This window comes from Girardinichthys multiradiatus, chromosome 9 (genome assembly GCF_021462225.1).
Source record: "Girardinichthys multiradiatus isolate DD_20200921_A chromosome 9, DD_fGirMul_XY1, whole genome shotgun sequence".
NCBI classification, from domain to species: Eukaryota; Metazoa; Chordata; class Actinopteri; order Cyprinodontiformes; family Goodeidae; genus Girardinichthys; species Girardinichthys multiradiatus.
Window position 1 is genome coordinate 38610023 of NC_061802.1, and position 72089 is coordinate 38682111.

Here is a 72089-nt window from a genome sequence, read left to right on the forward strand (position 1 = left end):
GATACTTATTTTTGGTCAACTGCTGCAAAGAACAGTTCGAACTGCATTAAATACTAGCTAGTTATATCAGTGCCATCTATCCAGGCTCTCTATGCCACCAATACATTTGGTTAGTAATCTACAACTAGGTTGCTTTATTTCCAAAGTAGCAAATGTAGCCAGTTGCTTTTTTATCTGTAAAACTGTGTTGATGTGGATATTTTGGGGATTTTCCAGTAGCTGTTGTCTGTGTCCGCAATGCACCAAAAGCAGAAAGACATTTTCTACTGTTTAGTTAAGTATTCCATTATTTATCACTTGTCATATTGTTATCAACTTTCTTCCTGATATTGTGCAGCTCTTGTCCACACAGCTTTATACACAGTGAAGTCAATTATAAAGCAAAATTACAATAAATTGACACATATGAACATCTATTTTGATCTCAGATAAACTGTGCCACATTCCCAAGACGATATAAGACATTCCTGTCATACTACATCATATGTTTCCAGCAGTTATACTCAGTTATAAAGATACCTTTAGCGTCCTTGTTTTGACCCCAGGTAACCGTGCTTTTAATTTCCACACATTCCTTATCATGGCAAGGCAACAGTTAAAATTACTCTTATTTGCAGTAAATAGAATGATTTAGCATACATTATTTTCATCAAGAATAACATTAATAAAACTTTAACATATTAGATCATGTTTCACCATGATTTATGTGAAGTCACATTGACAGTGATGAAGACTTCCATTATTTCATGCTTCTCCATGACCTCAGCGTCACCAGGCTACATCTTTAGTTGTTGCTTTGCAGGACTTACCCATTGCAGCAAAGATTAAACATGGAGTACCACAAACAACTTGCCAAAGTATCAACACATTAGGCAAATATAATTGACCACCTCACAAAAGTATTCATACCCACTTAAACGTTTTAATATTTTGTCACTTAACCAGAAACCTTTTAAACTTGCTAATAGTCATTTGAAAATTGTAGCGTTCGTTGGTATCCTGCCCCTCTGAGTCAATACTTTGTAGAACAACCTTTTCCTGCAGTTACAGCTGTAACCTTTCACCAGCTTTGCCCTTATAGAGATGGAAATGTTGCCCAATCTTTGAAACATAGTTCAATTTCAGTCAGGAATCGAATGATCTAAACCATTCTATTGCAGCTCTGACTGTATGTTTAGAGTCTTTCTCGAGCTGGAAGGTGAACCTCTGCTTCCGTCTCAAGTCTTTTGCACTTAACAGGTTTGCTTTTAGGGTTTTCCTTCAACTCTGACCAGCTTCCCTGCTCCTGAAGTAAAAAAAAAAATGTCCACTGCATGATGCTGCCATCACCATGTTTTACAATGAGGATGATCTGTTTAGGATGATGTCTTTAGGATGATGTGCATTATTATTATTATTTTGCTTACACGGTTTTTCATGTAAGCCAGAAAGTTAAGTTTTGGTCTCATCTGACCAGAGCCTCTTCTTAAACATGTTTACTGTGTCCCTTTGCGGCAAATTGCAAACAATACTTTTTTATGGCTTTCTTTTAACAATGGCTGTCACTTGCCATCTGAGCTACAAATCCCTGCAGCTCCTGCATAGTTGGTATAGTCCTCTGAATTTTATTTAGCAATAACAGAAAAAAAAGGATACATTTTTAAAATTTTTATTTGTGAATAGTTTTTGAGAATAAATTGTCAGCTTTCTTCCACTTTACAATTATACTTGGTCTACCACATAAAATCTCAAAGAAATACATTAATTCAGAAGTTAGTTTTTTAATGAATGTAAAAAGCTTCAAATGGTTCAAAGGGTATGATTACTTTTACAAGGCACAGTATATCAGTCACATGTTGGGCTAATAAAAAAAAATATTTTATCTATCTCTGTGGTGCAGAAACCACATCTAGAGTTACCCACTACTACCATCTACTGGCAGCTGCTATGTCCTCCACAGAGAAACAACACCTGCCCCAGATGGCTACTTTGAAGCAAAGGATTGCTTTCTTATATTTCATTTGCTGGAAACACTCTGAGCTCCAAACAAGAAATGTGAAACCCCAAAAAAACACAGCTGAGGTTGATGAAATTCAGCTGACACAAAAGTATAACTCTCAATTAAACCCTCAACGTGCAGCACAGGAGGATCGTTACTCCCTCATCCAAACATGATCTCACAGCACTGGTGTGAGAGCAGAGCGGCTGGAGCCAAAAAAACAGGAATAAAGCAACAAGTGTTAGCCATATGAACACAGGAGCTGCTTACTCTGATGTGAACAGGCGTCTCTGCTGTTTCTCCTGCGTTTCTCTTTAAACTGGAAAACTACAGAACAAAATGTTGTTTGTCAGTTCTTATAAATAAAAATATCCTTAACCTTTCTCTTAAGATGGTCACACAACTTGCAGGCCCTGTTTTGGCGATTGATGACTAGGTGACAGTTAAAGAGAAACGTTTAGATGCCCCTTTTACATGACAGAAATACATAAACACTATCTGTTTGCTCTTACACAATCACTGCATAAAACGGTCATTTCTATTTCCAATATGTTCCGCCTAACATTTAATAAATGAGAGGCTCAACACTGTTAAAACTGGTGATGTTGCTGATTTTGATGACGTTTGAAACAGTGTCCCCTTCTGGATCAGCCTTGAAAATTCACTAAGGCTCCTGAAGTCCCTAATGTCCCTAACACAAAAAACACTCACATACCCATGCATGCACATGCGTGAGCATAATGAAATCCATTGTCAAAGCCTGGATCACTGTAACAGGTGCACATCTGTGGGTGATAAATCTCTTTGGTCTGAATATGAGCAGCTTTTAGAAAAATAAATAGCCTGAACCATCATAATAAATCCAGCGTTTTAGTGGAAGTCGCTGTTCACACCTTTCGCTCTCCCTACTCATACAGGAGATTAATGCGGCTCAGAGTATGATTTAGAACATCTGCTCAGCACAAGAGGCTGTCATAACATTTCTCAGACGGACAGCGTGTCATTTCCTGATCAGATGACTCTGAACATCCGCTGGGATTCAGAGACGTTTCAAGAATCCTTTCCTTGTGCCCAAGGACTGAAATGACCTGAGAGTACGCTGCCTTTGGAGGATCTGTATGGAGACAAATGGAGCACAACAACTCTTTAGTGAATTTGGACCGGATGATCCAGATGAACATCATAGACACCTTGAGACAGACAGCAACCCTGTAAACTCGAGACTTCATAGAGAAGGAGTCTGCACCTGCTTTCTGTGGCAAAGCAGATCAAGTTAGACTCAACTCAGTGAATGGAGTTTAAAGAATTGCACGATAACCATTTCAGGGTGAAAGGACTGTCACAGGTGTTCCACTGACGTCTATAGTTTGTTTGACCTCAGTAATATTACATCACATTTAAGAAAAATTTGAATAGTTCGAGCTTCTGTGGGTGAATATAAGCAGTTTATGTACCAAAGCTGTAAACATAGGTTTCAAAATAGCATCTCCTCAAAGAAACAGAAAACTCAGAATCTGCACAATAATATTGTTTGAAGCCAACAAATAGTAAAATGGAGGCAGTTTAACTCACCACTAATAAAGATTTTTCTGGGTCATTTCTTCTTGTCTCCTCTTCAGTTCACCCCAGAGGTTTTCTACAAGATTTTATCCAAGGACTATAAGGCCCATCGAGGAAACTTGATTTTGTGGCTGTTGGGATTGTGAATCTGAGATTATTTAATATTAATATTTTATCGGTCTGTTAAGGGTTGTCCTGTGAATACCAGCCCAGGAAGGCGATGGTATTAGGACAAAATAGAAAGGTGTGAGACAAGCTCTGACATTATTGAACAGCAAAACTCTGCACACACATGAAATGAATTCACACAATTTCTTAAAATACAAGAATTTATTAACAAAAATAAGTCAACTCAAAGTGAGCATATTTCAATCAACAAACTCTTCACTATGCTAAAACAACCCAACTAAACTAACAAGCAGAATTAAAGAATAATGAAGACTAATGGTCTATGTACAATATAAACAAGATGATTAAAGATTATTGAAAACCATGACCGAAAGAGTGATGCAACATTATCATGCAATGTTTATGTTTGAGAACCAAGGATTATCTTGAAGAATCTGGAAGTGAAGTTAAGTTAGTCTTGGAACCAACTTAGGCAATAATCAGCAAACGTTTAGACAACCCTTCACAATGCAAGATCAGATCAAATATTATTTTAATAAAATAATATTTTAAATAATGATCTGCTGAATAAAACCAACCTTCTGGATGACCATTTCTCAATGGTGTCTAATTAGCTGCCTTTATTTATTAAAATAATATTTAAATAAATATTATTAAGGGAATGGTAAAATATTTAAGGACGTATTTTAGAAGAGTCAAATCTTTCTGGAGAAATGTGGCTTAATGGTGTTTACTTAGTTATCAAAGTTAGTAAAATGATGTTAGGGACACATTATTTACTGGATTGGAAACTAAACCTTTCTGGGTAAATATTATTTGGCAGCAAGCACGTGTTCTTACCTGTTAGCAGTGAAAGCTAACAAAGAAGCTGACAGCTTAGCACCAGAATCAAACACACACCTTTAAAATACCGTCAATAAAAGGGTTAAAATACATGAGCGCGGACGGCGCGTTATGATCAATCTTCTGTGTTTAAAATCACCCTTTAAATAAAGTTTGTCTTAACTTTAAAACACACAGACAAAGAACACAAAACTGAACATGTGTGCTGCATATATTCTGCTAGCAGCAAGATAGCTGAGTTCAACACAAACAAAACTTCATAAAATGAAAAATGTTTACATCATTTCAATCTAAATCCTTCTATTTCTCTGCTCTGCCCAAACCTAGCCTCGTATGGACTGTGCTGAGGAAAAGCTGTCCGGGCGACGATAAAGTTTGAAGAGAGCTCTGTGAACAAAGCTAACCTCCGTAGCTCTGGCTGGAAGACGGCTCGTTCTGTCCGCTGACCACACTGCATGTTAACTGCCGTAATGAGTCTACTCGTTTGTCCCGCTCTCAGGCAAGGAAATCGCTTCACTCGGCTTGTAGAGACAGCGTCTCTACAGGGACTTCTCTGGGACACCGTTTGCTTCTACAGGCCTCAGAGAGAAACTCAAGCCAGGCGTGTACCTTAATTCCCGTTTTTATGAATGAATACTGGGTACACAAACAGTTATTCACTCTACATAACTGGTGCATATGATCGCGTGATCTTAAGACACTCTTGGATCCAGTTGAAGAGTTTATGTCTTTTTGCCAGCAAAGAGACATTAGCGCGCTATCACCGGTAGAAGAGGTCGGCTTGTTGGAGAGGGGGTGCTTTTATTCAGACAGTGGCATCATGGGAAGTCTGCTGCTACCACCCCCCCCCCCTTTCCTCAGTTGCTGGAAGTCAGTTAAATGCAATTTATTTTGAAAGTTCAGGAAAGTCTGTACTGGAGTTTAATGTTGAAATCCATGGCTGTGGTCCCAACATGGCTGTTGAACCATTTTTGTTTTGATTTGTCTATTGCATCATTATCCCTTTGAAAGACCCAATGATGACCTCATTCCTATTTAAAACAAGAGCTAAATTCCCAGTATTCCATGAAAGCAATTTTTATACCAGAGCAACACAGCCTGAGTAAATACTAAAAGCAGAGATTAAATGATTATTTTATTTATAAGGGGAAAATAATCCTGCTTAAATGCTTTAACTGTAATCAACCAAACATTTAGTTCAGTTTCTCTTGCCACACAAAGGACTGGACAATAAAAAATGACTAAACTAGAAACTGTCAGACAACATGAAGGGATTAAGTTCTTAAAAAGCAATACCCAATCTAAAGTCATTGACATTTACCAGCATGTTACAAAACCACTTCTATTGCTTCCATTTCATTTATTAAGGAAAAAGCTATTCAAACCAACCTGACCACCTGGCCCTATGTAAAAATGTAACAATATATGGTTGTGCCAATCTTCTTTGCAGAACTGGCCTCACCAAAATTTAGATTTAGATTTGATTTAGATTTTTTGTACCTTATTCAGAGGTGCTTGCTGACGTGCTTCAGATCAGTGTCCTGCTGCATATTTGTCGTTGAGTTTGTCGTTGAGTGTCCAGGACTTCTTGCTAGAGAGCAGAATTCTTTGTTTCCATCAATTTCGGCAAACCACTGAGGTCCTGAACCAGTAAAAAAAATGTTTTACTTTTGTCTCCTCAGTCCGAAGAATATTTTTTCTATAGTGTTGGGAATCGTCAATATTGTTTGGGCGAACGTGAGACGGGCCACTGTTTTTTTTTAAAATCAGCAACGGTTTTTACCATGGAACCCTCCTATGGATGAAGTTGTTGCCCTGTCTCTTTCATATTGCTAAATCATGGACACTGACCTTACCTGAGGTAAGTAAGGCCAGCATTGCTTCAGATGTTTTCCTGGGTCTTTTTGCGACCCTCTGTTTGAGTCTTCAATGTCTACAGAGAAGGTTTACCCCTGTTCCATGTTTCTGCCATTTAAGGACAATGACTCTCACCATGTATTTTTTTCATTGCTTCCTATTTTCTTTCTTTAGCTTGGGGCATGATGTGCTGCTTTACAGAATGTACTTCATGATGTCAGACAGGTTGTATTTAAGTGATTTTTTGATTCTGCAGGTCTGTCAGTATACAGGCCTGGGTGCCGCCAGTGAAACAAAACCCAAAAAGTGGGTATTCACATTTTTTATAAATACATAAAGAGGTTTTTATTTGAAACCTCTTTTATGTATTATGTTAAAACATATTTTTGTCAGGATCTGTGCTTTGTGTGTCTTTTGATGCTTTTACTGTGCTCAGCCCCTAGATGGCATGGAATCTGGAGGAGAGGTGACAGGTGTTCGCTATTCCCCTGATTATTCTGAAGAGGACTATTTAAGGAGGAGGCTGCCAGCAACTTACTGCCAGAGTGTTGCCCTTAGTGATACTACTCAGCCACGTTGCCTTTGACCTTGCCTTGTACACCAAGAAACTTTGTCTTTGTATCCTGCAGGTTTCCTGAGCCTGATTTTGCCTTGCATTGAATCCTGCCTGGATAAACTGTCTTCTGGAAGGAAGCAATCCAGTTCCATGAACAAAGACTCAAGTCTCTCATGTCTTCGTTGGATCACGCCGGCTGGCAGCCTCCTGATTCCTGCGTACCTCGGACCTCCATCTGCGAACCCTATCCACCCTCCTCTCTCCATCGCACCTCGTGGATTACAAACTCTCCTGGCTAACCATATCCACCAACTTCAGTCTCACCGGCAAACAACCACTTGGTTTCTCCACTCCCCCTCTGGCGGATCCCTCCACCATTCTTTGTAAGACAGATTTATTATTTTCATGATTTCAGCCCCAGAGTTATCCCTGCTCACCTTCTTATTTCTACAGTTTGCATCCTGGTTCCAGTTCCCTGCATTATTCACCCAGTTGTAAATAAACACTTTACCGAACAATACCGTCTCCTGAATTGCTTTCTGCATGTGGGTCAAATCCTTTAAACTCAATATGACAATTTTTATATAAAATTAGTTTCTTTTCCTAAATGTTGGCAAAAAAAAAGGTCAGGTTCTAGAATATAGACCTCTGTTATCCAGTTAAATATGTTTTGAAGATGAAAATTTAAGTCCCCATCATGACACGTTCGGAATCAGAGGTTGAAATGAAGCTCACCTTCCACACTAGGTTCCTGTGACAGTGGTGACACTTGGCTGTTTAGACCTTAACCCCTGTCACCCCAGTGTATACAGTGGAGAGGGGTAAAAATCACTTGCACATGGGCCCTAATATAAACACACACTGATTGTTTGGCTGAAAATAGCAGGCTGATGTCCACAATCCTGACCTCGACTCTTTGATTTCCAAAAATAAAGGATGATTTTTGCAGAGGGATAAATACATACAAATTGTATTATTCCTAATATTTAAGTTAGCAACATTCAAGTAGATTGTGTGTTTGGGTCCGTAATGCTGAAGAGTGAGGGCTCGTATGAATGCTTCTTGATATTACATAGAGCTCTTTGTGCTCGGCTCCAAACTTCAGGGGGCACCATGCAGCAGACGGTGAGGCCCCTGACTTCATGTCAGCGACTTTGTGACAATATTTATTTAATGTTTAGATGACATTCTAAATATGCAGGTGTATTTACCTGCAGAGACGAGGAAGCAGGGACAGCTGGATCAGCTTGTTGTCTCTAGGACTGGGTGTCATGTAGGCGATGTTCCACACCAGCAGGGAGGTGATTTGTATATGTTTATTTAAGCTTCAGGTTTCAGACCGAGCTTAGTGTGTGTCATTTTCATCAGCATGTCAGAGCTTTGGTCCATGCCAAAGGACTAGAAGGCCATGTAAAGTTACAGACCTTTACTTTGTGGTCACCAATAGGTATTCATTTTATGTGTTAATAAATTCTGCTACTGCTATTCTACTGTATTCTCTACATATGTTTCATCTGCCTTTTCTTATCTCTTTTTTCTTTCTTCACCAAAATGCAATAATATTTTTAAATGCATGATATGCATTAACAAATATTTTTTACGGTGCGTCTAAAGTGGACTGTTTCTCTTCAGTTGCCTCAAAGCTGAAGGATCAGCCAGCTTGCAGGAGATTTATGAACTCCTCACAGCTCCATATATTAAACTACCTCCGCCTGCAGCTTTGCAGGGGTGTTGGAGGTGTCAGTAAAAGTGCGAGGAGAGCTCCAGCTGGTTAGTGGCCTGATTATGAACCCAACACAATAAAAAACATCCCCAAATGTGTCTTAGACTGCGTCAGTACAAGAGCAACCCGCAGTGCCTTGAAATACAGTGCCCTGCAAATGTATTCACACCCCTTGAACCTTTTTGCATTTTTTACCTTACAACTACAAACTTTAATAACATTTTATTGGATTAGATGTGAGACCAACAAAAGGAAGTGCACAGTAGTGCAGTGTTGCTTCCTATAACAGCATTCAAATTACACACAGGATGGAGAATGTTTTCTAATAACGTAGGCTTTGAAAGCTATTGGTTACACTGGATTTTGTTTAGGAAAATAAGGGTAATGAGAGAAATAAATACAAATGCATGTCAAACCTTTTGGATTTTAATTTTTGAAATAATTTGAAATCAATCATTTCAATTCAATTCTATAGTTGAAACCAGATTATCATCGATACAGTGTAATCACATGCATACACTTTTTTTCTTTGTCTGAAATAAAATAAGACTCATCCTGTCTTGGTTTAGGTCAGTTAGGATTATCAAAATGATTTAATCCATCCATCCATCGTCTATGTACCCACTCTTCCATGTAGGGTTGCTTAGAAGCTGGTGCCTTTCTCCAACACTCATTGGGACAGTCCAATCCAGGGCAACATGTAGTGACAAACAATAATGCACAAACACATTTATACCTAAGGGCAATTTTAGAGAGAGCAATTTACCTAACATCGATGTTTTTGGACTGGTGGAGAAGGTCAGATTGCAGGGAGAGAACCTAGGCATGCCCAGGAAGAACATACAAACTCTATGAAGAAAGACACCAGGCTGGGATTCCAAGCCAGGACCTTCTTGCTGCAAGGCAAATGTACTACCAACTGCTCCAACATGCAGCCCTAAAAAATAATACCTCTCAGCAAAATACCATAAAAATTACCTTTTTCAGATGATTTTTTATTACTTCAAGTTCAGCTGTTTACGAAACTTACTATGCCCTTTATCAATTGAGAAAAGCACTGACGTTGATGTAATTGCTTTTAAAGCTACTGATATGTTAATTCACAACGTTAAATAAAAGGATACTTTAGGACCTACTTTTAGGCATCGTGGAAAAATCTAACAAAATCAATCAAGATATCATTGACCATAACCATGGACCTCCAAAAGTCAGGTTTCCCAATGTGTAGAATTTCTAGATGCCTGAATGTGCCAAATCTATTAATCTCATCAAACAATTATATGCAAATATAAACAGCATGGGAAGGTTAAGCCATTCCACTGTTTAGGATGGAGGCAGCTTCTGTGTCCCAGAGATGAACGTGTTTTAGTTTGAAATGTTTGCATCAACCCAAGAACAAAAGCCCTTAAGAAGAAGAGTCATTACGCACAGTGAATGAGTTGTGGTCTGAAAGGCCACTCACTGAGGAAGAAGTCATTACTTCAAAAGCAATATAGAAATTGTGGTTACAGTTTGTAAATGCGCTCAATGACCCAAAATATGATTCCAGATTAGTTACAAAGTGGATTAAGGACAACAAATTAATTTTGGAGTGGCCATTTTAAAAACAGGATCTAAGTCCTATGGAAAATCTGTGGGCTATGCTGGGAGAAAATCTGTTAGAGCCTGCAAAAGAGGAGTGACAGCAACTCTAAACATTCAGCTAGAACTGCAAGGGAATGGTTTGGATCAATGCATATTTATATTTTAGAATGGCATAAATCTAACTTAGAACCACTTTGCATATCTGGAAACATTACAGTCTCTAGATGTGCAAAGAAACATACCCCAAAAGACTTACACCTGTAACTGCAGCATGTAACTATTTTTAGTCTACTTTATACTTATCCACTAGTTTGTGTTGGTCTGTCAAATAAAATCTTAATAAAATAGTAGAGGTTTGTGTTTGTAATGTGACAAAATGCAAAACCAGAGTTCAACGCATACAAAGAGTTTTGCAAAGCTATGCATACTGTAAAACGTTTTTGCCCTTTCTTCCTGCAACAACCCATAAAAAACAAAAATCAGAATTTGTGCACTCATTGTGCTTTGAGGGAGCATTATTGCAGAGAAAAATATATATGCAGAATATATCATTTGTCAAACATTTACTGCAAAAAAAGATAAAGATCATGCATACAGCCTCATTAGCAGTTCTACACCCTTCTTCCTGATGCATTTATGGGTGAAGCCACAAGGTGTCTGTATTCCCATTTACCTTTTTATATCATTATTTCCTCTTTCTCTTCATTTATTCATCTCTGTGTTATTTGACATGATAATATGCCATCCTCTAGGTTTTTTATGCAATTACTCTGTTGCTGTCAGGTCTCTTACAACATTATGTTTGGTGTGAGGCTTTAATGTAAAAAATGTTTGCCATTATGAACCACCCTGTACCTTACATGGCTTGTAAACTGTTCAGCAAATAATGGGACACAATTAAATATTGAAACAATGTGTTTTAGTTTTGAGGAATCAATACATTTAATTAAATTTAAATGCAGTTTTGCAGTTTTAAATGGGTTAAAAAACGATTTGCTCACTCACAGATTTCTTAAATCAGATCAAACAAAACTTAATATCAGACAAAGTTTACCTAAGTAAATTCAAGTAGCAGTTTTTTAATCTTCCCAAACCTAATAAGTGGTGTGTGCCACCTTTGGCAGTAACAACAGCCCCCAAACGTTTGTGATAACTGACAATGACTCTTTTTCATCACACTGGAGGAATTTTGGCCCACTCTTCTTTTCAGAATTGTTTTATTTCAGCCACATTGGAGGGGTTTCCCGCAAGAACAACATGTCAGTGTATTTTATTGTGTTTTTAAATTATAACTTTGACTACATCACTGAAAAGTCTTATTTGTTATTTGTTTTTGAGCAATTTAGAGGTGAACTAGCTAGTTGTTTTGACTTATCGTACTGCTACATAACACCGTGAGCTTTAGCGTAAGGTCACAAATTGATGGTCGGACAATCTCCCTCAAAATTTTCAGGTAGAGAGAAGAATTCAAGACAGACAGAGCAACAGACAAGACTACAGGAGATACGTGCTGGAGAAGTGGTCAGTGACATGGGAACCAGGTGAGTGTAATCAACACAATGCACGTCAGCTGAGTAGAGACATGGACTGGGGCCACAGAGGGAGAATGCTCACAAATTGAAAACAGAGGGATCTGGGAAAACTAAATGAATATGACTGAGCAGTAGGTAACAGAAAAATATCGAAAGCACAGGAATGACTTAGAACAAAAACCCAAATAAAGAACATGAAGAAATATCAAAACTCAAGAATGAACCTGGTGCCAAAGTCCAACAAATCAGATCCTCCTACCTGAGCTGTGGATCCTTACAACTCCTCCACAGTTAACACGGCCCTCTTTGCTGCTTTTGAATCCTACTGTCATTTAGATTCATGGTACCTTGGTAGGTTGGGAGATGTTTCATACTGTTTACTAATATTCTCTAGCAAACCGCTGGGGCCTTCACAGAACACCTGCATTAATACTGAGAGTAAATTACACACAAATGGACACCGTTTATTAATTAGGTCATTTCTGAAGGCAGTTGCTTGTGTTGGACGTTACACAGGGGAACCATTGTAAAGACACATGCACACCAGACTTTCCAGATTGATTTTTTTTACCAAATGTTTTTTAAATAGTGTATCATTTTCCTTTCACTTCACATTTAGGTGCTACTTTTGTTGGTCTGTTGGTTTTTGTTTATAACATGAAAAATGTAGAAAGGTTCAAGAAAGTGGATGCACTGTAGAAAAGCAAACAGTAAAAATGTGGCTCTCAAAATCAACTCTCATTAAACTGTCAAAAATGTCACGAGTTGGTTTCTTTAACAAGAACAAAAGTAAAAAAGCCTTAACATTTAACTATGTTAAACTTCATCCAAGTATCTTGAAGACATTAAAAGCAGCGATAGATGTAGAAATATTTCATACAAAAAGCACAAATTGAATCTCTCAAGGAAGACAAGGAGATAAAAAAGGACGACTTCCTGACTAAAACATTTAATCTCCTTGAGGAACTGAAACAAAGCCTCTCTGATACGTGAGAAGCCTCCATGTGGTTTCTTCATTGCATTTGGAGTGAAACAACAGAATTCCTATTTTTATTAGAGCTAAGAAAAGCCCTATCATGGCAACATAAAACTGTGAAATATGGGTAAGTAGGACTCTATGGAGCTTACTTTCTATTAAACCTCAATAACAGCCAGGAAACTTAAGCCGTTGTGGGAGAAGGGACCAAAGAAGACGACTGTCTATCTGCTGTTTTTGTCTGTCGCTGTCTTTCTGGCATCTTAAGAGCTGCTCTCTAAAACCTCAAACTTAGATTCAGAAGCATATTTCATTTTAGTTCTGTTAGGTTTGTGTTAAACATTGAGCTGTGTAATGCAACCTGACAGTTCATTTTGGGGTCATTAACCAGCAGAAGGTTAGAGATTAAGCCTCGTTATGTCAATATCCTTTTTGATGTTCACGACCCTGAATTATGGATCTGTTTGGCTCGATTAAATCTCACAATTTCCAGGTGGCACCTCAGAAAGGTTACTGCCACAAACTGTTCCACTTAAAGCCTACATATGAGCAGAACTCATTTTCATCTGTCACTACTGTTTTGCTGTTGTGGTTTGAAGTTGTGCTTCATCTCCAGAATCAAACCCCCCTCTCAGCGAGCCAGATGTGCCAGCATGTTCCTCGCCCCACAGTGAAGCAGCGGGTTTCTCATTTTCACTCCCCCTAATAAAATGCTTCTATAACATCAGGGCCCAAGGCTGAAAACATGTTTGATTTGTGATTTAAAGTAGCACTGATAATCACAGCAGCTCTGTTGTACATGACCAAATCAATTTGTGTTAATAAGCTGGTGATGTAAGCCAGCGCGGGGGGCTAAACTGTTTTTAATCCGAGCAGGGAGTCTCTAGTTAGACGGCGGGCGTATAAATGGAATGAGGAGGAGGTAAAAACAGGGCCTTATTGAATCAAGCCGAAAAGTGATACAGCAGGAGTCCAAATGGAGTCAATTACTGGTTAAAATCTATTTCTGCACTGGTTGGTGGGGGTCCAAGGTGTTAAGGTCGGACGTAGTGTGAAATATAAGATGATGATAGTTTGAGAAGATTCTCCTTTGAAGAATCAGCAGAGCCCGTCGTGCTCAGCATAGAGGGGACTATGTTTATTTGGATTTAGGTTTCCTCTTTGTATCGGTGTCAATTATCAAAATGGGGTTCTTGTTATGAATGTCTCTCTTCTTTTCCTCCTCTTCTATTCTGTTGGCCTGAATGTCCATGACAGACAACAAAAGCACAGCTGTCCTTCCCTCAAATGGTGACCTTTTAATTGAGTCATGACAGTTGAGGGCAAAAACCAAATTTGTCTTTGACTTTATTTGGCTGATTTTGACCTTAAAACAATAAGATCAAATGTTACTTTCCATCCTGACACGAGTGCATGAGCCCCGAACTTAAGAACTTTGGTTAAAATAACCCTAGTATGGCCTTTGCCATCTTCATATACAGGTCCTTCTCAAAATATTAGCATATTGTGATAAAGTTAATTATTTTCCATAATGTCATGATGAAAATTTAACATTCATATATTTTAGATTCATTGCACACTAACTGAAATATTTCAGGTCTTTTATTGTTTTAATATGGATGATTTTGGCATACAGCTCATGAAAACCCAAAATTCCTATCTCACAAAATTAGCATATTTCATCTGACCAATAAAAGAAAAGTGTTTTTAATTCAAAAAACGTCAACCTTCAAATAATCATGTACAGTTATGCACTCAATACTTGGTCGGGAATCCTTTTGCAGAAATGACTGCTTCAATGCGGCGTGGCATGGAGGCAATCAGCCTGTGGCACTGCTGAGGTCTTATGGAGGCCCAGGATGCTTCGATAGCGGCCTTTAGCTCATCCAGAGTGTTGGGTCTTGAGTCTCTCAACGTTCTCTTCACAATATCCCACAGATTCTCTATGGGGTTCAGGTCAGGAGAGTTGGCAGGCCAATTGAGCACAGTGATACCATGGTCAGTAAACCATTTACCAGTGGTTTTGGCACTGTGAGCAGGTGCCAGGTCGTGCTGAAAAATGAAATCTTCATCTCCATAAAGCTTTTCAGCAGATGGAAGCATGAAGTGCTCCAAAATCTCCTGATAGCTAGCTGCATTGACCCTGCCCTTGATAAAACACAGTGGACCAACACCAGCAGCTGACACGGCACCCCAGACCATCACTGACTGTGGGTACTTGACACTGGACTTCTGGCATTTTGGCATTTCCTTCTCCCCAGTCTTCCTCCAGACTCTGGCACCTTGATTTCCGAATGACATGCAGAATTTGCTTTCATCCGAAAAAAGTACTTTGGACCACTGAGCAACAGTCCAGTGCTGCTTCTCTGTAGCCCAGGTCAGGCGTTTCTGCCGCTGTTTCTGGTTCAAAAGTGGCTTGACCTGGGGAATGCTGCACCTGTAGCCCATTTCCTGCACACGCCTGTGCACAGTGGCTCTGGATGTTTCTACTCCAGACTCAGTCCACTGCTTCCGCAGGTCCCCCAAGGTCTGGAATCGGCCCTTCTCCACAATCTTCCTCAGGGTCCGGTCACCTCTTCTCGTTGTGCAGCGTTTTCTGCCACACTTTTTCCTTCCCACAAACTTCCCACTGAGGTGCCTTGATACAGCACTCTGGGAACAGCCTATTCGTTCAGAAATTTCTTTCTGTGTCTTACCCTCTTGCTTGAGGGTGTCAATAGTGGCCTTCTGGACAGCAGTCAGGTCGGCAGTCTTACCCATGATTGGGGTTTTGAGTGATGAACCAGGCTGGGAGTTTTAAAGGCCTCAGGAATCTTTTGCAGGTGTTTAGAGTTAACTCGTTGATTCAGATGATTAGGTTCATAGCTCGTTTAGAGACCCTTTTAATGATATGCTAATTTTGTGAGATAGGAATTTTGGGTTTTCATGAGCTGTATGCCAAAATCATCCATATTAAGACAATAAAAGACCTGAAATATTTCAGTTAGTGTGCAATGAATCTAAAATATATGAATGTTAAATTTTCATCATTACATTATGCAAAATAATGAACTTTATCACAATATGCTAATATTTTGAGAAGGACCTGTATAACTGATAACAACAGCGATGTTTTGTGGAGGTTAATTTTTCTCAATATTATTCAATCAAACAAAAAACAAATTTCAATCAGAAAAAAAAATAATCTCAATCAAAAAAATAAATTGTGGTCAAAACTTTTCGAATATTCAATCAAAAAAAACTAATTTCAATCAAAAAATATTAAGTTGTGATCAAAACTTTCAAAGTTGTAACGATTATTATTTTTTAAATATTTTATTTTGGGGAGAAAGAAAATTGTTTGGTAAAACTTTTTTTTGATTAAAATGACTCATTTTTTCTCCCGAAAAAAAAAAAGTTATTTGCAAAGCATCAACTTTTATTTGCCAGGTCAAAAATCTTTGGTTACGAGTCTCGCTTTTTTGGTTTTGACGCTCTCTGTTTTTGGTTGAACTCAACGAATTTTGAGTTCTGGAAACATGAACATCCTGGGCAGGGCCTAAAGACGAACGATGTAAGACGTTTCCCTATTGGTTAGTGCTGACTAAAGCCGCAGACTCTGATTCCCCGCATCTCTGAACTTCTGCTCGAACTGCAGAGCTTGCAGCATTGCTTCAGTGAGGAGACATCAACTGTACAGAAGAAAACTGCGGTTAAGTGAGCCGACAGTCAGAAATACGCGGTCACGCCAGCCGACACCAGCTCTCTCTTAAAGATTAGCGTCGGGCATACAAGGTGCTTTACGGTAATGGAGCACAAAGGACGCCGATCCTGGCAACGGTTGAGAAAATAAGAGGAAAACAGAAAAGTAACCTACAGAACATTTATATTAATTACATTTTTACAACTTTCACATTCATGTTTTATGTAAAAGAATACATATTTAATATTTTACTGTACAGTTTTTGGAGAAATATCTTGTCAAAATACCTCAAAATGCTCAACCATTATATGCATTTGTCCCACTTTCAGGAATTTATTTATCCAAAACCAAGAGAGGTGACAACACAATCTCTTCAGATTATATCAGAGGGTCATCTATATTATAACCAGAATTAGTATTTCATAATTTACTGTAGGTTTCTGGAGAAATACACAACTACCCCAAGTGTAGTATAAAACAGAGTCCATGTCGGGCAGACGGCATCCCATAATCTTGTGTGTTGTCCTGAACTTGGTTTTGGAGAAATAAATTCCTGAAAGTGGGACAAATGCATATACAGGTCCTTCTCAAAATATTAGCATATTGTGATAAAGTTCATTATTTTCCATAATGTCATGATGAAAATTTATCATTCATATATTTTAGATTCATTGCACACTAACTGAAATATTTCAGGTCTTTTATTGTCTTAATACGGATGATTTTGGCATACAGCTCATGAAAACCCAAAATTCTTATCTCACAAAATTAGCATATTATTAAAAGGGTCTCTAAACGAGCTATGAACCTAATCATCTGAATCAACGAGTTAACTCTAAACACCTGCAAAAGATTCCCGAGGCCTTTAAAACTCCCAGCCTGGTTCATCACTCAAAACCCCAATCATGGGTAAGACTGCCGACCTGACTGCTGTCCAGAAGGCCACTATTGACACCCTCAAGCAAGAGGGTAAGACACAGAAAGAAATTTCTGAACGAATAGGCTGTTCCCAGAGTGCTGTATCAAGGCACCTCAGTGGGAAGTCTGTGGGAAGGAAAAAGTGTGGCAGAAAACGCTGCACAACGAGAAGAGGTGACCGGACCCTGAGGAAGATTGTGGAGAAGGGCCGATTCCAGACCTTGGGGGACCTGCGGAAGCAGTGGACTGAGTCTGGAGTAGAAACATCCAGAGCCACCGTGCACAGGCGTGTGCAGGAAATGGGCTACAGGTGCAGCATTCCCCAGGTCAAGCCACTTTTGAACCAGAAACAGCGGCAGAAACGCCTGACCCGGGCTACAGAGAAGCAGCACTGGACTGTTGCTCAGTGGTCCAAAGTACTTTTTTCGGATGAAAGCAAATTCTGCATGTCATTCGGAAATCAAGGTGCCAGAGTCTGGAGGAAGACTGGGGAGAAGGAAATGCCAAAATGCCAGAAGTCCAGTGTCAAGTACCCACAGTCAGTGATGGTCTGAGGTGCCGTGTCAGCTGCTGGTGTTGGTCCACTGTGTTTTATCAAGGGCAGGGTCAATGCAGCTAGCTATCAGGAGATTTTGGAGCACTTCATGCTTCCATCTGCTGAAAAGCTTTATGGAGATGAAGATTTCATTTTTCAGCACGACCTGGCACCTGCTCACAGTGCCAAAACCACTGGTAAATGGTTTACTGACCATGGTATCACTGTGCTCAATTGCCCTGCCAACTCTCCTGACCTGAACTCCATAGAGAATCTGTGGGATATTGTGAAGAGAACGTTGAGAGACTCAAGACCCAACACTCTGGATGAGCTAAAGGCCGCTATCGAAGCAACCTGGTCCTCCATAAGACCTCAGCAGTGCCACAGGCTGATTACCTCCATGCCACGCCGCATTGAAGCAGTCATTTCTGCCAAAGGATTCCCGACCAAGTATTGAGTGCATAACTGTACATGATTATTTGAAGGTTGACGTTTTTTGTATTAAAAGCATTTTTCTTTTATTGGTCGGATGAAATATGCTAATTTTGTGAGATAGGAATTTTGGGTTTTCATGAGCTGTATGCCACAATCATCTGTATTAAGACAATAAAAGACCTGAAATATTTCAGTTAGTGTGCAATGACTCTAAAATATATGAATGTTAAATTTTCATCATTACATTATGGAAAATAATGAACTTTATCACAATATGCTAATATTTTGAGAAGGACCTGTAATGGTTGAGCATTTTGAGGTATTTTGACAAGATATTTCTACAAAAACTGTACACTAAAATATAAAATATTTATTCTTTTACATAAAACATGAATGTGAAAGTTGTAAAAATTTAATTAATATAAATGTTCTGTAGGTTACTTTTCTGTTTTCCTCTAATTTCTCAACCGTTGACAGGATCGGCATCCTTTCTGCTCCATTACCGTAAAGCACCTTGTATGCCCGACGCTAATCTTTAAGAGAGAGCTGGTGTCGGCTGACGTCACCGCGTATTTCTGACTGTCGGCTCACTTAACCGCAGTTTTCTTCTGTACAGTTGATGTCTCCTCACTGAAGCAATGCTGTAAGCTCTGCAGTTCGAGCAGAAGTTCAGAGATGCGGGGAATCAGAGTCTGCTGCTTTAGTCAGCGCTAACCAATAGGGAAACGTCTTACATCGTTCGTCTTTAGGCCCCGCCCAGGATGTTCATGTTTCCAGAACTCAAAATTTGTTGAGTTCAACCAAAAACAGAGAGCGTCAAAACCAAAAAAGCGAGACTCATAACCAAAGATTTTTGACATGCGCAAATAAAAGTTTATGTTTTGCAAATAACTTTTTTCTCTTCGTGAGAAAAAATTAGCCATTTTAATCAAAAAAAAGTTTTATCAAACAATTTTGTTTTTCTCCCCAAAATAAAATATTCCATTTTTTTTTTTTTAATAATCGTTACAACTCTGAAAGTTTTGATCACAACTTAATATTTTTTGATTGAGATTAGTTTTTTTTTATTGAATATTCCAAAAGTTTTGACCACAATTTATTTTTTTGATTGAGATTAGTTTTTTGTTTGATTGAATAATATTGAGACAAATTTACCTCCATAATGTTTAACATTCTTCTGCATTACCTTCCAAAAGTGTTCATACCACTTGGATTTCTGGGTGTATTTTTGTTCAGCCCCACTAACTCAATCTTTTGTAACTGAATCCCAGACTGCAAAGCGTTAACTTACTTTTTAGGCCAGTTCCAAGAAGGAAGAGTCACAACTGGAATCCCTGTGAGTATACAACTCTGGGATGCAGCAGAATTCGTTCTCTATCCCGCTACCTGCTACTGAGAAAACTCATTGGACCATTAGTGATTTCCCTTCTTCCTTCTCTGACTAACTTGCTAAATATGTTTGAATATTCCTTAAAACGTTTTTCTCTGTTATCTGCTAGGCTACGCTAAAACCGCTAACTGCTACTGCTAGTGCCAGGAAGGTCAAATATTTACATTAAGAACAATTGTCCAAAAGATTGTTGATTTCTAATTCGGCAAATAATATTTCCTTATATATTATTTTACTAAAATAACGGTAGCTGCTTAAAATAATATTAAGAATCAATTGTCCAAAAATGTTATTGATTTCTAATTATGCAAATCATTCTTTAAAATATTATTTTATTAAAATAATGTTTTACTCACCCTTCTGACTTGCACTATGACTGACTAAACACATACCAATTGTTGCCCTCAATTAGTTTTAAAACCAATTTGACGTCATTTCCAAATACCTCTAAATAAACCTTGGTACTGAAGTATAAATATTCACACTGAACTGTGATATCACTGCATAATTTTCATTGGTTCCCCTTTTTCCTTTATTTATAAATAGTTCATCAATTTTCCTTATGCCTTAATTTTTCTTGGTAGTTTTAGTTGAGTGTTAGTATCCCAGTTAAAAAGTTTGTTAATAGAAATATTTTAACCTTGAGCTAGATTTCTTTTGTTAATTAATTCTTATATTTCGCAAAGAAGTTATTGTGTAGTTATTCCATATGTGTCCATATCCATTTGAGAACACCAATGCTCGAGTTTCATATATTAATCTGTAATGCCATGCCATATAAGGCTGGTGTTCACAGGACAATACTTGACAGAACAAAAGTTTTGTTTAATACTAAATAACCAAACCTTAAAGACTGTTGCACAACTTTTTTTTAAAACAGCTCAAGCAGTCAGATTGGACAGAGGTTGTTTATATGCATCTATTGCCACAAATTTGCAATTAGATTTAGGTCTAGACTTCAATTAGGCCATTCTGATATATGAATACGCTTTGCTCTTAGCAATTCCAGACTTCAAGATTTTACAGCAAGGTCTTGTCCAAGATAACTCCATCTTCCCATCAACCCTGACCAGAATCTGCACAGCACAATGCTGCTACCACCCCGGTTTAAGGTGGGAATGGTGGTTTTAGGCCCATGGGCCATCTTAGATTTCTTCTTCCACTCTTAAAAGTCAGATTTGTCAAATACATGACTAATAGTTGTTCTGTTGACAGAATCCCCCACCTGAGCTGTGGAGCTCCTCCAGTGTTACAATGGGACCTCTTGGCTTCTTTGATTAATGCTCTCCTTGCCTGGCATTTCTGTTTAGGTAAATATCCGTGTCCAGGTAAAAGTGATGTCTCAATCAGGATTGAGGTCTGATACCTCCATTAAAGTTTATCATTTAAATGCATTTTATATGAACTTCGTAGGTTAGTGCAGTATCATCCTGCAGATGTTAACAAGAGGACATCATTTAGACATCATTTAGAGGTCAATGCCTTCCAGTTTCTGCATGTCAGCTTTGATATTGATCAAACCCAGAGTAACTCCAGTAAGAAACTACTATAATGTTCTGAAAACATATAACCTCAAACTCTTTGCCTCGTCATTTATTTCAAATTATATTTGAGATTCAAAGTATATACCTATGTCTCAGATCGCTCAGATGCTTCTGACCCCATTTAAATATGAGAAACATTGCTGAAGTGCCAAGCTAACATTATCATGTTTATTCCGTTATCAGCAGACGTTTAAATAATTTGGCTTGTGACATGATGTTGTTTGTTCACTAATGTTCTCTAACTAACCTCTGAGGATGACCTCTGAAGGCATTTCATTGCACTAGATTTTATTTAGGGATATAAGAGTCAAAGGGGCTTAATACAGATATACACCACATTTTCCACACTTTTTAATTTGTAAACATTTGAAAGCCATGTGTCTTTTATTTTACTTCAAAATAATATGCTGTTTTGTGTTGGTCTATGGCATAAAATCATGATAAATACATCAAAATCTGAGGTTATAATGTGGCGAAATGGGGAAAGATGAACACTGCACATTATTTAAGAACTTCTTTGCCAGTTAAAACGCCCTAACCAAGGCACCTGACCTTGGTTAGGTGAAGCATCATCCAGCAGGGAAACATTGTGTAGTAGTGTGAAATAAGGCAGGTCTGAGAAGAAAAACAGCTCATCTAACTCAGCTTTTCATGGGTGAGTAAATGTTTCAAAAAGTGCTCAGAAGCAACATCTGCTGCAATAAGTAGATTAATCCCATCTCATCAATCCCCACTGAGAGGAAGATCAGCAGTAAGAACGAAGGAAAGAGGCTCAGTTAGAAAAGAGGACTGCATATAAAAAGAAACAAAAGCTGAAGGCTATAACTGCAGGCAAAATACACAGTGCGCCTCTATTACCAGGCACAATCCACAGCAATACAGGAGTTGCAGAACAAAAACCAGACTAAAGCAGCCTGAAGGTGCAAGCAATTTGATCCTAGAATTAATGTTTTTTAAATGTTAAAAGCACTGAACCAATGAATTCTTGGTAAGCCGATAAAGTATGTTTTAATGAGCTTAGCTTGTCTTTACTGGGTCAATATTTACAACAGTCAACAGTTTTTACACACAACAAGCTAAATAAAATAACTAAACTAACTAAATAAAATAATAAACCAATCTTTAGAATTTGGAGATTTCAGATTTTTCTTTTTTAGCTTTAGTCTTAGTTTACTGCAACTTTAGGCCACAAACGTAAAATGTATTTACTCTACTTCAGATCAACACCTGCTCACAATTTCAAAATAAAATGATCAGCACACTGTGTAATTTATTTCAATTTTCAATTGAACTACAACTTGAACTTGCAGACTTGGCACCCCTGGCAAAGCCCTAAAAGGAATTATTGTAATTATTGTGTCTTCAATTGCAGTAGTAAAATCTCAGTCTGAAAATGTTGGACAAATCCAACCTTGGAGTAATTATTTTAGTAAGGGCAAAAGCCCACAAGAAGAAAGATATTTTTTTCACAGTTAATGGCAGTCCCCAACATAATATTTTACTAAATGTTAATTCCTAACTTGTATGTTAGGTAAGTTGTCCAGAGTGTCTGCAACCTTTAATTAGTCATCAATGCTCCCTGTCTCTCTGGGGTATAATTATGATGTGAAAAAGAGGCAAATTTCTCTTTCACATCATGTGTGTCACATACCCATATCTACAGTCAGAGCAATGATTTAAAAGTTTAAAAACTGAAATGAGTAAGGCCATGTTAATCGATTCACCATGCACAGTCACAAAGAAGTTGAGGGGCAGAGAAAAACCTCCAAAATTCATTTTGAGAGAACTGCAGCAAAGTTTGACATCACAAAGTAACAGTAGTTAGACACTAGACACATCCAAAGCAGTTGTTTGGTATCTCTGCCCCACCTTCACAAAAGTAAACATGTAAAGTTTGCTCTAGTCTTTTGGGACTTTACCTGAAATTCAGTTATTGACAACAATCACTCCAAATGAGTCTAGCATGAAGCAAGGGAAGATTAAGAAGAAAAAACACCTCAAACTTAATATCAACTTTGATGGAACATCTGTGATTCTGTTTTCCTTCCACATGCTCTGGAACCTTTTTTTAGTGCATTGCTATATGTGGTCTTTGCCAGAAAACAAAAAATTTATTATCAATGAGTCAACACACAAATGCTTCCTCAGACATAAAATAACCTTCATCAACTGTCATCTCAGACCACAGAGCCATTCCTAAGGAGAACCTGCAACTGAGCTGAAGCAAAGAGAGCATGAAGGAGGATTCAGGACTCTGGAGGATCTAGAGAGCTGTTACAACGAGGAATAAACAAAGATCCCTCTCTCTCTCTTTGCTCCAACCTTGTGCAATGTTTTGAAGAGGACTATGTGCTGTCTAAGTGGCAAAAAAGGCTCTTGCAGAAATCAACAGCAGGGATGCCGATGATTGGGGCACTTGTGGTTTTTTTCCAATATTGAATAAATTGAAAACTGTTATTTTTCAGTGTGAGATTATGCTGCAAAATAAACATTTATTTTAACGCTTTTTTACACATCTTAACCAGCCAATGAGATTGGAGGGAGCTGTGTCACAATAGATAAACCTTGTTTAAGTCTCTGACAGTGGAGCCCTGTGCAAAATATATATATATAAAAAAAATGTAAAAGTTGTTTAGGGTTGTGTATTTTGATTTGAATATTTTAATGGTTTTTGAAGCGGTGGGTTCTCACCGGATACTCCGGCTTCCTCCCACAGTCCAAAGACATGACTGTTAGGTTAATTGGTAACTCTAAATTACCCTTAGGTGTATGAATGAGTGTGTGCATGGTTGTTTGTGTGTTGCCCTACGATGGACTGGCGACCTGTCCAGGGTGTACCCTGCCTCTCGCCCATAGACTGCTGGAGATAGGCACCAGCTCCCCCGCGACCCACTATGGAATAAGCGGTAGAAAATGACTGACTGACTGACTGACTGAAGCGACACTAGGTAAATATGCATTGGATTCTTTTTTTTTTACTTTCTTTGTGAAACATAATATCTGAAACTAACCTATATGCTATGAATTTATTGGACAAATATGTCTTTAGTTAATGACTTTTAGTAGCTGGAAACCAAATGTTAGTCACTCAGTGTGACGTAGCACTACAATCTGATTAATGTCTTAAAAGTTTAATTGGCAGCATTTCCTTTTTCTCTGGCCCCTCAGCAGATTTCTGACATATCTGAAATCCACAGGAGAAATGTACTTGGCTCTTGAACTGAGCTGACCTGTTTTCGCATCATTTATCTCTGTCTGGAGACGCAACTGAATGAAAAGCAGACCTGCTTCTGTGGGTGACTATATTTCTCTTTGGAAATATCAGTTTTCATACTTCAGCAGAATAACATATTGAATGAAATGATCAAAAACATTCCAAAGGTTTAGAAAATGTTATAACTCAAGACAATTTAGGAAAAACTCACATAATTATACAGCAAATTGTATTTTATGTCACTACCTAACTATATACATAGCAATCATATGTAATCAGATACTTAAATTGTTTCTTGATTGAAACTGAGCCTCACTTATTTGAGGTCAGGCTAGCAAAGCAGCACCTTAAATCTCAGAGTTGTTTGCCACTGACTTTTATAAACATCTCAATACCAGAAAAAATTTCAAGAAGTATAATTGTCAGAAATGGGCTCTCGGAGCAGACCCAAATGCAGACAGGCAGGCAGAGGCAATGTGGTGAGTAGAAAAATAAAAAAAGTATCAAATGTTTGTCATTCAACCCATAGTCTGCTGTCCTGTGCAACCAATAACCTTTAGAAGTCTCCATTTAGTAAACAGAGTCCAACTGTGTTTAATTTCACTTGAGTATAAATCCAGCAGTTTGCAAAGACTTCAGAGGCTTAGAGAGAGTTAGAGAATATTAGTGAACAAACACCATCATGAAGAACAAGGAACACAGCAGACAGGTCAGGGAGAAAGGTATGTAGGAGCCTAAAGCAGGCTTAGGTAATAAAACAATATCCCAACCTCTGAGTATTTCAGAGAGCACTGTTCAATTCTTCATATGAAAATGGAAATAATGTTGTACAACAGTAAACCTATACATTGTCCTTCTACTAAACTGGTGCATAGCAAATACCTTATACTGTATATGAAAATGTGTTCTGATCCAGTGAGACCAAAATTTAAATGTTTTGGCATACGTGTAAATGCTAAAACTTACATGTAAAAGTGATCAATTTGCATTGTGCATCACCCATAAATCACCATTCACACCACAAAATATGGTGGTGGAAGCATCATGCTGTGGTGATGCTTTTTTTCAATAGGGACAGTAAGAGTGGTCAGAGCTGATGAGAAGATAGATGGAGCTAAAACAGAGCAATCCTGGAAGAAAAACCAATGAAGACTGGAGCAAAGGTTCCCCTTTCCATCAAGATAACAACCCCAAACACACAGGCAAAGCAGTATGAACAACAAAGCATGTCCATGAGTTAGAATGACCAAGTAAACGTCAGGATGTAAATTCAAATCAGAATTTGTGGTAAGACTTAAAAACTAATGTTCTTTCTAATAAAGTTTTTTATATATGTATTTTGCATTATAGCATTAGCTGTAATGCTCCACTTGTGAAAATAAATCTGTTGGGCTACTTATTGGCATTCAGACAACCAGAGTGCTACTCTGCCGGACAAGACACGTAAAAAAACCACAAAACTGATCTTCACGGACATTCCCCATCTAATCTAACGGCGTTTGAGGAATTTTGTAAAAAAAATCAATTTGCTGAAGTTTCAGTCTTTAACCAGGAGACATGTATTCCAGAAGACCTGCAGTTGTAAGGTTGCTCCACAAAGTATTGACACAGTGGGGCTGAACATAACGAGACTACATTTTTCAAATTTTTATTTAGAAGAATATTTGAAAGCATACATCTTTTATCTATTTTATATTAATGGCAACTTTGTCTCAATCTATCACTTAAACGTCTTATGGAATCAATCAAGGTTTGTGGCTGTAATGTGACAGAATGTGCAAAGGGGCAATGGGTGTGAATACTTGTAAATTGTCTTTACTTTAATGCTTCTTCTGCGTTGTTGTTTTTGCACGTCTGTCCAGTTTCTGAACATGGAAAGTACAAAGGATGATAAACTGACTTAAAGAAAGTCCTGCTGTGAAGTACAATATTGTATTGCAAGTAGCAACACTAATACAATTTAAAAGCGCCACTGGTTCTTTTCCACATTGTTAAACTTCGTGGGATTGATTGCTCTTTAGAAACTCATTCATAATAAAGAACAACTTCCACTTGAGTGAGCTCCTGTAAACAGCGTCAGTGTCTAATTCATTGTCAGCTAGAACTTTCCCAGCCCTAATCCGAATTATTCACAGTTCTGTCACTGCCGTGTTATGCAAACATACAGCATATGTCTGCTTCATAAATCTTCATGCTGTATCTAGCAGAGGGAATTATTTAGACATGGCAGGAAAAACAAGCGAAGCCTCTTAGCTGCTGAGGTACTATTGATTGGATTTGCCCCCTAAAACAGGGACATTTATAGATGTGCTGTGTCCTCTCCAGAGAGTGATATTAGTTTCCCTGAGGAGGAGAGGAAACTCTCTGAGCAAGGCGTGAAGAATTGGCTCCAGACTCAACTGGAGTGTGGGCCCCTTTGTGAATGTATAAGATGTTATTAAAGCATAGAAAGTTGTTACAGGGCTGTTTCTCTTGAAGACAACCAAGAGCTATTCAGTTCTGAGGAAGAGTTTGTGTTTTGTTGCAGTCCACTGAGCTTGAAGACAGCTGATGACATTAAAACCTTTGCCTCAGTTTTTGCCTGTTTTTCTTGTTCACTTACCTGGAGTTGCTTTCTCAGCTACTTCCAGTCTCACTCCCTCATAGTTAACAACTCTGCAAGGTACACAATGTATTTTTATTATGATTTAACTGCACAGAAAGAAACTGCTTCAGTTCACAGATCTTACATTTACATTGTATGTAAATGTTCTCACGTTAGCGAACAGCTTTTTGGTATGTTCTTCCTGCAAAAGATTTCCTTGAAGTTGACCTTACTTCACTTACAGCCTTGGGAAATGTTCCACATGTTGAGTCACATACTGATAACTGTTCAACTTGTGGATTAGATTTATAATTTACTCAGGGGAGCTGACAAGCACAGAACATTTATTAGAAAGCAGGAGCTACTGAGTGAATATTTGCTCATTGCATAAGGTTTATTTGCTTCAATGTAAAAAAAAAATGTTTTCTTTGTTGTCTGTGTTTTTCTTTAAAATTGCATTAGTTTTGTACTTTGCTGAAGCATTAACCACATATAACACAATAACACAATTCTCTCTGCATTTTCTGGCTTCTAAAAGCTGTAGTCAGCTGGAGCGGAGCATAATTGTGTCATCACCTTAATGATGTGTACAACAAATTAAACTGACAGGATATAATAAATGGTGAGTGGTGGATATTCAAGACTGTCACCTGTTAGTAGTTTCATCTCAGTATAAATCCATCTGCACTGTGAAGGACTCAGATGTTTGTTGGAGAACATTTGAGATTAAACAGCATCATGAAGAACAAGGAGCACAACAGACAGGTCAAGGAGAAGGATATGGAGATGATTACAGCTGGGCTATGTCATGATATAATATCTCAAGCTTTGATAACATCTCATGGGGTACTGTTCAGTTCTACCATAGCACAATTGCAAGAGCATACTGGCACAAGCAAAACCCTGCTAAGCTGTCCACCTAAACTGACAGGCCAGGCAGAGAGAGAATTAATCAGAGCAGCAGCTACGAGGATCATGTTAACTCTGGAGGAGCTTCAGAGATCTGCAACTATGTTGATGAACAAATACTAGCAGTGCACTTCACAAATGAAGCGATACTAGTGGCCTAGTTCTTCTAAACACTCTACAGGACATATCAAAGTTATCTCGCTAATCTAGACCTTCTCTTTAAGTTGCAAGCTTCTGGATTGATACTTCATGTCATGTACCCCTGCTGCCCTAACGTGCTTCAGCTGCAACGTGGTTATTTTCAGCCCCTCCGCCATCTCAGCGCCGACCCAGTAACTCAGAGGTCCAAGGCTGTCTCCTAATTGCCTAACATGCAGGGACACATGTTCAAGGGGGTCCATGACATGCTGAGCATTATGGACATGGAAGGATAAGATCGAAGCCTAATCACAAAACCCAAACTTTAATATGGCACAGTTTGTAGCACTGTTGCCTTGCAACAAGAAGGTCCTGGGTTCGACTTCAGGCCAGGGGTCTTCCTGCATGGAGTTTGCATGTTCTCCCATGCATGCGTGGGTTCTCTCTGGGTACTCCAGCTTCCTCCCACAGTCCAAAAACATTACTCTTAGGTTATTTGGTTTCTCTAAATTGCCCCTAGGCGTAAATGAGTGTGTGCTTGGTTGATTGTCCTGTGTGTGTCTGTGTTGCCCTGCAATGGACTGGCGACCTGTCCATGGTGTACTCTGCCTCCCGCCCATTTACTGCTAGATAGGCACCAGCTCCCCCACGACCCTGCTATGAATCAGAAAAAGGCGGACCCAAGATTCAGCCAGACACAGTACTGAAAGTTTAAAAGGTTTATTCAGCCACAGGAAAACGTCACACAGGTAACACTCCTCACAGCTTCCAGGAATCACTGCTTTTGTCTTGAGTGGAACTTGAAACCCAGAGGGGAAACCTCAGTGGGCGGCAGGCAGTGATCTCCACAGCACAGGTAAGAAGTGACTCCAGGCGGAATAATCCGAGGGCTAGGCTGGCTTAATAATCCAAGGACAGAAACAGGGTCAACGATCGGAACAAGAGGCGTCAGGCAAGGGGCAAGCAGAGGCATAAACCAGATGCAGGAAACAAGGTCGACAACCAGAATCCAGATAGTCCGACAGGGAGCAGGCAGAGGCATAAATCCAAAAGGCAAGGCAAAGTCAAGAACAATGATCAGACAGGAAGGAACGCTGGATATCTACTCACACGATGGCTTTCAAAAAGACACAGGGAAGACACAGATTGGAATGCCACAGATTGCACTGCACAGCAGCAGCCACCAGGTGCATCTAATCTGCTGATTGCAGCCAGGGAGACAGGGTAGAGCAGACGTGCCAGAATCATAACAGACCCAGTATGAAAGAAGCAGTAGAAAATGACTGACTGACATCTAAGCATGAGTTGTCTGACTAAACTCTGGTCTTTATAGAAGAATGGCAAGAAGAAACCCTTTGCTAAAAAAAAGCCATTATAACCCCAATTTGTTATTTGCTAAAGCAAAACTAGTGAGTAGCACACTATCCCCAAAGTAAAACATGGTGGTAGCAGCATCATGCTGTGATGATGCTTTTCTTCAGCAGGGATAGGGAAGCTGATCAGACCCATGGGGAGATGGACGAAACTTTTCTGGATGAAAACCTGTCTTTAGATGTACAAAGCTGGTAACACGCAAACCCAAGAAGATTTGCAGCTACAGTTATGGCTAAATGCACATCACACTTTTAAATTTTAAAAAACATCTTAATTTTTCCTCCACTTTGCAAATATTCACTTTTTCACATCATTCTTGACAAAATGTGTTGGTGTTTGTGATGTGACAAAATGTGAAAAATTTCAATAGGGAAATAAATTCACAGGGCAGTGTACTATAATAAAGTATGTATCTCCTACATGTACACCAAAACATCTACAGTGAAACCTGTTCCCAGCTCAGCTACTTTCCAAAATATCTCCCTGCAAAGGACCTGAATCAACAGACAATACTCACTAAAACTGTTGAGGCTACTGATGAGTGTATGCTGACATGATTTGATGAGGTTGAATTTCTGGCAGAAATCCTGTTGCATCTGTGGATGTGGGAATTTTTCTCAGTCTAAATCAATAGCCGAATCTGATAAGGCTGCTCCATGGGTACATCCAGGTTTGAGTTAGTATTCTCAGAACAGCAGAGGTATAAAAGAGTGGAAAAGAACAGAGTTGGATTTTTCTCAGTTACACCGAAGACATGCTGCAGACTCTCGTTATTGTTCTGCTGCAGGTGGTGTTTGGTAAGTATCCTGGCTTCCTCCTTACTCATTTTGACAAAATGTAAGTGCCATACATAAAAATGATTTTAAATAGAGTTTATTCACAGACCGATTTATCTTATGTTTTCTGTAGTTTTTGGGTGTGGTTCACCTGCTGTAAATCCTGACACCAGTAGGGTTGTCAATGGAGAGGATGCACGTCCCCATAGCTGGCCTTGGCAGGTAATTATACAGTGCCTTACCCAAAGTAAACATTTATACTTTCTGTTATGCACAACTGCAAACAAAAGTAGTTTATTTGGGATTTTATATGAAACACCAACATTAAGAGTGCATAATTGTGAAATTAAGGCATAATCAATCAATCAATCCATCAATCTTTATTCCAGACACAAGGATGGTCCATAGTAAAGTAAAAAGAATAAGAGATAAACATGCTGATACATGGTTTCCAATATTTTATTCAAATAAAAATCTAAAAAGTGTAGTGTGCGGTGTGCATTTGTATGTTTCATGCTGCCTTCAGATATGGGCAAGAACAGTGTGTAGAGAGCTTCATGGAATGGGTTTACAAGGTCAAGCAGCTCCATCCAAACCCCTTCCAGTTTCAACATTACTACATGCCGATGCACAAAACAAGCTAAGTAAAGGCATGGATGATTGAGTCAGGCCTTCTCATCCAACATCAGTGTCTGACCTTACAAATGTGGTATAATGGCCAAATTGTGTTTCTAGACACTGAAATTTTATGCCCATTTTTCTTTGCAAAGTCAGTGTCAAGTCTTTTGACATTCCCAAGAGGTTTACTTGGGATAGCTTTGAATTTAGCAACATCCATCCTACCATCATCTCTGATCAACCAACTCTCTCCCTTCTGAATTGAAGCATCCCTGCAGCGTGTAACACGATTTTTCATTGTGGCTATGGCCTGTTCCTTATAGTATTTTACATTTGGGCCAAAAGGGCACCTTTTTCTTCATGTTTATGTGCCCCATACAGTGCATTGAGGAAAACTACAAATGGGACTTCCCCCTCTTCCATAGGTGTCAAATTTGTTGAGTGAACAACTACTACTCAAGTTCTGGAGGAAACTGGTTGCACTCAATTTTATCTAGGAGTATCAGAGTAATGTGGTGAGATCCAAATACACTCCACACATTTCAGAATTTTCTTTGTTAAGCATTTTGAAAACCATGTATCCTTTTCTTAAAGCTTCACCATTACGTGTGGTGTTGTGGCGGTCTTTCACATAAAATCTCAACAAAATGTACTAAAATATGTGGATTAATGTTACAAATTGTAAGAAAACGTTGCGACTGTTGCCGGCCACTGCCCTATTCATATACCATGAGTAATGCTTTGTCTGGGTTTGTTGTAACCTAAATTACATTTATCTTTCACAGATCTCCCTGCAAGTAAAACATGGCAGCCGCTACCATCATACATGTGGAGGAACTCTGGTTGCACCTCGCTGGGTGCTGACCGCTGGACACTGCATATGGTGACTAACTACGTGTACAATAAATACAATGCTATATTATAATGGCAGATGTTTAAAGTGAAATAATGATACCAAATATCGGTGAAAAATAAATGTGTTTGATTATGCAGGCCAGGAGATGTGTATCGTGTGGTTTTAGGGGAGCATGACATGAGCCTGCAGGAGGGAACAGAGCAGATCAGAGATATCCTGCGCATTGTTGTCCATCCTGAGTGGGACATCGACCATGTGGCCAATGGGTGGGTGTATTCTGTTTGTTTGGATCAAGCAAAAAGTTTAACTCCCAACAATGAATTAACAAATGTGGAAACTCATCAATGAAACGAAGCAACAAATTAAACCACATGTTTTTCCCATGCAGGATATATTTATAATAAACTAAAAATAAAGAAATATATAGTATCAGAAAACTCAAAAAGGATTGTAAATCATTTCAAACTTTATATACTGTACTTTCCTGATTAGATAAACTCTTCACAAAACTATGCTTCTGTCTCAGCAATGATCTTGCCCTCCTGAAACTGGATAAGAGCCCCATCATTAATGACAGCATCGGTGAGGCTTGTCTTCCTCAGGCAGGAGAGATCCTCGCTCATGGGACCCCTTGTTACATCTCTGGTTGGGGCAACCTTTACAGTAATATCATTGCTTCTTTCTCTCTCATACTGTTTGTCCCCTGCATGGGACTGTATTATGTCACACTGTTTGATTTGTGTGGAAGTTCAGCTGTGTTTGGGCTTAGCCTGTTTTGATGTTGGACCTTTGGACAGTGACACAGCAGGTCACTGTAGGTGCATCTGCATTAACTGGTATAATCCAGTCAACATGTCACAAGGATTGATCCTTTTGACAAAAAGGAGGAAGCAGATACAGGTAAGATCAAAATTATTCTTTATTCATGTTTTGTAGTGGCCAGGCCAGTGTCCCGACTTGAATCTGAGAGATAATCAGTGGAGGGACTTGAAGATTAGGGTGATGGCAAGGAGCCCCCCCCAGTCTCAAAAACCTGAAGCTCATCACCAAAGACTAATGGTCCAAACAATAGTGGAAACATGCAAAAAGCTAGTCGGCAATTATAAGAACAAGTTTTCCATAAATTTTTGAGAAGGAAATAAATAATTACTGATAAATAATTAATGAAATACATTTTAAAATGCAAGTCTGTTCATTAGATTTGAAACTCACAATTTCTAACCACCTGTCAGGAAGGTGATTCTTCTAGTAGGACCCAATTGCAGACAGGCAGACAAAGGCAGTTGCCTGTTGAAATTGTATTTCACATTTAAAGCAGTAAAACAGATATTTTTCCACTGTAAGTCGATATGATATATTTTTATCAATCAGATTCTCCCTGCCTTTTGCCCTTTCTGTTCCAAGGTAGGATGGAATTCATTGGTGCTAATTTATAAACCTTTTCTAAGGATTTAGCAGCTTTGTCTGCCATTGTTCATACAGATGCAAAAAAATGTGTTAGCTCCCCAGTGTCAGGCTGAGTGAAGTTGTTGTAGGACAAAAGTGCAGACAAGAGCGAGGGAGCACCATGGTGAGTAGACAAATGAATTTCATGAGATGAAAAACAGGTAACTTACTGGACAGAACTGAAAACAGGCAGGAGCACAGAGACATGGGTAGTTTCCAGGAGGAACCAGTGGGGAACAATAATAATAATAAGGGAGTATAAGTACTGAGGGAGAGTGGAGTATAAACTAATGAACCAATGGAGCTAATCAAAAGTGAATGAGAAGCAGCTGGAGAAAGGGACTAAAGGGAACGTTTTCCTAACATCTTTCTCAAACAAACAGTTTGTATGTAGATAAAGTCAAATGAAGAGTTGGTGAGATTTTTTATCCCTCTTACCTTCCTCCTCACTCTGTGGTGGCAAGATTACAGTAGCTGCTTGATAAAAGAAATTGGGTCTTTTGTCACATATTTATACGCCAGGGATCAAGGAAATTATGGATTACTGATTATAAGCTCATAGAAACTCTTATTAACTGCAAAATGTTTAGTGCAAATGATATAATGTCCCTACATTTATTTTAAAGGGATTGCTCGGTAACAAAGAATTGTGCCATCGGTGACCCAGTGAATACAGTGCCTTGCAAAAGTACTCGGCCCCCTTGAACTGGTCAACCTCTTGCCACATTTCAGGCTTCAAACATAAAGATATAAAATTCAAATTTTTTGTGAAGAATCAACAACAAGTGGGACATAATCGTGAAGTGGAATGAAATTTATTGGATGTGTCAAACGTTTTTAACAAATAAAAAACTGAAAAGTGGGGCTTGCAATATTATTAGGCCCCCTTGCGTTAATACTTTGTAGCGCCACCCTTTGCTGTTTAAAGTTTGGGAAATCTTTTTGTATCCAAATCCGGCTTTAAACTTCTCCACAACAGTATCTCGGACCTGCCTGGTGTGTTCCTTGGTCTTCATGATGCTCTCTGCACTTTGAACAGAACCCTGAGACTATCACAGAGCAGGTGCATTTATACGGAGACTTGATTACACACAGGTGGATTCTATTTATCATCATCAGTCATTTGGGACAACATTGGATCATTCAGAGATCCTCACTGAACTTCTGGAGTGAGTTTGCTGCACTGAAAGTAAAGGGGCCGAATAATATTGCACGCCCCACTTTTCAGTTTTTTATTTGTTAAAAAAGTTTGACACATCCAATAAATTTCATTCCACTTCAAGATTGTGTCCCACTTGTTGTTGATTCTTCACAAAAAATTTGAATTTTATATCTTTATGTTTGAAGCCTGAAATGTGGCAAGATGTTGACCAGTTCAAGGGGGCCGAATAGTTGCAAGGCACTGTAAATAAACAAGTTAAAAGTTACATTTTTCTAACTTTTTCAGTGTGATGTTATGTTACTGCAATAAAATATTTTATTTACATTGAGGGCTTTTTGCACATCTATCACATGTGGTTCCAACAAGTTTAAGTTTGTTTATTAATCCCTACACCTATGTCAGCCGAATGCTAAATATGTTCTGATGGGCTTACATATTAAAGCAGATTTGTCTTTTCTCTGAATCATCAGCCCACGGCCCCATGCCAGATAAACTGCAGCAGGCCTTGCTTCCCGTGGTGGAGCATAGCGTTTGCAGCCACAGCGACTGGTGGGGCAACACTGTGAAGAGCACCATGGTCTGTGCAGGAGGGGACGTCATTTCTGCATGCAATGTGTGTAAATGCATCAACAGAAACCAGCTCTGCACCTGTGAGACAGCTGCATCCACACTATATTTGAGGCTTTATTCTGTGTTTGTGTCCCTGTTTCACTCACAGGGGGACTCTGGAGGTCCTCTGAGCTGTCTGGGTCAGGATGGTAGATGGTACATTCAGGGCGTAACCAGCTTTGTATCTTCCACTGTGTGCAACGAAGTGAAAAAACCCACCGTCTTCACTCGCATTTCTGCCTTCACCGAGTGGCTCAATGAGGTAAATTAACATATAGTTACCCTTCAGCTACACATCAGTCTATCTGTACAGACAAAAATGAACAGCCGCTAGTATCAAACAATCAATAAGACACAGTGCATGTCAATTTTACCTATTGTTTCTGCAGGTGATCCAGAATTACTGAAGGTCTTTTGGATGCCAACCAAAAAAAAACTATATCAAAAGAAGTAAAGTTGTAGACAAACAACAGCTTACCAAATATTTTGAAAAATAAAATGTAACTCTTTTGTATGTGTTGAAATCCTTTTGATATTTTCAACATGGTAATATGACAATGAACCCATTAGCTACAACATTTTGTTTGCGTCACAGAGTTTAACACCACTATTTCCTCACAAATCCTCTCATTAAATATCCAGAACAAGTGTTCAGCTTCCTAGTCTGTTGTACTACTCCACACTTCATCATTCCTGCTGTGTGATAAAATGAGAGACCGATGACTGCCACACTGGCACAGGTGGAGGACTCATGAGTCAGGAGCTCCAATCAATCACCACCAAGGTCGACCAAGGGTCTGTGCAGGTGAATACACTGTCTGATGCAAGCAGGCGAAAAAAGCTGCAGAGTGCCTCAGCAGTCCTTTGTGGGTTTAATTTTGACATGCCTCTAGATCGAGGTAGTAAACAGTTATTCTCACCATGAGGTATTATTTTAAGGTATTCTGCACACCAAAGTAGAAGTCAGGAGAATTTTGAAGCTCTTTTCTTCTTAAAGCAGATAAAAAAAAAAAAAACATTTGATTGCTTTATTATCGTTTTTGATCAAATACAAACAACAAGAAAATAGAATTACTTTTAGGTCAGTAAAGTCTAAAATAACTTCAGTGCCTTACAGTATATACAGTATATATTAGTATCTTTAAAACCTTTTCACATTTTGTAAAATTGCAACCACAATTATTTGGATTTTGTTTGAGACAATACACCAAATCCTACATCAGTGAGAAGTGGGAAGAAATGGCCCTGCAAATAAAAATAAAAATTTTGTTGGGCCTCAATCATTACCTTTTGCTACAATTACAGCAGCAGACATTTTGGAATATGTCTCTATCAGCTTTGCACATTTAGAGACTACCAGTGTTGCACATTCGTCTTTGCAAAATAGCTCAAGTGCATTCAGATTGGATGGAGAACCTCTGTGATTGTACGTTTTCAACACTCGGTACAGATTCCCACTCACATTTAGGTCTAGATTTTGACTGAGCCGTTCTAGCACATGAATACGATTTGATCTAAACCATTTCATTGTAGCTCTGGCTGTATGTTTAGAGTCGCTGCACAAAATGAAACAAAAAACAACAAAAATACTCACCATATCCCCATAGCCTGTTTGTTTTCAGCCAAAACATCCTGATAGGGCTTACATTTAGTTTTTGTCACTGAGAAAAGCTTAGGGTGTTTAGACAGTGAGTTAATGGTCTCTCTGGATCAAATCAGTGGAAATCTGTTGAACATAGAAAGAACGCTTGTGTGTAGATTTCTGAAATCCTCTTGCTGCTGGCTCCAGGAGTGGGCATGCCTTGGCCATGACCTTCCTCCATCTTTTGTTGATGAGTGGGAAGGCCTTTGATCATGCTCACTTCCTGTCTTCTCCATTAGGTTTGTTAATATTTGTTTCATATTGATCTGTTCATTAACCTTTGCTGCAGAACTACTGTGGCTTTTTCTGAGGATATTTTTTCTTGCCACATTGACACCACATTTACAATCACTTTGTCATCAAAACCCTGTAAAAAACCTTGGATTGTGATGTCTCCAAAGCTGTGCTGTTTAAAGGGCTGCAGATGATCTTTGTTTGATGAAGGATTTTTTTATTTTACTTTTTAACTATGCTTCACCAGCATAACAGTTGTTATGTGAGTCCCAAAAATTAAACTTATAATCAGGTTGCACTACTTCAATTTTTGACAGTGGGGATAGTGATTGGATGCTTCTCCATTTTTCTCCAAAAGTCTTCTTCTGTGCCCAAAAGAAATTTTGCAAGGCCGGTTAGTCTTTTGTGTGTCTTATAATAAGAGAAGTTGCATCCTTTTTATGTGCATCTACGGAATCCAGCAGTTTGCAGTCTGTGTTGGACTGTCTGCCTTTAGATGTTGCCACCAACATGGCCCACATTCTTCAGGATGGCCCTGGTGTTGATCCCTGGATTCTTTTTCACCATACACCTATTGGGTACAGGTGTCCGTTTTGACATCCCACCATAACCTTTGAGATTTTCTAAGGTGTATTGTATTGTGGAGCTTGAAGACATTTAGAAAAGCCCTTGTAGCTCTTTGCTGAGATGCGAGCAGCTACAAATCCTCACTGAGCTCTTTTTTTTTTTAGCCAATATTTGCCACAAATTGACTGCAGAGAGCTGCTGATTGATGAAAACAGCAGTTCCTAGATAGGATACTATGGACTATTTGGAATGTTGAGGAACCTTGAATTTTTCACATATTCTCACAATTTGCAATAGGTAGGTTCAGATATGCTCTTTTATATAAAATGTAAGTCAGTCATAGAAGATTTTTTTTTTTCTTTATGATGAAGTACATTGTGGTATCATATTTTCACAAACATCTATGTTCTTTTCCAGTCAGAGGAGCCATGTTGGTTTTTAAAGATTTAAAAGATTCTTTTAAATCTAAATCTGCAAGGGGTATGAATGATTTTGGCCTTAACTGAGTGTGTTGGGTTTAGCTTCAAATAAGGCTGTTGAACTAAAAGTTTTTAACATATACTTCTGTCTCCATCTGCTGGTAGATGTGGGAACTTCACAGAAGCGTTCCTTAATGGACAACAAATTTAGCAGACATTTTTTTGCGAGCGACTTTTTTTTATAGGATTTGCGTGTGCGTTTGTGTGTGTGTGTGTGTGTGTGTGTGTGTGTGTGTGTGTGTGTGTGTGTGTGTGTGTGTGTGTGTGTGTGTGTGTGTGTGAGTTCACCACCAGTTCTTCGCTGCTTATTAGGAACTGAAATGCAAACATAGGTCATCAAGTGAAATAGGACAGCAAAGCAAGTTTCTGTTTGTTCAAAACTAATGAATGTGTACATACATGCATTTGTACAATTATAATCTTAATTAAAATATTTGATACAAACCACAAACATAAACCCTAAAGTAAACGGGCATACCAGCTTAATTATACTTTTTAAAGCAAACTAACTCCTAATGAAACACTTGGGCACACTTAATGAAACTGTTAATGTTTTATTGTCACCCAGGATCACAGAAAACGAGCTGAGTCTTAACAGATTTTATTGTTCACATTCTTCATGAGGGTGCACCACGGGGCTTCAGCAGCAGCGTCCCACAGCGGTATTACTACTGCTTGAACCTTTTTACATTACCATTTATTTTATTGGGATTTTATCTAATAGACCAACACAAAGTGGTGCATTATTGTTAAACGGAAGGAAAAAGATACATAACTTTTAAACTTTTTTTGACAAATAAAAATCTAAGAAGTATGTGCATTTACTCTGATATCCTAGAAATAAATCCAGAGCAACCCAACGGTTTTTAGGTGTCCACCTGTGAATAAATTAATCTCAGAGCATATTCAGTTTTTCTATATAGGCCTTTGAGGTATCATATAGAACATTAAGGATAAGATTTAGTGAGGTTTGAACATCTCGCAGTGCATTGTTAAATTCATCACGGCAAAATGGAAAGAGTAGCAAGTGGACAACTGTTGGTAATGCACCTTACAAATCTGGCCTTTATGGAACAGTTACAGTTTAGGCCTCTTCTGCTCAGAAGAGACCAAAACTAAACTTTAAGGCCTACGTGCAAAACACCGCGTGTAGCAGATGAAATAATACTAACCCACTCCCTGAAACATGGTGGCTACATCATGCTGAGTGGGTGCTTCACTTCAGCAGTGACAGGGAAACTATTGGAGCCTTTCCTACAGGTCAACAATGCTAAACACACAGCAAGGACTACATTGCAATAATTCATGGTCAGAATGGCCCAGTCAAAGTCCAGACAGAAAGTGTTTACAGATGCTCTTAAACTTTTCAAAGAAGACCCGGCAAAAATTGCAGTCTCTAGATGTTCAAAGCTGCTAAAGACATACTCCAAAAGACTTGCAACTGTAATTATAGCAAAATATTGTTCTACAAAGTATTGATTCAGAAAAGATGCCTGTTCTATTTGCAAACTTTGTTGAAAACCATGCCTCCTTTTCCTTACACTTCACAATTATGCTCTACTTTGTAAAAAAAAAAAAGTTCATGGCTGTAATCTACTTTTTAAAACAAGTGTTCTGCTTTGAGAATGACCTCTTTTAGTCTGCAGCGTCTAAATTCAAGCTGTGTCCATGTGAGGGCAGCAAAACAGTGCTCTGTTCAGGGAAAAGATTTTATCAATGTGTGCTCTCTCCATGAAATGCCCAATGTAGTTTGGAGTTAGTTGAAAGGATTTTGTTCTGGCCCGGCTTCCAAATGTTACCCCGAACTTATTGCAAATAGAGGCTGTAAAACGTGATAGGCGATCATGTTGTTATAGCTGCCATTCCCTTTGACAGTCAGTTAAAAGCTGCTTGTTTGTATTTTGGCTCAGCCTCTTTAGATACCGAAGATAAAAGCAGCAGAAACACACTGACCTCCCATCTGAGGTATCATTTCTGTGTCACTCTGATTGGAACCTCGACAGTTGTTCCAGCACCCCCAGAGATTCAGCCAGTTTGGACAAGTTCTACCAGCTGAGCTTTATGGTTTTACTGCCCAACCCACGCACAGTATAGTACTACAGAGTGGCCATCCTCGGCTGGAACACACGAGCAAACTCTTTGACCTTCCGTGGACTGTGCCAGCATGGCAGACAGCAAACAACTCAGCCTCACTGCAGACAATCATTGAAAGTAACAGCATGAATATAAAACACATCAAGAACAATAAACGTTTTGGATTAATTCAGAATACTGCCTGCTGCTTTACACACAAAGAGTAGTGGGGATTACATGGAGAACACATCTATTTAGAAATCCAGAAACCTCCCACACAATTAGTGGGTGGACGGACAGTGAAAGCAACATTCCAAAGGTTAAAGGTAGGCTGATCTTTCCATTAGATGTGGGTCTTCTGAAGTCACATAGAAATTATAGATGGCTCTTTATGTTTAGTGAGTTCACCACACACGTAGCTGTAGGGAATCTCATGTCACATCATTGCAAATGCTGTGAAAAAGTCAATGCTGGGGAGAAAAATGCTTTAAAGACAATAAACACCCATAACAGTTCATTTTACTGTTCGTTATTGCACAAAAGATACTGCTCTGGAAAACAGCACATACGCCAGTGAGATAAAGAGATGTTTAATCAATGTTCAGCTAAAGATAGTGTGCTCCACCTTATATGTATCTTCTCTGTTTGCACAAATAATAAAGTCACTTAGAACTGCTCCTCATAAAAAACTAGTAATTATAATTTGGCTGTAAGAAAAAAAAGTGTTGATTTTGTAAATTCTTTGGTGTATTTTACATTTTATATTATGACTTATGTTTTGCACAGTAAAGCAATTATAGCTCTTAATCTTTTTCACAATTTGTTACGTTGCAGTCACAAACTTTAATGTATTTTGTTTGGAATTATTATGATAGCCAACACAAAATAGCACATGATGTGAAGTGGGAGGAAAAGGAATCCATAGTTTTCAATTATAATTAATAAAATAATGTAATTTGTTTTTATAAAATTTGAAAAGTGTGGTGTGCAAAGTTATTCAGCCCATTTACTGTGATATCTTTAAATGAAATTCAGTGCAAATAACCACCAGAGGTCACATAAATAACAAAGAGTCCAGTTACCTGTGATCAACCGCAATACAAACAGAACTGTTCTGTAAATAGAAAGGAAATCTGTGATTTAAATCATAAACAGGTTAATTCCAGTATTTTTGTGCCCAACAATGTCTGTTGCAGTGTAAGATTATGCACAGACTCTATTTGTGTCAAGTCAAACTGTCTCCTATTCGCCCAGTCTTGAGACGCTGCAAAAGTGGTGATGGAGAGTTCCCCATTTATGCATATCTGACATGTCACAGCTTTGAAAAATATGGAAGCAACATTTTCCAATCCTATATTTACATTCTAAATTATTACAAAGAACTTGACCAACTAGCTGTTGACTTTGACCCCACCTGTACAACTAAGGCTCATCTGCTTCGGGTAAAATGGTGCTACCTTTCACTTTTCTCCTGATGAGGCTGTATTAACTCTAAGAACTATTAAAACGGAGCAACATCATGCTTTCCACTATTGTTGTGGTTAGAGGTTCGGATGTTTTATTTCAGCCTTGAAATCAATCAATATTTAGATAATGTTCCACACTGTGTGGGTTTGAAGTTTGGCAAGTTTTCGGCCCCCAAAAGAAAAACCTTTTGATACATTTACAGCTTCAAGTCTTTTTTGCCCATTCCTCTTTGCAAAATATCTCAAGATCAGTCAGATTTTCATTAAATTGTAAGTCTGACTTTATGTTTGGGGTTGTTGTCCTACTGGGTGGTGAACCTCCACAGTGTCTTAAGTCTTTTGCAGCCTCTAACAGGTTTTCAACCAGGATTGTATTTAGCTCAACCCATCAGACCATGGACTCTGAACAGCTTAACTGTAAACTGGGCCGTCACAGGAAAAAGGAGCAGAATACAAATATTATAATTATACACTCCTTGTTGTTATGTTGCATAAGATCAAAAAAAAAAAAAAATAAATAAACAGTAGCCATCAAATACTATGAAAATGTTAAAAGAGTTTGGATACTTTTGCTAAGCACTGTACATTGGATAGAAAATGTTGTAAGCTATGTTGTTGCCTACAAGAGCTCAACATACTGTAAAGGAAAAAATCTATGCAAGACATATTTTAGTCATTGCGTGTCTTGTTTTTGCTTCATCTGCTTCTCAGAATATTTGGATGCACCTCATAAACTTTTTTTTTTTATAGAGATCATGTAATCATCTTCATACGTCCTTGTCTAGTTTTGTTTTTTTAGGCCATAATCATTACGGGAGGCTAAAGGAGGACTGTTTATGATCATGTAATAGGTTTTATGTGGTCATACAATATGAAGTTTTAGAATTTTATAAAGTCTTATGAGAGTTCACCCATATCATAATATTTCTGTGTGACTTTGCTTCCAGTAGCAAAATGCATTCATCTCCTTGGCTGTTAAAGGTAGTACAGTGTAATCATTGATTTTCATATTGAGCTGTTGTTTTGTAGCTAAGAGGAAAAACATATTCTGACTTATTAATCACAGAATAATAAGCCAAAAAAAAAAAAAAAAAAACTAGCAAGATTACATTTACTATGTTTAGAGTTTTCTAACTAATATTCTTAGCTTTTGCAGTGCAGAAAAAATAATTTGATGAATCTCCAAAAGTAAAACACTTATGTAAGCCCAACATTTCCGAAAAACAAACAAACGCCTGCTGCATGGAAGATCCAAAAAGAATCAAATCCACAAGACCAGTATTGTGTCATAAAAATCATGACAATTATTTGTCATTGAAAAAAAAATTATTTTAGCAAGCTGTTATACAACTTTTTAAATGATCTTATGTAAGATCTTCAAAGTCTGTCAAACCTTTTTCTTCCATCAGCTCAGTGAACTATTTTTATTGATGCTTTATTTAATCTGTCATGATTATTTTATGGTAGTTTGGGAATAGCTGAACCACGTTCACAGCTTAATCATTTGCTTTTACTTACTGCATTTATTTCAGATGTAAAATGATATGTTGTCCTATCGCTCCAGTATCTCTCACTGTGAACATAAAACAAATACAGGGAGCTATAAATACATGTATGTGTGCTCACACACAAGTGTGTGTGGGAGTGAGTGAGAGAGAGAGAGAGAGAGTGACAGTGTCTCTATATCTACGCACATCTGGGCGTGAAGACAATACACTTCAGCTTAAACTGTGATTTTCTGATTGAGCATGAGAAATTTAACATAAGGGTTTTTAGTGTGTTAGAGGTCTGAAACATCCATTCTGGTGCATCGCTGGCACTTATCTCCAGCAGTCTACGGGTGAGAGGCGGCGTACACCCTGGACACCACGCCAGTCTATCACAGGACAACACAGACACACAATTATGCACACACCTGTTCATATCTAAGGGCAATTGTTAGAAACCAATTAACCAAACAGTCGTGTTTTGACCATGGGAGGAAGCCAGAGTACCTGGAGAGAACCCACGCATGCACGTGAAGAACCAGCAAACTCGATGCAGAAAGACCCCAGGCCAGGAGTCAAACCCAAAACCTTCTTTCTGCAGGGAAACAGTGCTACCAACACCAAGCAGCCAGGTCTGAAACAGTGCAGTGAAATAGTTTTTGCGCCCTTTGTGTCCGGTAATTGCTTTTTTTTGTCACACCTAAATGTTTCAAATGATCAATAATTTGTTTAGATAAGATAAAGATAATCAGAATGAATACTCTGCTTTTATTTATTTAGGAAATATGCTATTCAAAACAACCTTGCCCCAAGTGGAAAACTAGTTGCAACCTAAATCTAATAAGTGGTTGTGCCACCCTTTGCAGCAACAACTTTCATGAAGTGTTCCTGATTACTTTAGGTTTTTTACATCTCTGTGGAGAAATGTTGGCCTTTGAAAAATTATTTTAATTCAACCACATTGGAAGATTTTGGAACCTAAATGGCCCGTTTAAAGGTCATGCATCTGCATTTCATTAAGATTTTATTCCAGACTTTGACATTGCCCCTCAAAATCCTCCTTTTTCTCTTCTTTCGTCATTCATATGCTGACTTGCTGTTGTGTCTCGTATTCAAACACAAGTGTGCTTCTGCTAGAGATCAAAGTTCATGGTTCCATCACTTTTTAAGAACCTTATTGAACATTTATACAAAATAAACAAATGCAAATGTATTCTACTTAAAGATATACATTTAGATAGTAAAACAGGTTAAATATTGCAAAAGTTATCTTATAACACAGTGGTTTTCAAAGTGGGGGCTGCGGCTGCTAGGGGGGGTTCAGAAAGGTTGGGGGGGCTGATAAAAAAAAAACACTGTTCTTATTCTCACTTTGTTGACTGTTATTCGGTGGAATTATAATTGTGTTAACATATTTTAATAATATCCTTACATTAATAAAAGACATATAAAAAAGTTGATGTTTCTTTACATAATTTGGAGGATCGTCTGTGGGTTTTCAAAAGGGAGTCCAAACAAAACCAGAAGAAATGGGACATAGAAGGCAATAAACCTAAAACACAGTTATTAAGTATATATATAATAAATTATTCCTTTTTAACCATCCTTAGTGACGTTCTGAACAGAATTAAATCATTGGGCAAGTCTTCTAGTGCAACAAATGATTAGACTTTGAAAAATCTACATTTTAGGGAAAAAAAAATTACTGGTAAAATTAAATTGTTAACTAAGATTGTTCCATCAATTATGGCAAGTTATCCAGGTCCTGAGCCCCAGGCCATCACACTACCACCTCTATGTTTTGCTGTTGGTATGAAGTTCTTTTACAGAATTGCTGTGTTAGTTTAATGCCAGATGTGACGGAACGAGCACCTTCTAAAAAGTTCACTTCTGTCTCATCAGTCAACAGAATGTCAGTCAGTCAGTCATTTTCTATACCGCTTCTTCTATAGTGGTGCCTATCTCCAGCAGTCTATGAGCAGGAGACCCCCGGCCGGGATTTGAGCCCAGGACCTTCTTGCTGCAAGGCAACAGTGCTACCAACTACACCACCGTGCAGCCCACCCCAGTCTACAGAATGCTTTCCCAGAATTTTGAAGATTGTTAATATGTTTTCTTCAGCAAATGTGAAGAGACTTTTGTGTTTTTTTTAGTCAGCAGCGGTTTTTGCATTAGACCTTTCCCATTCATGCCATTCTTGTCCAGTCTCCTGGATCAGTTGTTGGATCGATGGTGTAATTCTGGCAGGTGGGCCCCTCCTAGAAAGGTTCACCAAAGTTCCATATTTACCATATTTTCTACACTGTTGGTCACTGTGACCCAGTGACCAGCAGTGTTATTTCCAGACTGATAGATGTCAAGCACTTTTTATTGTTGTAACAGCTTTTTTATGTGTTTGAATAAGAAGGACCCTCACCATCTCCAGTCAGTTCAGAATGCTGCTACAAGTCTCCTAACCAACACATGAAAGGGATAGCACATTACTCCAGTTTTAATGTCTATATATTGGCTACCGGTACATTTCAGAATTCATTAGAAAAGTTTAGTTCTCACTTTTATATCCTTTTGTGGTCAAGCCCCCGCCTATATCTCTGACCTTCTAGACCCGTACATTTAATAGTTCCACAAACATACTTTAAAACCAAAGGAAATAAATCCTTTGGAGTTGTGCCTCCTAAAACTAAACTTAGCTATTGTGGTTAATTACAGATAATTAAGGATTTAACATTTTCATCTAGGGTCAGGCTGGTTTAAATATCTTATTTACCTTCAATAAATAAATAAAAAACATCATTTAAGAACTGCTTGTATTTACTCAGGTTTTCTTTGTCATATATATATATATAAATATACATATCTATATCTATATATCTATATATCTGTACCCTGCCTCTCGCCCATAGACTGCTGGAGATAGGCACCAGCTCCCCCGCGACCCACTATGGAATAAGTGGTAGAAAATGACTGACTGACTGACTGACTATATATATATATATATATATATATAATTATACATTGACATTTTCAGGAGGGATCTTTTCCAACATTATATAAAAGTCATAAAAGTTGCATACCAACAGTACAAGTGCATATTAAAAGCCCTGGGTTAAAGATAGTAACTAATCAGAAATCCATGGTTAGGAACAAAAGCACGAGCCTACTGACATTTTCTCAATATTTCTGAGAAATATTAAATAGCAAAAGGTAAAAATAATTATTTCAAAGGTAATTGTTTTACAAGCAAGAAATACTGCAGTTAACATAGCAAAATAAAAACATTTCTGTCTACACTAACCCTCAACCAATTCGTAGAAAATAGTTCCTTTTCCAACAAGCAGAGGGCAGTTTCTTCTATTACACCACCTGAGGCATCCCAGTGGCTGTAAACTCTATAAGTTCATAAAAAGCATTTTAAACGGCTCTACAGAATTTTATTTAAGCCCCGTTTAGGTGAAACTAAGATCACTGAAGTTCATTGATTCAGAACTGTGATCAGTGTTAGTGTCAGCGCTGGGAGTGACGGTCCTATTATTCATCAGATTTTTGGGGCTGTTATCAGCCGCATGTTGCTGCAGCGCGTCTCCCTACTTGTTCTTTGGCCCATGTTGCGCGACCTTTGAACCGAGCGCAGCGGGTGCGCGCCCCGCAGCGGCGCTATAAAAGCAGCGTCGCGCCTGGAAGCGAGCGTAAGGTAGCCCAGGTGAACACTGCGCTCAGGACACACAGAAGCTTAGTTGCAGGTAGGTAGTCTCGCCGTTTCTTAGGCTCAAAAACGAGAAACAGAGCTAACATGTTTGGAAAAACTTGTTTATTTATGAGTCAGGGAGCAAGAAATGCATCTGGGTTTAGAAGGGCGCAATTATTTCTTCATTTTGATAATGATCATCATCATGATTGTGTGTGTGTTTTTTTTTGTTTTTTTTTTTTTAATCTCGTCTATTCTTTTAACTTCTTAATTTTAAACTTCTTAATAACGAGTCATTTAGCAGATCACACTCCTAAAGGTGTGACTAGGTAGACAAGGATTGCTTGTCTCACGTCTTACTCTTAAATTTATCATAGCTGAAACATTCTTCATTAACAGTTTCTTAGGTTAAATCAAAACTTAAGTTGGTGATTAAATGTTGACATTCGTTTAATGTTTGCCATTAATTGTAATTAAAAGTAATTAATCATCAAGGACACTCTGACACCTTGTGACAACCAATCCCAAAGAAACACTGGTTGCCCCTATCTTATTAAGTGGTTTCGGTTGAAATTGTGATTTCTTTCCAAAGGTCAGAATCAGCCACTTTTCCATCAATCACATCTGATTGTTGATTTACAGATCAAATACTGAAAAATCAGGTTTTCTTTTTTTTTTTTGCTATATATCCACACCATTTGCATGGCTGTTCAAGGTTGACCAGATTGTTTATCTTTGGTCCAGATAAATATTTTGAAAACTTTACTTATTTTTAGCCCACATGTCCAGTACAAATGTAACGTGAACAAAGAGACTCAGATTTGGTTAGCCCATTTGATCAACCCAACAACCTTTTATTGACATTAAGACACAAATAGGCACTTTAAATGGATATTTTTTCACCAATTTTAATTTTTTTTTATATTTTTTGTGCTAGAGGCCTTTATTTAAAGAGAGCTAAAAGGGCGGGACATGTATGTAGGCTCCGAAGTTCAGGGTCCACACCTAGGACAGCTACATTGAAGACTGATAGCCTCCTTGTATGGGGGATCCAACTCTACCTAGCTGTCACTTTTTAACCACACTGCCATGGTTAAAGAGAAGGCACTGTCATCTTTCTTCATGTCTGTTGAACAATGTTTTCCAATGGGGGTAAGAACTCCCACTATTTTCGGTCTTCCACCAGCTGCATGTACATTGATGCAATATTTTTTCATTTAATAAAAATAGAAACAATTTTAGACATGAATATATATAACGGATGAATGAAGTTAATCTTGTAGTTATCATATTCTTTCTTCTATGTACTATAGTTCTTCCAAATCAGAATTAGATGTCACATCTCAAAGAAAATCAAAACATTGAAATTGGTCAGGAAAAGCATAATTAGTGTATTTCACCCCAAAAATTATATGTATAACTTTGAATTTTAGAGACATGACTGCATTTATAAATGGACACCACATAATACACTTTCAGATTTAAGCAAGAGAGAAAAAAAAACTATTGTGTGTCATTAATTGACATTACAGAATAAGAAAATGCGATGTTTATTAAATTCTCAAAAGTCTTCATTACTTGGCTGCATTTTAAACATGTTACTGAGTGCTGACCAACGCCGGTTGAACTCCTCTTGATTAACATTGTAACATAGCAACAACATTAGCTTAAGCTAATGTTATTGCTATTTTTAAGTGATTCAAAAAAGTAGACTACCTTTACTTTTTCAAAGATTGAAAGTGAGTTCATATTAAAAAATTAAAAACAGCATGAAAAACAACTTGTGATAATGACAAAATAAGCTCCTTACGAGTTTTTTATAAAATGACCACTGCTCACTGGACAGAATGTCAGAACAAATGTGCGATATCAACATGATTTCACAGCGCCCTAGAAGTAACAATCAATGTGAGAACCAAATCCCTGCTCTATCCTAAGATCATTTATTAGGTCTGCTTTGTGTTCCATCTGTGTGCATTCATAAGACTTAATGTATTCTTTTAACTTCTCTTGTTATTTGTCCAGCAGCCATGGCTCCGAGACCACAAGAGGGGACTGATTCTTCCTCGACCATTAGTAGGTTCTTTTAATTTCGTCTTGGATACTTCTGGATTCCTTCAGTCTATCATTGCAACCTATGTTTTTCAATCCTTGTGTTTGTCTTTTATTAGGTGACAAGTCTCAGGGTAAAGATAAGAATACGCCACCGGCTTACTCCACCTTGGACCTGGTGAATGAGGAGCCTCCTGAGGACGATCCCTGGGATCTCCCAGAAATCAAAGACACCGGGATCAAGTGGTCGGGTGAGGCAGCTTGCCATTCTTATCCTATTCCTGCACAGATTCCTTTTTCTAAAAGCTGACTCTGACTCAGTGTTTTGTGTTTTTCCTGCTGCACAGACCTGGATACACAAGGAAAGATAATGAGAGTGCTGACTTCCATTGTAAAGCTGATTCTGCTGCTTGGATTACTCTACCTGTTTATTTGCTCACTGGATGTTCTCAGCTCTGCTTTCCAGCTAGTCGGAGGTACAAACTGAATTAGTGTCATTATGGCTCAGTACTCCACTCTGTACGTTGAGCTACTTTACTAGACAGCAGAGTACTTCATGGTGTATAGCTTATGTTGTACTGCAATATTATGTATGTATGCAATAATATGTACTGACTACGCCAAAACAAATTCCTTGTATGTCCAAAAACGTACTTGGCAATAAAGCTTTTCTGATTCTGATTCTGATTCTGATTCTGATATTATATATTATGTTGACCCTTGGGCTTGTGTATGCATAGGCAGAGCTGCTGGTGACATCTTCCAGGACAGTGGTGTGTTATCCAACCCTGTGGCTGGGCTGGTGATCGGGGTCTTAGTCACAGTTCTGGTGCAAAGCTCCAGCACCTCCTCTTCTATTGTGGTCAGCATGGTATCTTCTGGATGTAAGTAAGACTCTTCACCGACTGGAACATTCAGACAATTCATGGGTTAGTATGAGGTTAGTATGAGGTTTCCATGGTATAATATCTTGAGTTAAAATGCCACAGTTTCTGCTCTATATGGAATAATACTGTACTGATGTTAGTGGGTCAATTTCTCGGGGTGTCTGCACGAGTAGACCCTGCAGTCTGCGGTGTGTTGTGGAATTTTCTTATCAAAGTGGGTAGAAGTTGACTCATAACAAGAGAAAATCCGGACCTTGTCTTTATAAGTTTTATTCAAAGGCATTCAGCGTTTGAAGACCCTGACACTGAGGTTAGTCAGTGAAACAGAGCCCCGAACGCCATTTACACACAGTATTTATACCAGAACATGACAGTGTTATCTCAATTTCAAAGAGTCTGTGTTTTATGGCCCAGACCCTCCTTGGGTTCAGAGGTGACAAAGTTATCTAGGAACAACCATCTGCTCTTCCCGAGACATCACCCTAACAAATGGGTTTTAACCCTTAAACTTCTGATAATGGCTTTTACAGCTTCCTCCTCTAACACAGATGCTCAGAGGAGTGAGGTAACCTAAAGGTCATACACTTTGGAACACTTAATAAAAGAATTTCCATTACAGGTGTAACAGAAACACTGCTTGCTTGCCAACTGTTTTTAAAATACCATACCATTAGAATAATGTTGGGTCGAGCTCCATTAGTTAACATAGGATAATCTTGTTTTAGGTGACCAAAATTATTTTAGCCAAATTTGTGTAATCTCTATGCTTTCTTTTTGCCAGCTTACTGGCAGTGTGCAGCAACAGATAGGAGAGGGTCAGTGCTGTGATACTGCAGAGCTCACACAGCCTGATGAAATTCTTCTTATTTTGGCACTTTGAACTGAAAAAGAAAAAATATTAGAAGTTTTAAACCTGTAACTTTTTATACTTTTGCTGTACCCCGCAGCATGAAATAATATAATTATAGCCTAAGTGGACGGTTTAAATGTGAAAAGGCCAATGAATAAATACAATTTTTACAGTAGTGTAATAACTTATTACATTACGGCATTTCATTAAAGACATCCTTTAAATATGTAGTAGCTGTGAAACACCTGTAGGTCACATGACCATGGTTATGTTTTTGAATTCCAGAACAATCTACTGAGCAATCAAACTACAGTCGAGCCTAAAAGTATTCATAGCCCTAGAAGGTTAAGGTTTAAAGTGAAATATTCATTTTGCCAGCATGTTTCTTTTAAGTGGAAGTAATAACTTGAATCTGACAGAGAATCTGTGGAAGGGCTAAAGATTGGGGTGATGGAAATGAGCTCATCACCAACATGGAAACATGCAAAACGCCAATGGCACGAACAACCAGCCAATGATGCAACAACTTACATTATTGTAAAAACAGTTGTTATGTTAATAGATCAAAAACATTAATATCATTTGCAGGTATTATGATTTTCGCTGCTACTAAATGTTTTGTTTGCTACATACCTTGAGCCTAGTAACTGACCCATGCCAAACGTAAATACATATTTACATGATTATCGTTACCTATCAATTAATGGTATCAATGCTTCTGCTCAGTGCTGGACGTCAAATCTGCAGTACCAATCATCATGGGGGCCAACATTGGAACATCGGTCACAAACACCATCGTGGCTGTGATGCAAGCTGGAGATCGAAATGAGTTCCGCAGGTAAACAAGAGCAAGACGTGATAAAACACAAAGGACAATCTCGAGTAAAATGTTTTCAAGATTGTTCCCTGCACGTTAGGGCTTTTGCTGGTGCTACCGTCCACGACTTCTTCAACTGGCTGTCTGTGCTGATTCTTCTACCCTTGGAAGCAGCGACAGGAGTTCTCTACAAACTCACCGATCTCATAATCAAATCTTTCAACATCCAGACTGGAGAAGACGCCCCTGACCTGCTTAAGGTCATCACGGACCCCCTCACCAGATCTATTATCCAGGTAGAACTGAGTGAAAATGAAAGTATTTTAATTTATTGTTAAAAATTCAGGCAAATTAATTACAGTGCTGTCTCTCAGCTGGACAAGTCAGTGATCACTGGCATTGCAACTGGTGACCCTGAAGCTAGGAACAAGAGTCTGGTCAAAAGATGGTGCAAGACAAAGACAAACATGGTAAGAAATCCCCAAGAGCCGCATCACATAAAGAAAAATCAGCAGGTTCAGCAGCAAAAAGCACATCATAAAGTCTTGGTTACCTATTATTCTTCCTCTAAATCACTGATATTGTCCGTCCCATTTTGTCACCACAGTGATTCCATTGTGTGAGATCATCTTTTATAAAAATAATTAATGTTGTTTGCACAAACAGAAAGATTACTGTCTACTCCGCATTAGTTATGTGTTCCCTCTTGTTTTGGTCGTGTCTCTCAGACTTTCTGGAATGCCACTGTGGAAAGCTGCCCTGCAGGTGCCGTCTGTTGGATGGAAGGAAACCAGACCTGGACTGAGATGAACACCACATGGACGGAATACCTTGTGAAATGTAATGCCTCCCTTAATGTTTTTGTTGGGGTGGGGGGCACTACAAAGCAATCAGGATTAACTGATCCACTAAAGCTCAGTGAAACGTGAGCGAGCTGTTTGGCCAGAACAGCCTGCTCTGATGTCTGGACAATGCCAACCTTTGAGATGCTGCAGTGGCTCAGTTTATACCATGGCTTTACTATCTAGCTTTCTCAATAAGTCTTTTCATGGAGCATTTCAATAGCACAAGAGAACTGCCTGACTATGGATTACTCAATGTATTCTGCTCACACTTAAAGTATAGAATTCGTTTGGTTTTGTATACATAATTTTTTTTATTTGCTACTCTATTTTCTTGCACAAAATTTACTTCTTGTTTTAAATCTCCAAACTTATAACAGAATTTTCAATGAAACCAAGTCATGCACGGAAAGTTATTTTTAGCAATAACTCATTGCAAGTGTTGACAATTCTTTGCAGGCAAGCACATCTTCGTCAACGTTGACTTGCCAGACCTTGCCATAGGCCTCATTCTCTTAGCTCTGTCTCTGCTCATCCTCTGCACCTGCCTCATCCTCATTGTCAAGCTGCTCAACTCTATGCTCAAAGGACAGGTGGCTCTGGTCATCAAGAAAGTACTCAACACAGGTATAGACATTAAATACAATACAACAGAAAACCACGTTTATATGCTTTGTGGATACTGTTTGATAGTCAGCACACCTGTTTCAGTGTGGTAATGCTTGATGAGCAGTACAGGTACAGCACTGCTGTTGCTTGCGGCTGTACTCCAACAGTACTGGAGTGTTGTGCAGGAAGCTCAGGCACAATTGCTGTTTTGCCAAAATGCGTTTTTTGTGATGATTAAACAATACCAGCTCATTAAATTTGTTGCTCAGATCCAGATTTGTTGTTTTATTGCAGACTTTCCCTTTCCCTTTGGTTGGGTTACTGGCTATATTGCAATTGTAGTGGGAGCTGGGATGACATTCATTGTTCAGAGTAGCTCCGTCTTCACATCGGCTATAACGCCTCTTGTCGGTAAGTCATCATTAGCACTCTGTGTTCACTTTGTTTGTTTCTGTTTAATTTTACATCCATACCTACATCTTGCAATCTAAATTTACCAGGCATTGGTGTAATTTCCCTTGAGAGAGCTTACCCTCTGACCCTGGGGTCAAACATCGGAACAACAACCACCGCTATACTGGCTGCTATGGCTAGTCCTGGAGAAACACTAGCCAACTCCCTGCAGGTATGTTAGCAATGTAGCTCCAGTAATGGCGATGTCATGTTGGTACAATATTGATTTATTTCTACTGCTAAGGCAAAGACCATAATGATTATTGCTGAAAGTCACATAATGGGACTTAATCAAAAACAAAATGAATAGCATATCTACCAATTTATTCTGGAGTGTTATGGTTACTGCTAGCATATGCAAATTATATTGTATCCATCTTTGCTTTGATTCTTCATTAAATTGCTTGACATATATTGCAAACTCAAGAACTATAAACTGCAGAAAAATACCATTTTACACCATCTACAGTAATATTTTAGTTGGATCCCTCTTTACTCACCACTGATATTCCTAACATTATGGCATCTATTTTTATTTCATTCTTGACAGCAATTAAACCACATTATACTTCCACTGATGTAACTCTAACCAATGTTACACAGAGCAGTTTGCTGAAGTGCTCGGCTGATGCTAGCATGCTTGCTCTCTGTTTTGATATGGCTCGTGTAAAATTCAGCTCATAACATATTTCAATTTAGTTCCAGTTATTAGTGTGTGGATGAATCTTGCAGAAAATGTTGCTCTGATGTTTTGCCAATGTGATTTGCTTTGAACAACACAAAAGTATCTTGCATAAAATCAGACAACAACTGGTGACATTTGCTTAGTCATGGAATCTAATTCCGATCAGGTAAGAATACATTTATTCGGACCACAATTACATTATTGGGATTGCTCTGGGACATCAGTTTGACAAAATCACCTTAATTCTTGCCTGCTGTATTTTTTTCATGTTCTAACATATATTTATGTTCTTAATATCTTTGCTTGATTCTTTTTGCGTTTGTTTACACATGTAATTTGTTTATTCTCTTGTATAGATTGCACTTTGTCACTTCTTCTTCAACATCATGGGTATCATCCTGTGGTATCCAATCCCCTTTATGCGGGTGCCCATCAGATTGGCCAAAGGATTGGGGAACAAAACAGCCAAATACCGCTGGTTTGCAGCTGTCTACCTGTTCTTGTGCTTCTTTGTACTGCCTCTGGCTGTGTTTGGTCTGTCAATAGCCGGCTGGCAGGTCCTGGTCGGCATTGGTGTGCCTATTGTCACGTTCATTATCATTGTGATCATCATCAACGTGATGCAGTCACGATGTCCTCGCTTCCTCCCCAAGTTCCTCCGCAACTGGGACTTTTTGCCCCGGCCCCTGCACTCCATGGCACCATGGGACAAAATGTTGACGTCTTCCAAGCTCTTCTGTGGCAGACACTGCTGCTGCTGCTGTAAATGCAGCAATTGCTGCAGAAAAGATGAAGAGGCTGAAAAGATCTCAAAGACCAGCAGGAAGAGCCTGGAGATGTACGATAACCCTGCCATGTCTACAGACGAAGATACAGCAGAGAACGTTAGAGCAACACAATTGTAATAACATTTCATGGTATTGTAAACGATTGATTACTCTAAATTGCCCTTAGGTATGAGTGTGGGCTTGCGTGGTTGTTTTTCCTTTGTGTCTTTGTGTGGTCCTTTTGAACTGGCGTCTTGTCCCCAATGACTGCTGGATATAGGCAACTGCCACCCCCCACAACCCAGCAAAGACAAGTGGGTATAGACAATAGATGGATGGTATTTGTCAGCAGGTGCAATGCTTTAATGCAGCCATGTTTCTGTGACTCGTTTGTAATTGCTCATTTGTTCTCAGGTTGTGATGTTGATTGTCTGGTGATAAATTGTAATATACTCTACCTGTCAACACGCAAGAGGCTATGTACACAACTGTCACCTGTGGCATGTAATGTTTATTTAAGGTTTTTTCCAAATTAATGTACATACTGTTTCCGATGAGTTCATATAAAGTTGTCTGTGAAGTTTTTTATTTGAAATTATGTATGAAAGCTTTCTTGGGTTTTATTTTCACATTTGAACATTATGGCTTCCAATGTTTAATATAGCATTCAAAATGTAATATTGTATATGTTATTCCGCAGTATTTATTACTATGTAATATTTGTAAATTTAAAAAATTGCTATTTGTAAAGTACTTTCTCTCATTTTTTAATATAGTTTGATTATTTATTGTATATGACATACAGTATGGAAATCCTTCTCTGTAATTACATTTTTTTTTTACTGATTTGAGCAATCATTTCAGTTAAAGCTGCGCCAGCATGCTTCACATGACTAAGGAGGACACAGAGGCAAGTTTAGATATGAACAACACAAATCAAAGTCTTAAAGGTATAGTTTGAATTTTGATTTTAATTTACCCTCTGTTGGAAGGTTTCAAGCAGTTGGCATCTTACCTGTATGACAATGCTCTGTAAGCACATTTGTCTTTTATACATCTAAAAGTACATCTGTGCCTTTTTAAAACAACTCTAAAAAAATGTGACAGCTGCTTTTATTTCAAATAAAGACCTTGCATAGAGGTCTCTGGCTATTTACATGAAGATGAGTTGGCGTATGATTGATAACAATGACCTTCTCTGAGACACAAATTGAACAAATAAAGTGTATCTGACCAAAGTAACTACCTATGTTTTTTAAAGACATTTTTGACAAGGTGCAGTAAGAAATTGACCAAAGACTGAAATCAGGTGATTTTCAGCTAGATTGGACTTGACTATACGTCATATTCAAGAGCTATCCCATTTTTCGGTGTGAAAGTTAACTCAAAGTAAGTTATTTTCAATATGAGTTTTTACTGTTTAGTAAAAGTTAAATGAAGTCCAACAGCTAGAAAAATCTATTAAAAAAGAAAACATTGCATTCTCTATGCATGCATGCATGCATTACATTGAAGATGCAACAACAGAGAATGAGACAGATGCTGGTCATATCACTCATTTGTCATTTTGTACTTTTGTGGTTTTGATCATTTTACCTGACTCTTCTGACCCACATTAGGGACGTTTGGTCAAACTGGCACTGGAGCACACTGACAAGGAACCGATTTTAGCAGACACCAGGAAGGCTAAAAAGACTACAGTAAAGCTGCTGTTTTTCCATTGTTTTGAGCTTTCAAACTCTGCCTGTTCAGGAGCTTGCTGACTTTGAAAATGTCAGTAGCCTTTTCACCAGCGAAGCGTAAAGATATAGGGGTCTGCATTCTCAAGGAAACACACACAGACACTGATGTTCAGAGTTGTTAAATGTGTTAACACTGCTAATTGCTAAAATAATATGCTCAAGAAAATAAAAAATTGCCAAGTCCAAACAATGTATCTTTCTTATAAATTAGTAAAACCTTGTTTTACAGTGACTGTTATATCATACAAATGATGGCACTTTGCGTCTGTTTGACATATAAATAACCCCTCACAACAGGAGTGCTAAAAGAAGTATTTTGAATGCTGTTCATTTTAGTTCCTAAAGAGAAATTGGATTCTGTGTCTGCAGTTCAAACGTTTTACAAAAACCAGAGATTGGAAATTGGCCTAAACTGTACATATACAAAATGAAGACACAATAAGAGTCATCTAACACATTAGATATTCACTGCTCACTATCTTTCCATAGAACCCAGGTTTTTGAAAAACAAAGAACTGTCCCTTTAAAAACAAAGCAGACTTGTCCCTTTAAAGATGTTTAAGTCCTCTCACCAGAGGGACAATAAACACCAGTACCCACAATGCTGCACCTGCACACATTCTCTTTAGGTATTTATAAGTCAAAGAGAACTGCTGGACTTCGAGTACAGGACATTCAGATCAAACTCCCAATCTGTTTATCTGTTCCTGTTCATAATGTAATCATAATTCATTTCTATCAGTCAGTTTTAGTGCAGCAGTGGGGGTGAACAGTGTAGTTATAGTAGTTCCTGTGCCACAGAAGCTATGAATCTGTCATATTGAGTTTAAAGGATTTGACCCACATGCAGAAAGTAATTCAGGAGACGGTATTGTTCAGTAAAGTGTTTATGTACAACTGGGTGAATAATGCAGGGAACTGGAACCAGGATGCAAACTGTAGAAATAAACAAGAAAGTAAGCAGGGATAACTCTGGGACTGAACTCATGAAAATAATAAATCTGTCTTACAAAGAATGGTGGAGGGATCCGCCAGAGAGGGAGTGGAGAAACCAAGTGGTTGTTTGCCGGTGAGACTGAAGTTGGTGGATATGGTAAGCCAGGAGAGTTTGTAATCCACGAGGTGTGATGGAGGGAGGAGGGTGGACAGTGTTCGCAGTTGGAGGTCTGAGGTAAGCAGGAATCAGGAGGCTACCAGCCAGCGTGATCCAACGAAGACATGAGAGACTTGAGTCCTTGTTCATGGAACTGGAGTGCTTCCTTCCATAAGACGGTTTATCCAGGCAGGATTCAATGCAAGGCAAAATCAGGTTCAGGAAACCTGCAGGATACAAAGACAAAGTTACTTGGTGTACAAGGCTAGGTCAAAGGCAAAGGTAACATGGCTGAGTAGTACCACTAAGGGCAACACTCTGGCAGTAAGTTGCTGGCAGCCTCCTCCTTAAATAGTCCTCTGCAGAATTATCAGGGGATTAGCTGGAGGATGTGCTGGAGACAAAAGGTTTGACTTGAGAGTCATGAAATACAGGGTGGATGCGTAGACTGGAAGGCAGGCGTAGGCGAAGAGCCAATGGACCGATGACAAAGTCAATGGTGTAGGGGCCAATGAAACGAGGAGACAGTTTTTTAGACATAGCCTTCAAGGGTATGTCTCGAGAGGACAACCAAACCTTTTGGCCAGGCTGGTACGTAGGAGCTGGCCGCCGTTTGCAGTCAGCGTACTTCTTGTTCTGGTCAGCTGTGGTAGCATTTGCCCAGATCCGTTTACAGTGTATGTGGTGCCGCACGGATGCTATGCCTATGTCCTTCTCGTTAGCTGAAAACAGCTCGTCAGCTGAAAACAAAGGAGGTTGAAAACCGAGGGAAATCTCAAATGGTGACAGGCCTGTAGCAGATGAAGTTTGTGAATTGATAGCATACTCAACCCAGGGAAGATAAACACTCCAGTCGAGAGGTTCGGTTGTGGTCATGCATCTGAGGATGCACTCCATCTGTTGGTTCATACGTTCAGTTTGTCCATTAGATTGGGGATGGTAGCCAGAAGTCAAGGAGGCTTTGGCTCCAAGAGCCAAACAAAACTGTTTCCAAACATGAGAGATAAATTGGGGACCACGATCTGACAAAATGCACTGAGGAATGCCATGAAGGCGAAACACGTGTTGAGCCAACAGCTGGGCTGCCTGAAAAGCAGAAGGGAGTCTTTTTAGTGGCACAGGACTTAGAAAAACGGTCTACTATAGTGAGGATGACTGCATTCCCTTTGGATATAGGTAAACCTGTTACAAAGTCCAGAGCGATATGAAACCAAGGGCGTGTAGGCGCACTGAGTGGCTGGAGTAACCCATAGGGAGGCTGATCGCTCAACTTTTGTCTGGCACAAACCGAACAAGCCTGAACATACTCAGTGACGTCCTTGTGGACGGACGGCCACCAAAATCTTCTAGAGATAAGTGAGATGGTTCTACTGACCCCTGGGTGACCTGAGAATTTAGCTGTGTGAAACCAGCGGATGAGCCTGAATCTCACGGAAGTGGGAACATACTTCTTGTTGGTGGTACCCGTACCTGGGTCCGGTTCGTTTCGTAGGGCATTATTTACAAAGTTCTCCACCTCCCAAACTAGGGCCCCAAAAGTCCAATGGGACGGCACAATGGGTTCTGCCTCCTTCTCAGTGGAGTTCGACGAGTAAAGTCGGGAAAGAGCGTCCGGCTTGCCGTTCTTGGAGCCAGGCCTGTAAGAAATAGAAAGATCAAAACGAGAGAAAAACAGTGACCAACGTGATTGGCATGGGTTCAGTCTCTTGGCTGATCGTAAGTAGGCCAGATTTCTCTGATCGGTCCATACTAAAATAGGATGCTTAGCACCCTCCAGCCAACGTCTCCACTCTTCGAGAGCTAACTTTATAGCTAAGAGCTCTCTGTCCCCCACATCATAGTTCTGTTCCGTGCTTGTGAGACGACGAGAAAAAAGGCACTTGGGTGGAATTTTCCATCGGTGGTAGACTGCTGAGAAAGCACCGCTCCAACTCCTGTATTTGAGGCATCGACCTCCAAAATGAACTGTCTGGAGGAGTAAGGATGAACCAATATGGGTGTCTGAGAAAACTTCTCCTTTAATGTCTGGAAGGCTTTGTTGGCTTCAGGTGTCCAGGAAAACACAATGTTTGTGGAGGTCAGGGCTGTGAGTGGTGGGGCTATTAGGCTAAAGTTTTTGATAAATCGACAATAGAAGTTTGCAAATCCAAGGAACCGTTGTAGCTGCTTGCGGGAGTCTGGGACAGGCCACTCCAGAACCGCTTTGATCTTCTCCGGGTCCGAGCGAACCTGTCCACCCTCCAGGATGTATCTTAAGAATGTGACAGATTTCCTGTGAAATTCACATTTTTCAGCTTTAACAAACAGTCTGTTCTCCAAAAGTCTTTGTAGCACCAGGCGGACGTGACGGGTGTGTTCTTCAATGTCCTTTGAATAAATCAAGATGTCATCAAGGTAAACAAAAACAAAAACATTCAAAAATTCCCGTAGTATGTCATTGATGAGTGACTGGAATACTGCTGGTGCGTTACTTAGTCCAAAAGGCATGACTAGGTACTCAAAGTTACTTGACGGGGTCTTGAAGGCGGTCTTCCACTCGTCTCCATGGCGGATCCTAACTAAATGATATGCATTACAGAGATCTAGCTTGGAGAATATAGAGGAACTGTGGACTGGTTCAAAGGCTGAGGAAAGGAGTGGAAGAGGGTATTTGTTTTTAACAGTAATTTGGTTTAATCCCCTATAATCAATACAAGGGTGGAGTGAACCATCCTTCTTACCCACAAAGAAAAACCCTGCTCTGAGTGGAGATGAAGAGGGACAAATTAGCCCGGCTACTAAGTACTCATTTATGTAATCTTCCATGACCTTTCTTTCAGGTCCAGAAAAGTTGTAGAGTCTACTGGTTGGCAGGGGAGCACCAGGAAGCAAATCTATGGCACAATCATATGGCCAATGTGGGGGCAATGATAGAGCTTTAGATTTACTGAAAACCAAACTGAGATCATGGTATTCTGGAGGAACGTTAGTCAGGTCAGAAATCTCATCACCAGTAGGAGCTAACTCGGAAGGTTGTGAAGCAATGGCTGACTGCAAACAGGAAGAAAGACAGTTGTTGGACCAAGATTCAACTCGGCTTTCAGTCCAGTTCATGTGGGGGTTGTGCTTCTTGACCCAGGGAAAACCTAAAACGATTGAGTTCAAAGCGATAGGAAACACAAAAAATGAGATCTCCTCCCTATGATTACCTGACAGGATTAAAGTCAAAGGTTTGGTTTTATGAGTGATTCGAGGTAATTTTTTGCCATCTAATGAAGAAACAGCTTGAGGCGTGGGAAGTGGCTCAGTCTCAATCTGAGCTTCGTTAACTAACCTCGGATCAATGAGGTTCTGGTCGCTACCCGAATAAGGCAGTTAGCAAGATGGTGTTCTGGTGAGCCACAGTAAAAACACTGATTAGCTTGGCGGCGTCTTAGTCTTTCCTCGGGGAAAGCTGGGTATGCCCAATCTGCATGGGTTCAATACCTGAATTGTGTGAAGCAGGCATGAGGCGACCAGTTTCAGGAGTAGGGCTAGAGAGATGGGCCATAACTGCACTCTCTTCTAATCTGGATCTTTTTGTCTCCCTCATTCGGTTATCTAGTCTAACGGCTAACTTGATTAACCCATTCATCTTAGGCTCGTTGACTAAAGCTAATTTATCCTTTAAAGGATCATTTAATGACTGGAAGAAAGCGGCTCTAAGAGCACAGTCATTCCATCCAGAAGCTGCAGCAGTGGTGCAAAAATCTATGGAAAATTCAGCAACTGACTGATTTCTCTGTTTAATAGACCATAAGCTATGAGCATTGGCGGTTAAATCTTTCTCACAGGAGAAAACCTGACAAAACTCCTCCTCAAACTCAGAAAATCTGCAGCCAAAAACGGGCCTCTGCCCACCTCAGGGCTTTTCCTGTTAGCAGCCCAAGTACAAAAGAAATCTTTACTGCATCATGAGGAAAAGATTGTGGGGAGCGATTAAATACTAAAGTGCATTGGAGAAGGAAACCCTTACAATCTCCCTTCTCACCGGAGACGTTTTCTGGATTTAGGGAAGTGACCTCATGTGAGTGCAGAAGTTTCTGAGAAACTGGAGAGGCAACAGCGCCCTCTATTGCTGTGGCGGTGAAATTGCTCAAGGTGTGCTGAAACAAGGAAGCGAGTTGTTCGACCTGCTGATTGGTCTGTTTCTGTTGTTCAAAAAGAGAACAGAGAGAAGAATCATGAGTAGCAATCTGGTGGTGTTGTTCAGATAAAGTTCCCCTGAATGTTTCTGTTGGGTCAGGTTGGCCAGTGTTCTGTCATATTGAGTTTAAAGGATTTGACCCACATGCAGAAAGCAATTGAGGAGACAGTATTGTTCAGTAAAGTGTTTATTTACAACTGGGTGAATAATGCGGGGAACTGGAACCAGGATGCAAATTGTAGAAATAAACAAGAAGGTAAGCAGGGATAACTCTGGGGCTGAACTCCTGAAAATAATAAATGTGTCTTACAAAGAATGGTGGAGGGATCCGCTAGAGGGGAGTGGAGAAACCACGTGGTTGTTTGCCGGTGAGACTGAAGTTGGTGGATATGGTAAGCCAGGAGAGTTTGTTATCCACGAGGTGTGATGGAGGGTGGACAGTGTTCGCAGATGGAGGTCCGAGGTACGCAGGAACCAGCCGGCGTGATCCAACGAAGACATGAGAGACTTGAGTCTTTGTTCATGGAACTGGATTGCTTCCTTCCAGAAGACGGTTTATCCAGGCAGGATTCAATGCAAGGCAAAATCAGGTTCAGGAAACCTGCAGGATACAAAGACAAAGTTTCTTGGTGTACAAGGCAAGGTCAAAGGCAACGTGGCTGAGTAGTATCACTAAGGGCAACACTCTGGAAGTGAGTTGCTGGCAGCCTCCTCCTTAAATAGTCCTCTTCAGAATAATCAGTGGAATAGCGAACACCTGTCACCTCTCTTCCAGATTCCATGCTATCTAGGGGCTGAGCACAGTAAAAGTACCAACAGACACACAAAGCACAGATCCTGACAGAATTGGATCATAAATATAGATTCCGTCATACTCAGATATTGCATAAAGTGATGCTAAACAACTGTTTTTTTTCTCTTTATTGGCTAACAGAAGTCCACATATTTAAGCCATTTATGCCTCTAATAAGTGCCTTAAGATGCAGCAGATAAGTTATAAACACTGTCAATCCCAGCCTATGCATGCTATGCTGTTGCCTGTTGTTATCAGGGTTAAACTCAGGAGTTTTGAGAGGGATTTTTATCATCTTTAGAATTCAGCAATAAAACCTACTGGATCACGTAAAAGGTGGCTGCACAATTCAGAGAGAAATATCAGCTGAACAAACCAGAAGCAAAATAAATATCATGAAGAAATGTCAAACTGTAAGTGCAAATATTAAACTGTACTTTATCAGATAGCACTCAAAAAGCCAGTATCTACTCAGGTGCTGATATATTGTGTATTTAATTTCTGACGGTCTCCAGTTTCACCTGAGAAAAATCCAGCATGCTTGGCGAGAGGCTTTTATTATTAAAATTTTTTGAGTCATCTCACCAAAAAGGACATTCTACATTTTATCAGTATTACATGAATTCCTAGCATTCACCTGGTCAACTTTTAAACCTTACAATACATCAGAATTACATACATAGTATGACCATGGTGATCACTGCATTTGGATTGATGAGCAAAGGTCAAAACTAACAAAAAGAAATTACCTCAGTAAAAAAATATAATTTAGAACTTGTAAGATGTGTTCACAGCCTTTTAAGTGAGCTGACTCATGCAATAAACTAAATTACAAACACTCAAGGTCAGTCGTGCTATCAGCTCATTAAAACTTGGCAGCTAACAGCTCACCTGGGGCTCATAAAGTGCTCTGAACTTCATGACTACCACAGATCACTACTTTTATTTTTTTCATGTTCTAAAAGTGTTGTTGCACACCGTATGTAAACATTTTGAATCTATTTTTACTTAGTACTTGTGAGAGTTCATCTTTACATACACTCTCCACTTATTTTATGGTATAATTATGGTATGGTATAATTTACTGGAGCATTAAAATGTGTGGCATTGTTTGAGCACAAATTTTAAAAAATAAATAAATAAAACAACTACACTTTTTTGACAATTCAAAAAATTCTAGTACAAAAATCTAACTTAGTCTGTAGAAGCAGTATCTAGTACTATTGCTAAAAGCATTAAAATGTAAAAGGCACGAACTTGTTACTGATATCAAGGTAAACCTAGGTTTTAAAAACAACCCAAAACGGCACAATCATACTGTTCATATGTTTTAAAGTATTTTTTGTCTGAAGCATTGAGTAGCATGAAACTGCCCATCACCCAATTATTGCTGCACACTGCAGCTCAGCTGGCTGAAATCAAGCTTCTATACCTTTCTGTTAGTCACAAAAACAGTCTAATTCAGCCATGAATTTGAAACTATGAGAGGGTCACCCATCACTCTTGCTATAGCAGCATTTAGCAAGCTTCAAGCAGTCTAACTGAAGGCAGATAGTCAAAGCAAATTCAGCAGCAAATATAAGCTTTTTAGATTCTCACAAAGAGCAGAAGAGTAAAAGATATCAAACATTCTACAAAATCAGTGCTTAAAGAACTACAAAATTTAGTGGAGTTTATATTTTTCCTTAAGATCTGTGATCAAAAATGAAATAATAACTAAATTGCTACCACTTCTTACATCAAGTAATCATACCATGAGAATCTCATACCAGCCCATGCCTACATAAAAACACCAAAAGTAAATATTTTTTAACCCTGTTATGCAAAATGTATCACTTTTTAAAACAGATGCACTGCCTGGCCAAAAATGAAGTCGCCAACAAAACAAAAAAGGGTCACACACTCTAATATTTCGTTGGGCCGCCTTTATCTTTGATTACGGCATTCACTGTGGCATTGTTGTAATAAACTCCTGCATTGTCACTAGATTTATTTCCACCCAGTGTTGCAATAATATTTCACCAAGATCTTGCATCGATGATGGTAGAGTCTGACTGGTGCGCAAACCTTCTCCAGCACATCCCAAAGATTCTCAATGGGGTTAAGGTCTGGAGTCTGTGGTGGCCAATCCATGTGTGAGAATGAATTCTGCCATTGTCATCTTGGAATATCCCCGTGCCATCAGGCAAGAAAAAACCCATTGATAGAATAACCTGGTCATTCAGTATATTCTGGTCATTCAGTATATTCAGGTAGTCAGCTGACCTCATTCTTTGAACACATACTGTTGTTGAACCCAGACCTGACCAACTGCAGCAACCCCAGATCATGGCACTGCCCCCACAGGCTTGTGCAGTAGGCACTAGGCATGATGGGTGCATCACTTCACCTGGCTCTCTTCTTACCCTGATGCTCCCATCACTCTGGAACAGGGTAAATCTGGACTCATCAGACCATTTGACCTTCTTCGTTTGCTCCAGAGTCCGATCTTTATGGTCCCTAACAAATCGAAGCCTTTTTTCCGGTCAGCCTCACTTATTAGTGGTTTTCTTAAGGCTACACAGTCCCAATCTCTTGAGTTCCCTTCGCATTGTGTGTGTGGAAATGCTCTTACTTTCACTATTAAACATAGCCAGGAGTTCTGCTGTTATTTTTTGTCGATTTGATTTCACCAAACGTTCAAGTGACCGCCGATCATGATCATTCAGGATTTGTTTCCGGCCATATTTCTTCCTCGAAGATGATGGGTCCCCACTGTCCTTCCAGTTTTTAATAATGCATTGGACAGTTCTTAACCCAATTTTGGTAGTTTCTGCAATCTCCTTAGATGTTTTCTCTCCTTGATGCCAATGATTTGACTCTTCTGAAACAGACTGACATATTTTCCTCGACCACAGGATGTGTCTTTCGACATGGTTGTTTAAGAAATGAGAAGCAACTCATTGCAACAGTTGGGGTTAAATAACTTGTTACCAGCTGAAACATAATCACCCATGCAGTAATTATCCAGTGGGAGGCTCGTACCTATTTGCTTAGTTAAATCCAGCTGGCGACTTTTTTGTCTGCAAAATCCTAATGTATCAAGTATAATACAAAATCTTCTGTCAATAAAAACCAGATAAATTGTCCAAATAAATGTATTGTTTTACAGGAAAATCTGAATTAGAGGCTGACATTTTTTCGGGAATCCCGCGGGACGGGAGACAGCATCAGTAAAGATCACGTGATTGGGACGGTACAGGATAAAAAATTAACGGGAGCAGACGGGAGCGGGAGCTAACCAATAGGAGGCAAAATAAACTAGGATCAATTGTCCTTGGAAATGTAAAACTGAGACTTTGTTATAAACTTTAAGAAAAAAAAACTTGCATCGACACCGCCATTGTGTAGTTTTTTTCCAAGAAGCCTATACTATAATGTGAGTTAAACGAACTACACGACCCACAAGCCAACAGTGCTTCTGCTCGATGTTTTCCACCTGTGTTCAGGATGGAGGGAGCAAACTCAGGTGGAGAACTGGACGTGGTAAAATTGGATTTGTAACGTAAAGTCAGAAATAAAGACTTATCTATTAAACTCATAGAGCTGACAGGAAAGTCGCAAATATTACCGAACTTCAGGAGAGTTGATGTTAACACGCAGTCTGCTGCTTGTAAAACGTGTTTAGTCGTAATCAAGTTCACCAGTGATTAAGAGACACTTGTTTGGCAAATTCTGGATTAAATCAACCCTGCATCTCTTCATTCATCAAACGAAAAGTACCATCATGTGTCAAGTCTTATCTGACCAACAAAATTGCTGCATGTGCTCTAAAGATTTAAGAAGTAAGGTATGGAAGCCCGTGAGGGGACATGGGGACACTCCCGTGTCACCCTCTAATCTGAATTTTCAGAAAAATCAGAATGTTCTGAAAATTATTTTATCATGCTTTAAAGGGTTAACATCAGGCAGAGAGATTTCCAATATTAACTAAGAGTAGGTATTAGCTGTTTGCATGTAAAATGTAAAAAAACTTTATTTATTTGATATTCAAAAAAGCTCAGTTTAATTTTCTCATTAAAAAAATTAATTGAAGTAAAGAAAAATAACCACTTTCTTGTACAATAACTGTATATTTTTGTCTTTGGTATAACTAAGACATTCCTAGTGTAGACTTAATTGTTTCAGTTTATTGTGGAACAAATAAACACTGCAATAAATTTCCAATAACAGCAGGTATGAGGTGTCGGTGTGTGTATTTGCAATCATGGTATTGTTTTTCTATTACATTCTGGCAACACTCCACTCCAGGAGGATTTGTGCTGCAGTGGCATTCACTTTATCAGTAATTAATAGTGTCGGTCAGTGCAACCAGATGGACAATAAACCAGATACATGGGCTCATGTACACCAATGCATGATGGGACAATTGAAAATGTTTTTTGTAAACAGGTGCAATAAATCAAAGGCGGGATCCGGGGACTACATGACCCTGAGAAGGGGTCAGAGGTAGGAAAATAGGCAAGTCAGTTAACAGATTCCCCAGCATATTAATTACACCTGCAGTTTTTGATCATTTGTAAATCTAATGCAGGATTTGAGCTAAGACAACCTGAACATTTTGTAAACCTGCATGGAGTTCTAATTTAGCACCAAATCCATCAGTGTTTTTCGGTTATGATGCTTTCATCTCCCAATGAACCAGTAGAATAGTCAGTGACATTACCAAAAGGCTGCTGGAAATCATGGCTAATCTGACTTTAAATAGTAGTACTGACATTTTTACAGCGGTGAGCAGGTTAGTATGTAACTGGTGCTGACAGCTGAAGGTCCAAGGTAGCAAGGTGACAAATGAGTGCACATTTTTGACTTTTCTTGGCAGAGAGATTTAAAGATAGCAGTTGTTGCAACATTTACGAGCGGAATTTGTCAGGGAGTTGTGCTTGCTGGGTCAGTAATCTGTCACATAGCGTCACTTCAACTCCTCTTTCTGCTCTAAAACTAAAATAGAATAAATGATAAACTGTTTAGCCGCTCTCATTTGGGAATATCACACACACACACAAACATATATATATATATATATATATATATATATATATATGTTTTTTTAAATAAAACTTTAAATAAAAGCAATTAAATTTTTTTATCATAATTGATTTTGATTGATCCAATGAAAATATTCCAACAGTATCAAATAAGTCTTAAACAAACAAATGAGTAAAAAACTGTTACAAAAATCTTCTCTTCTTGTTAATTTATGTTCAAATAAAATATGAAATATATAAGACTGTCTGGCGTGAGGGAACACAAATTTATAGGGCTGGCCATTGCCCACTTTGGTCACCCTTGGTTGCACCACTGCATGCTATATTTAAATTGAGATTTTTCTGATTTGCCTGCTTTAAAATATATAGTATTTTTTGTGTATTGTTTTGTATTTAAAAAATAATTACACCGTTGTTTTATACTACAGCTATGTCTTTGTCCCCGAAAAGATTAAAGGATAAAAAAAAGTTTTTTAGGCATATTAGTACTATGCTAACAGGTACATCTTAATGAATTGGAATAAGTGTTCCAAGGGCTGCACGGTAGAGGCTGACATTTTTTCGGGAATCCCGCGGGACGGGAGACAGCATCAGTAAAGATCACATGATTGGGACGGTAGAGGATAAAAAATGAACGGGAGCAGATGGGAGCGGGAGCTAACCAGGAGGGAAAATAAACTAGGATCAATTATCTTTGGAAATGTAAAACTGAAACTTTGTTATAAACTTTAAGAAAAAAAAAACTTGGATCGACGCCGCCATTTTGTAGTTTTTTTCCAAGAAGCCTATACTATAATGCGAGTCAAACAAACTACACGACCCACAAGCCAACAGTGTTTCTGATCGATGTTTTCCACCTGCGTTCAGGATGGAGGGAGCAAACGCAGGTGGAGAACTGGACGTGGTAAAACTGGATTTGTAACGTAAAGTCAGAAATAAGGACTTATCTATTAAACTCATAGAGCTGACAGGAAAGTCGCAAATATTACCGAACTTCAGGAGAGTTGATGTTAACACGCAGTCTGCTGCTTGTAAAACGTGTTTAGTCGTAATCAAGTTCACCAGTGATTAAGAGACACTTGTTTGGCAAATTCTGGATTAAATCAACCCTGCATCTCTTCATTCATCAAACGAAAAGTACCAACATGTGTCAAGTCTTATCTGACCAACAAAATTGCTGCATGTGCACTAAAGATTTAAGAGGTAAGGTAAGGTACGGAAGCCTGTGAGGGGACATGGTGAAATTTATTTATTTTGCGTCCCCACGCAATACTTTTGCGTTCGGCATTTTGGAACAGCAGCACAGATGACAAACTGCTCATAAAACAAACAGCACTGATATGTCATTGATATGGTTTATTTGTCATTTGCAGGTTAACACGCAGTAAACAATACGATTAAATGCTTAGGATAAGAAGAACCGTTCAAATCACGATAAAAACAAAAACACTAATGGCGTACAAAAAAAAGTACACATCATGCAGCAGTAATAAGCAAACAAAGTGTCACAGATGTGGTTTCGTGCAGCATTATGGTCCAGAGTTCAGTAGTTTGTTTGACAGCTTGTGGATAAAAACTGTCTTTTAGTCTGATTTGAAGATAATTTTATTTAAGGCTGATTTCAAAATAAAACTCAATAAATCTCAAAACGGGTGTAGTGTTTGTTTCATTTTTGCAGTTATCTGGTTTGGAAACTATCCCACAAAGTTTTGCGAAATAACGCAAAGACTATTGCGTGGGGACACAAAAGAAAAAAATTCCCCATGTCCCATCGTGGACCTCGTTGAAAGGCTTCATTAAGGGAAGATATTAAATAAATATGTTGTGAAATAGAAAAAAATTGAATGTACCATTAAATGTACAATTTATTTAATACATCATTAAATATTAAGTGTACCACTAATTACGTCATGTTGTCTTTTAAATTATACTTAATTATTCAGTGGCACATTTAATTGCATAATAGTCCATTTCATGATATAATGGTACATTTATTGTTTCTAATAATGTATTAAATAAATAAATGGTACCATTAATTTAATGGCACATTTAATGTTACATTTCTTTCATGTTACATTTACTTCACTTATGGGACATTCACAACATTTATTTATTTAATGATGATTTTATTGTATTAATTTTGTCCAGTTTGACCCTCCATTCTTGATGCCTGTATAGGAGGTCATGTCAGAATTTAAATCAGGTGTTCTGGAGCAGATACACGTCTAAAACCTGCAGGGAAGGGGTCCCTGAGGACCAGGGCTGTGAACCATTGAGGTACAGTTTCTAAATTATGAAGGTAATGCCTTTTTGTCCTTTTGTATAGTATAGTTCTCTTGCTAGGTGCATTTTTCTTTCGTTTCAGCAACTTGAAACATAAAAGTGATGTCATTGTTCAAAGGAAACAATCACTTAATAAATGAGTAAAATACAACTATGTACATTTTGTTTATTCAACTAAGATAAGCATGGTCTGTTTCCTTGTTTGATATTTTATTATTTCTTCATTATTATTCTTTTTACTTTAACTGGCCTTTACTACAGCTAAAAACAGGGACCTAACTGGTCCTTCAAACAAAGAAATTGCCAAAAGACTAAATGAAGAAAACAAAAATGGGAGTGGCACAGGAGTGGGAGTCGTTCTAAATGGGAGCGGGATGGGAGTGGGAGTCAATTTACCAGGAGTGGGACGGGACAGGATTTTTTTTGTTATGCTGGCCTGGGATTGGGATGGGACAAGACATTTTTCTGTGGGAGCGGGATGGGACAGGAGAGAAAATCCACTCCCGTGTCACCCTCTACTGCACGGTGGCGCTGTTGCCTTGCAGCTACATTGCGACTCCCAGCCGGGGGTCTTTCTGCATGGAGTTTGCATGTTCTCCGGGCTTCCTCCCACAGTCCAAAAACATGACTTTTAGGTTAATCTCTCTAAATTGGCTTTAGATGTGAATGGGTGGGTGCATGGTTGTTTGTCCTGTATGTCTCTGTGTTGCCCTTCGATGGATTGGTGACCTGTCCAGGGTTTACCCTGCCTCTCACCCGTAGACTACTGGAGATAGGCACCAGCTCCCCCGTGACCCAATATGGAATAAGTGGCATAGAAGCCAATGAAGCTTGCTTGTCAGATTTTTTTTCCAATCTTAAATGCCATGTCACTAGCTGTATGCAGAGATCATAACTAACAGAAATAAAGGCTTAAAACATTGGTCTGTGTGTAATTAATCTAATGTGTTCGACTTAGTGAATTGAGCTACCAAAATAAATGACCTTTTCAATAATATTCTGTTAAGTGAGACTGTATATTAAGTGTTTTTTATTAGATCCAAGAAGGTTGCTTCTGCTGCTGATTTCAGTCAGCAAAAATACATCTGCAGGTGTTCTCATAAAGAGTAGACAGAGTTTTGCTCTGCCTCTGGTTGAAACTCAACTAAATATATTATAAAGATTTCGTGAATAACTCCTGTATTCTTGCTCCCTCTAAGTGATGACGACTCAGACTGAATAACTATCCTGCCCTGAAGTCAAGCACCACCAGTATGATCTTTCTTTCCTGGATACAAGGTTCCTGTCCCTGAGGTTTATGACCTACTCTCAGCAGACTGATGATCTAAGTTCTCTCATGGAGCTGTCCATGTACACATCCAAATACACTGATGCGGTCAATGTGGGCTGAGCACACCAGTACTGAACATTTTATTCTGTCGGGCTGAAAGTTGGTGTATAATTTTGTGAACAAAACTGAGATAAAATTCCCGACTGAAACCCGATTACTCACTCACTCACCCATGTGCTGTGTTAGAGCTTGGACACTTTAAATGTTTCTTGTGTGTAGCAGTTTGCAGCAGGACCTCCCACTCTGCTCAACCATGCTTCAGGATCTAAAGGAGTTCCTCAGAACAGAACGCTTGCAGAAACAAATCTCTCTTGGGGCTGCTTCTAGTGCCATGATTGCCATCACAGGGAGACCCACTAGTTATTCTTTAGCATTCTTAGTGATGTAGTGTTTCTAAAATAGGCCTAATAATGGTCAAAGACAGTGACGAAAGCCTTAAAACAGACATGAAATAATCCCATAACAGTGAAGCATAGCAGCCTGTTTATTCTAAGGGTGTATTTTAGTTTGAATTGTTTTTTATAACTTCATTATCTAGAGTGATTATTTTATCCAGATATTTCCAAAGTCCAGATGAGGTTGGACAAGCTACCTTTAATCGTGTTACTGTGCAGGAGTGGTATAATGTGCTGGCTATCAAATGATATGCAGAGCCTTGTAAAAGTAATTATTCTCCTTGGACCTTTTCACATTTTATCTTATCGAAAACTTCAATGCATTTATTGGGAAATTATGTGATTGATCAACACTAAGTAGTGCATAATTATGAAGTGGATGGGGAAGGATAGACGGTTTTCAGATTTTATTTTATATTTTGTTTATAGTTTTTATATTATTTTATTTTTCAAATAAAAACCTGAAAAGTGCGGTGTCCAATTCTGTTCGGCCCCCCTGAGTCCAAACTTTGAAGAACCATTTGTGTTGCTATTTCAGCTGCAAGTCTTTATGTCTCTACCAGCATTGCACATTCAGGAACTAAAATTCTTCTTTGCAAGATTCTTAATTGGATGTAGGTTTGGACTTTGACTGGGCCATTCTAACATATGAAAAGGCTTAAGATATATAATTATTCCATTGTAGCTGTGAGTGTGCATTAAGGGTAATTATTATTTTGGAAGGTGACCTTTCATCCC

The 72089-nt window shown here is 38.8% G+C and overlaps 2 protein-coding genes across 3 annotated transcripts; both read left to right on the forward strand.

Annotated features, from left to right (window-relative positions):
• The first annotated feature begins 30128 nt into the window (after positions 1 to 30128).
• Positions 30129 to 35438, forward strand: LOC124874132 (chymotrypsin-like elastase family member 3B). Its single transcript, XM_047375361.1, has 8 exons — positions 30129 to 30258; positions 30371 to 30459; positions 31641 to 31738; positions 31849 to 31977; positions 32238 to 32374; positions 34790 to 34932; positions 35038 to 35190; positions 35318 to 35438. Exons 1-8 carry the CDS (start codon positions 30216 to 30218, stop codon positions 35333 to 35335), a joined length of 810 nt encoding a protein of 269 aa, XP_047231317.1. The 5' UTR covers positions 30129 to 30215; the 3' UTR covers positions 35336 to 35438.
• Positions 35439 to 46510: 11072 nt separating this feature from the next.
• slc34a2b (solute carrier family 34 member 2b) lies at positions 46511 to 55685 on the forward strand. 2 transcript variants are annotated; one of them, XM_047374967.1, is made up of 13 exons: positions 46511 to 46616; positions 48590 to 48637; positions 48733 to 48864; positions 48961 to 49089; positions 49354 to 49497; positions 51077 to 51188; positions 51268 to 51463; positions 51542 to 51637; positions 51896 to 52007; positions 52469 to 52636; positions 52913 to 53029; positions 53119 to 53243; positions 54113 to 55685. In XM_047374967.1, exons 2-13 carry the CDS (start codon positions 48592 to 48594, stop codon positions 54659 to 54661), a joined length of 1926 nt encoding a protein of 641 aa, XP_047230923.1. In that variant the 5' UTR covers positions 46511 to 46616; positions 48590 to 48591; the 3' UTR covers positions 54662 to 55685. The 2 variants fall into 2 exon arrangements, with proteins under 2 accessions (XP_047230923.1, XP_047230924.1); XM_047374968.1 differs by having other exon boundaries at positions 46541 to 46616; positions 48587 to 48637.
• The last annotated feature ends 16404 nt before the right edge of the window (positions 55686 to 72089 follow it).

Bases quoted from the DNA above. Each gene is read 5' to 3' on its own strand.
- LOC124874132 (XM_047375361.1), top strand. From the start codon at position 30,216: ATGCTGCAGACTCTCGTTATTGTTCTGCTGCAGGTGGTGTTTG. The intron at 31,739-31,848 runs GTGACTAACTAC...TTGATTATGCAG, and splicing joins ACCGCTGGACACTGCATATG to GCCAGGAGATGTGTATCGTG. The intron at 34,933-35,037 runs GTGTGTAAATGC...TTTCACTCACAG, and splicing joins ACGTCATTTCTGCATGCAAT to GGGGACTCTGGAGGTCCTCT.
- slc34a2b (XM_047374967.1), top strand. From the start codon at position 48,592: ATGGCTCCGAGACCACAAGAGGGGACTGATTCTTCCTCGACCATTA. The intron at 51,464-51,541 runs GTAGAACTGAGT...GCTGTCTCTCAG, and splicing joins TCACCAGATCTATTATCCAG to CTGGACAAGTCAGTGATCAC. The intron at 52,637-52,912 runs GTATAGACATTA...GTTTTATTGCAG, and splicing joins CAAGAAAGTACTCAACACAG to ACTTTCCCTTTCCCTTTGGT.